Raw genomic sequence first — 72,089 nt, 5'->3', positions numbered from 1 at the left:
TTCTTTCCAACATAGACGTTCGAAATCAGGCAGTAACACAATGTAAACACAAGCAATGATGCACCCAAGATTTTTCTTTGGGGTCCGAAGATTTTTTCGGAATAGCCTACAAAATGCAAACAATTTTGTGTATTTGCCCCCTGAAATTGTGCTAATTGGGGGATCCAGACTCTCAGACTACCTGTTCAGTGTTTCGTCCACACATATTTTAGGGGGCCACTGCCCCGGGAGGAGATCAAAATAATACGTCTATAATATAATAATAAATAAAAGAGTACCAGCAGTGGCCCTCTGAATACTAAGTGTGACCCCCGGAATGGAAAACTGCACCTATTAGGGATGCGCACGATACAAGATTTGTGGCTGTCTCGTCTCGAAAATGTGCTGTAAAAGTGATGGCTCGACTCGAAAAATTTATATTTCTCTATTGGAAGAGCCGTGTCTCGACTCGAATTTTGTCTGGAAAATCCTGTCTCGACTCGTCTCGTGCACATCCGTAGCACCTATGTCGGTACATCCCTGAACACAAGTAACTAATAATCAAAACTCTACTTTGCATTAGAATTATTACTAATTTAAAATATAGCTCCATCTAAATTTATTAGCAGAAAATGGATTAATAATTATTGTGGAGTGGAGTGGATTTTATTTTAGCGTCCCGTTCAGCAGTGAGGCTATATGAGACCTACTGATTAACGTGGAATCCGAACCACATGAGCTCCCGCCGGGAATCGAACCCGGGTCTCCCACGCCAATGGCGCGCATGCTAATAATTATTGTTATCTGTCATAATAAAACGAGCATCTGTATACGCTGCTGTGATTGAAAGTGAGAGTACTGAAAATAATACTTGTCATCCAAATGACCTTTCGTCGCTTTCGGTTTTATCCTTTCAAGTTATATACTTATATGCCACGTGAAAACTAATTGTATTCAAACAAATTTTGAAATACATGAAATTTAATTCAGACCCGTAACCGAAATGACCGTATCGTTCCATTTTAATTCAACAATTAAATTACTGTAATCAGGTAAAATAAATTTACAGAGTCAAAAGAATGTCGACCTGCAAATTCTTTCGTTAACAGTGACTGATATTGACAACTCCCCACCTCAATATTTGTATGATTTTGTCCAGCACTCGAAAGAAACTTTTTCGATTCCCGGCGGGAGCTCATGTGGTTCCGATTCCACGTTAATCAGTAGGTCCACGTCTCATATAGCCTCGCTGCTGAAAGGGACGCTAAACTAAAATCAACTCAACTCGAAAGAAACTTTTTAGAGCCTTCGGTTGCCTCTTATCTTCTTTCTCGTTTTGTAGCTTTCTTTTCCGATAAAATGCTCACTTGGTTTTATATCGTTGGTCAGTATTATTACATGAAAAACAAAGTACTATTAAAAAGTGAAAGCACACATCATTATAAATTAAAAATATAAAAAAAATGAAACAACTTAGGATAGAAATGAAAATGTTGACGAATGACAAATGGACTAATATATATTAACAAAGTGAGCATTAAGCACTGGACAGCGATTGTGAGTCATTAGGAACTTAAGTTAAAATTTCCGTCAGAAATGATTTTTAAAAAATCCATTGTACCGCCCGTCTTTTCTTAGTATTCGCTCCACTCCCTGGACGAATGGACAAGAAAGCCTACTTGCTTGCATGGGAGCCCGAAGAATGTTTTTAGGTTGGCCATCTCCCTCGTTACTATATTACGTTTGGTATTTTTATTTGTATTAAGAAAATCTTAAGAAATTATACATATACATTATACTTGTCGTAAACCAGGTGGGGCCTGGCCCTTTCGTCCCCTTTTGGGTGCCAATACTTGCTTCAACTTTGATAGTGTGCATTTCATTAACGGTGATCTTTCTCAACCCTTAACTGTTGAGAAAGGAATGAAGAGTCTGTTATATTTGTATTTTTTGCATATGGTGGGATTGTGGAAAGAATACCAGTCTTTAGCTCTACGGTCATAGTGCTTAATACAACATCTATTGGAAAGCTAAATTTTCATTGATTTTATCTCATATTCGTAAAATATCCCTTTTCCCTCTTTAAAAGGTGTATCCTGTGTCATGAAAATTTTCCTCAAACTAGCATTTCTTGTGAGTGTGGCATTGGCATCAATTGATGTACGAATCCATTTCATTTGTAAAGGGGTGTTTTACAGCCAACCAAGCGAAGATTCGACTTTATTGTCCTTTTGATGTATTTTATCTGTATCTCAGTCTTTACAATATTTATTTGAAGCTATATGAGGAAAATTTTTCATCATAACATTTTTAAATAAATATTTACATTTAAAACAAAATTCTTTTTCTAATTTGGCGCCCTGTTCACCTGGTGCCTCCTGCGAACGCGTAGTTCGCAGGATTCAAGATCCGGCCCTGCAGTAACAATGGAATTCGGTATTACCGCCCGACTATCGTTGTTGTGAAAATATTCATCATGATATGACGTAGGATAATGAGTTACATTAAGGTCTATGATCTAATATCAAAGTTGAAACATCGCAAATAAAACAAAAACATACAATAGCAAAAAGTTTTGAAAATAATTTCAGTTTAAACTAGCTGCGACTACATTTAATTCAAAATTGAACTTCTGGAGCGCAACATATGAGCGTAGCTAAAACAAAAAAATCAATAAGAAGAGTCGGGATTTGAACCTAAGTCATACAAGTAGGAGTCCCTTATACTAACCATTCATCTACTATATTTTGTTTACTAAAAGTATTTTCCATGCAGCAAAATGCCATTTCACACTGAAACATTAACAACATAAGAACAAAGTTTTCAAGAAAATTTGCCAAAGCTTATGTATTAAAAGTGTCCCGATATTCGCCCAGTGATACTGCAAAATCACTAGTCAGGATGCCTCGTATCGAAATTTGAACCTGGAGACTCCCAATTACAAAGCGTCAACGCTAACCAGTAACCTACGTTCGCTCAGTAAATGTCATGAAATTACTTTTTTTTGTAATTATTTTTGGAAAATGTTTATTATTTTCATGAAGCAAAGAGTGCATCTTCTACTTGGGTTGACAACTATATACTATACTTCTAAGAGTAAACTAATAGTTGATGTTCATTATTTCCGTCGATTTTCTACGTCTACTAAGTTATTTCAAATTTTTTAAGTTTTCCTTCCGGTTATGACAATGATTAGAAATGAAGGCTCCTCTTCTTATACAATTCTTGATCATTGTAACATTTTTAGTCTAAATTCTGAATTATTGAAAATATTTAAATTAGTTAGAATGAAGAGGATAATACTAAGAAACATGATTAGAAAAAAAAGAAACATTGTGGATTAACGAATTGATAGAAGCTTTTTCAAGCTCTTTCAAAACATAAAAAATACTGCATGGTATGGTATGATCATGGAAAAAATAAAAATAGCCATCGAAGACACACTAACCAACCACTGTACGCAGATAAGTCAAGGTTCGTTAACTTGAAAATGAAATGAAATGAAATCTTTGAGTTTTACGTCCCGCGGTTATGCCGGTTAGGCTAAAGGAGACGGTGATGATGAGTAATGAATGAAATGGTGGAATGAAGAAAGTGGGAAGAAACGGGAGAACCCCGAGAAAACCCACGCATACGGTGTTTGTCCACCACAAAGTTCACTTGGCGGGGGCTGGGATCGAACCCGTGACCCCAAGCACCAGAGGTGAACGCTCTACCACTGATTCGTTAACTTGGTAGACGTATATGAAGAAATCACTAACAGAAAATAGCTGATAGCTTTACGCCTAACCATCTCAGCGACCTCGAAACTATGAACTCTACATGAACATCGGTTGTCGTTTTCGATCATTTTATATGTTACTCCCTTCCAAGGTCGCAAGGTGTCTTGCCCCTTATCCCAATGCATGAAAAGCAAATGATATTTTCGCAAACAGCCAGGGGCAGGGAAGGAGTAACACAACGCACACAACTCGCTGTATAGCTTTAGGGCAAATACCTAAAGACACAAGCAATAGGCCACTTGACCAAGTGGAATGTTGCCAAACATAAGACAAGGTAAGCCCACGCTCAGCCTGTTCGACACAAAATCACTGACCCTTCGAACAAGATAACATTGTCGCGCTCTCAGAGTCAGGTTTTAATTGCATTTGTGTTGAAGTACGTTTTCTTTGGTTTTTAAACATTTGATGAATTTCTTACACACTGTTGTGTATGATATTTTATATGTGGAATATTATTGTATATTTTGTACTGTACACGTTGTGTAAATAGAACTCATCTGTATTTCTTACATTGACTTTGAAAACTTTAGCAATGCCCTCATGCGCTGTGTACGGCTTTAAAATGAACACACGAAATAGAAAAGTTGGTGAAGAGAATGTTAAGTTCCGTTCATTTCCAAAGCAGGGAGATATACAACAATTGTAAAGCAATAGGGGTGTAATTTTGTCATCTGTGGTTGGACCCAAAAAGCCGTAGATCCACGCTGCTTATACCCTTAGCATAGCTGAACTGATTTTGAGTTTAACGTCCCGTTCAGCAGCGAGGCTATATGAGACGTAGATCTACTGATTAACGTGGAATCCGAATCACATGAGCTCCCACCGGGAATCAAACCTGGGTCTCCCACGCCAAACGCGCGTACGCTAAGCTTGTGCCCTTAGTTTTATGAATTTTTCCAAATAAATGAATATCTACATATTTTAACACAGTATATGAGTTCTTTGCTATACTGCTTCTGTAATAATATTTTTGTCATTAATTTGCTTATTATGTATCTTTCTATATAAAATAACAAGTTCTGGCTGGCTGACTGATCAACGCTAGGCGAAACCGCTGAAGCTAGAAACTTGAAGTTTAGAAAGGGCATTTGATTTGTAATGTAAGGTCCCACTAAAAGAAGAATATTTGGAAATTTGAAGGGAAAAGGGAGAAAGAGGAGGGGCAATTATCTTAAAATGCCCATACCTTGGAATCTTTGAGTGTTAACGACATGAAATTTGGTATATGGTAAAATAATTAGATATGTATGTAAGCGTTTTTATGATATTTGCCCTAGAAAGGAAGAAAATAGGGTAAAGTTACAATTGTTATAATTGGATGGTCATAACTCGAAAATCGTTAAGTTGATTTTGAGTTTAACGTCCCATTCAGCAGCGAAGCTATATAAAACGTGAACCTACTGATTAACGCGGAATTCGAAATACATGAGCTCCCACCGGGAATGAAAAATTGGTGTTTAGGTTTTGCAAGTAAAACAATTAAAGACATGTTTCTGCGTTTTTTCATTTTTCCTTAGAAAAAAAGGTTTAAATTGTAATTGGTAAAATAGAATGGCCATATTCCAAAATCCCTTAAGAGTAGAAACGCCTTGATTAAAGATGTATTTCAGTTTTTTGATATTACGGTTAGAAGAAAAACAGCAGGAAGACAAAGTTGGGGGTTGAAATTGTTAGAATACGATATGCCATATCTCGAAACCACTTAAGATCAGAGATCTTAGGGATATGAGAAGTGAGAGGCCGGAGAAAGAGCAAATGCAAGCGTCTGGGGGCGGACTCCTCGCCTAGCCGAAAGCAAGTTAAGCAATTAAAAAAATTGCATCAGTTAAACTTTACACGGCGGTTTCTGGGTGTTGATTTTTGAAGCTCCAAGTTAATCACATAACTTCAATTTACATGTGTTTATTTTCTAAAATTCAGCAGTTGTTTATAAGTGGGTAATTTGGACTCAAATTTTACATTTAAATTCATATGTTTTTTCGTTATTTATATCTGTTCACCTCTGGTACTTGGGGTCCCGGGTTCGATCCCAGCCCCCGCCAAGTGAACTTTGTGGTGGACAAGCACCGTGTGCGTGGGTTTTCTCGGGGTTCTCCCGTTTCCTCCCACTTTCTTCATTCCACCATTTCATTCATTACTCATCATCACCGTCTCCTTTAGCCTAACCGGCATAATCGTGGGACGTAAAACTCAAATATTTCATTTCGTTATTTATATCTTGTATCAATTTTATTTTCTTTATCAGAAAGATAGAAGATAATTTATTAGAATATTTTCATAGTTGAGGCTTTTGTTATACAGTAATGTCAATCTTAAGCTCTCTCCTTTAATATGTCACATTAGGGTGGGCCAAAATATAAAACGAACAGTAGGCGATTGTCCACAAGGTTTATTTTACTCCTTGTGATGTATACAATAACCAACGAAATTTCAGTACAATTAAGTCATATTTACAGGTCGCTTCATTTTTACCTTTTTTAGTTATTGTAGGATTAAAAGTGGATCTGAAGAGGCATGGCGACGCATTCGGTCACGCTGTTCCGCGCGCCTATTTTTGCCATTTGTAATATTGTAGGAAGTAGGAGATACCACGTATATTTTTTTTAAGTGAAGCTAATGGCGTCCCTCCATTCCCCCTCAGTTTTACCCCTGATTTGTTGCCAAAACTTTTAGAAAAATGTCACTATTTGTATCCTCAATTTAAAAAACGCTTTCTTCAGTGGAGTGGAAACATTTTTAAAATAGTTTTCGACCAATCGAAGAATAAACTGTTTCTGTTCCTAATCCTTTGTCAAGGCTTCATTATACTTTTGGATGAGACTGATACCTCTTTCAGCTACATTATTCACCACGGCCATTTATTTTGATAATTCACAAAATTCTTAAAAAAAAAAAAATATCTCGCCAGCGTTGTAGTGTTTGTTTGAGAAAAGATTGAGACTTCTCTTTGCCTTTTTTTTTCATTAGGACATCAAATATTGAGTGTTCTTGCTGTTACTAGATCCTCCAAATTAAGTTCTTCGGGTTTCTTTGTCAATTTAAGTCGTAGTGGAATGTTTGGTAATGCTGGCCGCTGCAGGCTTTGGACCATCTTTTCCTTTGTTTCTTCTGATACTCTCTCATCAAAAAAATGCTAATCCTGATAAAAGTTCAGACAAAAACTAGATATATCTTGAAAATGCTGCACATGCACTACTAGAAATGCAGTCCTCTGGGTAAGTTTTCAAAACTGACATAAAGTTAGTCATTGAGAGGGGTTTGGTTGACAAGGGGAGCTTCATTCCACTTTTTTCACATAAACAAGGCTGACAAACAGCGCTAAACATGTGATAATTTTACTTTCGCGCAGTCATCCTAAATTGAGACTTTAAAAAAATTCAATTCTTAAATGCCTTTCCCCATCCATCTAGCGTGATGTTTTGGGTCTTGAGCTCGAAATAACTGATTGTCGTTGCATCCACCAAGAAATATGAGAAATAAACGCAAAAGTTCCTTATAATCATCTCTAGGTTTCTTGACTTAAGGAGCACTTGGTAAATATTTTAACATCTGATATGTTTGTGCATCAATGGATTTCGTGCATAGCATCTGTGCATCACTGGACTCTCAAATAGGTCGTCAGTTGTCTTTGTAAATCATCCTGATTTACTTATGACCACTGTTTATGAAATTGTTTGAACGATGAAGTTGATAGACCTTCTGCCGGACTAAACAAACATTTGAAGATACTAGAGAGGGGCCGTGGTGTGTCAGTGGTAGAGCGTTCACTTCTGGTGTATGGGGTCCCGGGTTCAAATTCTGCTCCCGCCAAGTGAACTTTGTGGTGGACAAACGTTGATTTCCTCGGGATTCTCCCGTTTCCTCCTACTTTCTTCATTCCACCATTTCATTCATTTCTCAACATCACCATCTCCTTTAGCCTAGCCGGCATAACCGTGGGACGTAAAACTCAAAAATTTCATTTTATTTTTTAAGACACTAGAGAGGACTACCTCCATAACATGATGACACCATCTAATGATCACAATGAAAGCTACAAACTTATCCGGCTATCCGGCTATTAGCACAGCAACTGTGTTAAATTACATTGTAGTCTTGACGCCTATAATATAGTATACATGAATATAATACCCATTAGGAACCTAATATTTTTCTAGTGCAGCATATATTTACCTTAAATTTACGAATAAACGAGTATATACGGAGAAGGGTATACGCTATATTTTTGAAAACGGTCCAGCGTATACCTCAGGAAACTTCTAGCGTTAGTTCATTGGTAATACTACATAAACAAAAAGATTTAAAATGGAGCGACCTGTAAATATTAAGCAACAGAGCTGAAATTAAGCAAGTAAATAGGTTATGGCTAGAGGAAAAAATAAGCCTTGTGGACTATTATTTTGAAGAAGTTGAATTTTTTCATTTGATTTTGGACCACCCTAATGTTACATGTTTCGTTTTAAAAAATAATCCTATTCTTTCTAAAATTATTTATGTAGATCAAGCAAGGAACAGAAAGAAGTAAAATTCTTCCTTATCCGTTTGTATTTCAGCTGCTATTTGTTCCTTTCGTTTTGTAGAAAAATCAAAGTACAGAATTGTGCAGGAAAATTGCTTTTGAGAAAGGAATTAAATGAAGATTGTTTAGAAAATTGAAAGGGAATCACTTGCGGTATCGGCATTTGTGATACTGCAACAATTGCGGTACTTCGAGTATTGACTTTTGTGGTATTGGGACATTTGCGGTACTATTTGAAATAACTGCTTATTCTCTTTGCTAAGAGAAAATATTTTCGAGTGTTCAGTTACAGGATAAGCACGCAGTATCAACTGCTACACAACGACCAAATTTTATAACATTTGTGTAGCTAGCACTTTGTTTTAGGGGAAAATAACATGACTGTTTTAGGGGACTCGGGTTTTTGCATACTAAAAGCAGACTAAAAATCTTCTTTCAGAATATGAAACCATTATTAACTCACATACATACATACAAACTTTTCTCAGAACACTAAGAACATGTAAACTCAAATATAAGGATCAATTATACAGAAAAGTGAAAAGAAAAACATTTACTAGGATACATGGTAGACACATCCGAAAAATGTAAAAAAAATGCTTGTTTGTGATTGGCCAAAACTGGAAAATGTAAACAAATTCTTATCTCTCATTGGTCAAACGCCTGTCCATAATATTTAAAGGAAACTTCTAGAAATGTTTATATTTTTGTTTTCTTTCATAGCTTTTATTAACACTTTTCCAACAACTACAGATAATTATGATGGATAGATTGAGACAACTTACAATCACAATAATAAAAACAATAAACAACGTAGCCTCTCTTCTGGAAGAAACAATAATTACTCCAACTTTTGAATGTGTACCGTTTTCCTCAAGAATTTCTTGACATCTTTTGAGGATGCATAATCAGTTAATGTTTATTTCTATTCTTCCGTCCAATTCTATGTACGCTTGTAGTCTACGTTTCCCTTCAATGTTTAAAGGTCTTCTTTGATACAGCTAGCTGCTGTACACAGCCTCATTTTTTTAGATACTTCTAAACAACACACTTAGGAGTTGATTTACTTATTAATGATTTGATTCTGTAATTCCACCTTCAACAGCATTATTCGTTCTGTGCTCTTGATTCGAGTAGTTTCACATGAATATGTCAATACCAGTATTATTTAACCGGCATTATTTCTTAATCACGGTTCTGCAAGATAATCTAAAAACCTAAAGTCTTTCGTGATGTGATGCATCTTCGATAATGGAAAGCCACCCAATATCAATATCATCTACAGGGAGAAATGGTAGGGCAAAACAAATTCTGAGGCAGAGCCTCACCTCTGGAACTGATTTATAGTTGAGTCCTAATTCCTGAACCTTCCTCCACAAGCACTGATTAAAATGGAACTTACACCAACTAATGTGCGTTTCCTGGAACAGTGTTCTTCGAGATATTATTGCTTTTTGCTCGAAACGTAATTTGCTTATTAGGTTAAGGAATTTAGATAATGTTGTTAAGAAAGAAGAATTTGAAAAATATAAAAGAGAAAATTATTATACACATCAAAATTTAGTGAGTCGTACAAATTTTAAATCTGAACTAAATAAAATTTTCACAACAAATTATAGATCGTGGATTGATTTTACACAAAAAAGAATAGTTAATATAACTAATGGTATTCATCAACAAGATGCTATTACGTTAAACCAGCTCGAGTCAGTGAAAAGCGATATTAACAACCAATTAGAAAGTGATAGAAACAAATTTGAAGATGTATTAAAATCATTACAAGACACACATATAAAGAAAGATGATATTGAGGTTTTAAAAGGTGAATATATGGAAGAATTTAAGAAGACCAATAATAATTATACTCTTCTATTTAAAGTTCCTGTTTTAGAATTTAATTAATATAAGAGACAAATATCATCCCTGTTAAATACACTTACAACAAAAAAAGATTTCCAAATGATGAAGAAGGAAACTTTTAATCTAATTATGCAAAAAGAAACTATAAATTTATTATGTCGATTGAGAACTAGAAATGTTCCAAATCCAATCTTCAGAATATTTAATTTATCTAATGATTATGAATTTCTCTACAATGGAAAAAAAATGCATATGGAATTAAGTTTGGATAGATACTTTTTAGATATATTTTTGAACAATACTTTAGTGGTAAATTTTCCTTTAAACATTAAAAAGGGTGATACAATTATGTTTCAAGCACAAAAAAATTCAGCTATGGAAGAAGGAAAATCATTGCAAGTTATAATGTATATAGAAAGAGAACCTTAATAATTTTCTTTTAATAAATAATGATGTATTGTGTTAAGTGTAAGAAATCAACAGGTGCAATGAAAGGTACCATTAGAGTAGAACAGACAAAGAATGGAAGATATGTTAAGAAAGGTATATGTTATAGGTTCGTAAAATTAAAATGGGTGAGTAATATGGTTACCAACTCTGAAAAAAAATTACCGGCACCCGCTCAAAATTTCCTGTGATATAGGGCTAAGTGAAAAGTTTCTCTCTTCGAACCCATCCATGGGAAGGAAATGTACTATCCTGGACAAAATGCATTAGAATTTTGATTTCTGGGATATCGGCATTTAAGGCCATTTAGCCCTTCACGTTTTGAGGGATGACGTCCCTCGGCGAGCAAACAATCCGGGAAAAGGGAAGGAAGAAAGGATTGGGAAAGGAAGGAAGTGGCCTGGGACTTAAAGTTAGGTACCATCCTGGAATTTGCCTGGTGTGAATGAGGAAAACCCAGGAAAACCTCATTCAGGATGGCTGGCATGAAAAAGCGTTTTACACTTTTTCGACCGAGTGCCCCCACCAGGAATCGAACCCGGGACCGCTCACACCAAAGGCGAAAGCGTTAGCGACCACCAAAATGAATTAGGACCCGTATTCTGCGTATCCTTAATACATGCACTTATAAGCGTAATATATACCGGTACATTGTGTTCTGAAGTCGTATCTATCATTTTCTTCTATTTACCAGTAACTGCTACTTCTTTAAAATTATCGAGAGATGAAAAAATAGTATCTTAATCTGTACGTGTCAATTTTGGACAAATCCTCACGCTATATTTATGCCGCAAAACTATGACAAATTAAACACTTCTGTATCCAGGAGCGGATCCAGGGAAGGGGGCGATTGCCCCCCAGAAGAGAAAACTTTCTTATTTTATATATATAAATAAAACCCATCCCAAAGTTTGGAGCCTTTAAAAGTAGCAGTATGACAACCCACCGCCCCCCAGAAATCGGTTCTGGATCCATCCCTGTCTTTATCTATTGTCGAAAACAATGTTTCACAATAAAATTTAATTATCAAATTTCTTGTTAAATAAATGAAAAGAACACTCATAAGCATCGCTGCTAAAAGGGATGTTAAATTCAAAATGAAAATCATAAAAAGAACTGTCCTAGTTTTTTAAAAAAATCACCGAATGTATAATACAATGAAAATTTGTATTTGCAAATAAGACACTGTTCAAGAATTAGGATGTTTAATGTTTTATTCTAGATTATAAATTTCAAAATAGTGGTCATAAAGAGGCTGGTAAGAAGTTTATAGTGTGTACTGGTCACCGACCTTAATAAAAATAACCGCAATATATAATAACGGGCTGTTGGCAACCCTAGTTAGTATGCACAGAACTATAACAATATAAGAAGCCTCACATTTTTATGTACAGTAAGGAACACTTCTGAATGGTACACCCATATAGAAATTTACGGCAAAAGTGTACCATCCAGAAGTGTCCCTCCCGGGGCTCAGCCCCGGTACTGTTTTGGTTGCCGGGGCTCAGCCCCGGATCTTTTCTCGTTGCATTTTTAAAAATTTTCTCCGCATCTGAAATAATGTTGATAAAATCCGTACTTTAACTTTCCTTTGTCACTGTTTCGGTAGCTCATATTAATGTAAAATTCAAGTGCATTATTGAGGCAACCGGGGAGTGAGAAAATAGCAGAAACAAGGTTCTTTTCTCTCCGGTCGCTGCTGGAAATTTTCTTTTTTCTATTTGTTTTTCAACAAGGGCTATAGCTGATCTATAAAATCCTTGGGGGAGGAGGGGGTGGATAGTGACAGAAACTAAGAAGTTCTTTCTTCTACTGTCTTGTGTGAGCTTTCTAGCTCTTCAGAGTCCTTGCAAGAAAAGACTATAGCCCTACCGAAGGCAAACAAGCTCATATATAGAACAATCGAGGTGTTTAAGGCCCACAAAGAGAGAGGAGGCATATACTGGAGAGAAGTACAGAGAGCCATAAAAGAGAAATATTTTAAAGAAGTTCCCTTGAAAATGAGTGGCAGTAAAAACAACGCTTCGGAAATTAACAAAGGACAGTTCTATGAACAGAAGGTGCTTGACTGAGAAGAACACTGTGTACTCCGAAATGATGAAAATTATTTACCCTGAGTACTGGCCGGAAAATATTAATGTTGATTATAGCGAACAAGACTTGAAAGAATTGTGTGAATTGTTTTCTTTGTGTTTTCGAGAAACTATTCAAACTTATCGCGACTTTAAGGATAGTAGAGGCAGGCAGGTCTTGGGGAGAATGAAGGTACTAATGCAGTGTGTGCAAACGATACCAGTCAGCAATGCTGAGTGTGAGAGGGGTTTCAGTGTAATGAATAATGTTGTCACGCCAACTAGAAACGCGCTATCGGTTGGAAGTGTGTCATCTTTAATGACAATAAATATTAATGGTCCGCCATTGTCCGCAACCCCTCCTGTACGTTAAGCGCTGGATATCACATGGAAGAAACACCGCCCTCTCAAGTTGCTAGGAAACAAATCGAGGCAGAAGAAAACAAATCGAAAGAAGCTTTATGGAAACTACTGTGACTTAACTGCATTCATTGTCTTATAAGAGGTAAATTCAGCTATCTTGATATTATAATTCACATAAACATTATGTTAAAATACTATGTTGTCATGAGATTTGTTCGATTTGTGTTTGCACAAGTTTTCCCAACTCTATTTAATATGGAAGTGCCTGGAATTTTACAAGATTTGACTAAACCGCACACACATACACATTATATATATATATATATATATATATATATATATTGACAACATTATATCCTGTCGTGCCTTTAAAGCTGGGATGTAGTGTTATTTGTGACACGATACAAGTTGCTTCTGTCTATCATCCAAAGTAGACAGGAATAAAATTATAATCATATCTCCACCAACCTACTTAGTAGGATTTTGTATTTAACATGCGAAGGTGATTAAATAGTTATGATCTATGCATTTAACTTTAGATTAGACATTTATTATCTCTTTACTTTAGTAGAGTTAGGTGTAGGATGTTGTGATGTTGATTTTAAGTAAAATAGCTTGATCACATTAATAAACCTGTTGGCGATTCAGTCAATTGAGAATAACAGAGATGCATTACTACATACCTTCGTTGTATTCTGGAGTCGAACTCCTGGACACGGAGTTCGTCGTCGATGTCCCACACAGTGGATGGATTTCCACTGGAACTTGCTGTCGTGCTACAGATGAGTTCCAAGATCTGATTTACTAACGTATCTCCTGCTACTCATTCGACTGATCTCTATGTACGGATCCCTGGGACTGATCCCTATTCAGTCCGACATAACCTTTTTATGTTCGTTTTCATTATGACGAATTTGTTCTTTCTCTCTTACCAAATTCTGCAGTTTATACATCTCTGTGCTGAAACCGCAGTTTCTGCATTTTCTCTCATTGACCAAAACTCCAGACAGTTTACGTCTGCGATTTTCACAGTTTTACCTAATTTTGATAATGTGTAATTGTGAACACAAATTTATACAGAGTTTACATTTTCTTTCTTGCTTCAGTATTTGTTTATATTCTTGTGACACTTGCAGACTCGTGTCTGTTACTTAATGAAAGCAACAATCATAAGCACTATGTAATCTGGTGTTATAATCTGTCTGTCTGCAACATAATTATTTTCTTACTACAAGTTAATTTATAAACAATACTTTAATTTTCCTCTTTTTAGCGAATAAATAAAAATGAATGAATTTTGATATTAAAAATATTACTAAAATTTGGCGTACCGTGACACGCCCCCACTTTAAACTGAGGCATTTCCGATGACGACTAGATCTTATGAATAAGATCGGCTTTTGGAGAACTTCCTGTATAACAAAAATTTCCGAATTATTAATTCATATACCTGGTTACACAGATACTTTTAAAATAAAAGCCAAAATTGTAATGTTCAGTTTAAGCATTAAAAAAAATTGATGGTTAATAATTTTCACGGTTTTTTTTCCAAAATCCAATTAGTCCTTTTCATTATATAAAGCAAAATATGTCAGATAGCAGTTCACTGCTATTACCTGCCATCTATCGTCGTAACACAGAACTACTTGAAGTCTTTATGTCTTCAACATTTATCAACACGTTAACAATTGTTTCCATCCTAAGTCCTTTCTTAGGGAACTTCATAACGATGTATTCACATTTAAATTATACATTCACACACACGACAATATATTTTACGCACTTTCACTGTTATTCTATATTGATTTTATAAAACACTCAAACACACCAATACTAAAATAGCACCAATGTTTCTACAAACTTGACCCAAATTGAGTTAGTTGGCAACTCAGTGTCAACTCTGTGTCAATGCTTTTAGATTAACTGTTGATGTCTGCAAAAATTACTTTTTTCTTTTTCTTTTTCTCCTTCTCTCGTTTCCGCTTAACCTTGACCAACTCATGCATCCGTTCCACGTCCTCTGAATGAGAACGTCCTTTTCTCACACACATCTTTCCACGTCAAGTAATGTTTACTCGGTTAAATCTTATCATTCACTGCAGTAAGATTTATGCAGTAATACATTCTAATTACTCAAATCATGAATTCACCTGTTATCAATGTGATCATTTTATTAGTGAAAAATGTGCATATTTATTTTTTTAATTATGTGTTGTGCGATAAAGTTACGTGTGTTACTGTGTTCTTTTTTTTCTTCAACCTTCACCATTATATAAATGTCCTCTACCTGCTGTTGGTAAGTAACCTAACTCTATTTTTACTATTATTTGCTATTTATTATTTATTAAATCTATACTTATTTGACAATTTTATTATTTTATCAAAATGTTTTCATTATTATTATTATTTATGTATCCCGTCACCTATTTATTTATTTATTCCTATTATTATATTAATCATTTTATCACTGTAAACAAAATATATTTATAGATTAGGGATTTGATCGATGCAGATTCGTATTTCCTCGAATCTGGGATTGGGCTTTTGAAGTCAAATTGCGGCCCTGCTCGCAATTTCATCTATAGATACCATTTTGAATACAGCTACTTAACTTTCCCTATTTATTTAACTTTTGTTATTTTACTAATACACTTATTATCATTACTGTTTATTTACTTATTTATTATTTTTTCAAAAATTATTTAATGATATTATAACTCAAATTTTCCACTCTTCTTCATACTCCAAAATGTATTATTATCTATTTATTTATTTATTTTGACAAAATCGGGTATATCAATAAAATTGATAACTTATTATATTCATATGTTATATCAATAATCAATATGGCTAATAATTAGTACATATGTCCTAATGTAATTCTATAATTCTCAATTCTTGGTCATTAACTTCAACGTTTTTAGTCGATGGCCTTTCAACATATACCAACTTTACACATACCCAGCATCTCCACCATGACAACATTATATCGTGTCGTGCCTTTAAAGCTGGGATGTAGTGTTATTTGTGACACGATACAAGTTGCTTCTGTCTATCATCCAAAGTAGACGGGAATAAAATTATAATCATATCTCCACCAAGCTACTTAGTAGGATTTTGTATTTGACATGCGAAGGTGATTAAATAATTATGATCTATGCATTTAATTTTAGATTAGACATTTATTATCTCTTTACTTTAGTAGAGTTAGGTGTAGGATGTTGTGATGTTGATTTTAAGTAAAATAGCTTGATCACATTAATAAACCTGTTGGCGATTCAGTCAATTGAGAATAACAGAGATAAATTACTACATACCTTCGTTGTATTCTGGAGTCGAACTCCTGGACACGGAGTTCGTCGTCGATGTCCCACACAGTGGATGGATTTCCACTGGAACTTGCTGTCGTGCTACAGATGAGTTCCAAGAATTGATTTACTAACGTATCTCCTGCTACTCATTCGACTGATCTCTATGTACGGATCCCTGGGACTGATCCCTATTCAGTCCGACATAACCTTTTAATGTTCGTTTTCATTATGACGAATTTGTTCTTTCTCTCTTACCAAATTCTGCAGTTTATACATCTCTGTGCTGAAACCGCAGTTTCTGCATTTTCTCTCATTGACCAAAACTCCAGACAGTTTACGTCTGCGATTTTCAGTTTTACCTAATTTTGATAATGTGTAATTGTGAACACAAATTTATACAGAGTTTACATTTTCTTTCTTGCTTCAGTATTTGTTTATATTCTTGTGACACTTGCAGACTCGTGACTGTTACTTAATGAAAACAACAATCATAAGCACTATGTAATCTGGTGTTATAATCTGTCTGTCTGCAACATAATAAATTTCTTACTACAAGTTAATTTATAAACAATACTTTAATTTTCCTCTTTTTAGCCAATAAATAAAAATGAATGAATTTTGATATTAAAAATATTACTGAATTTTGGCGTACCGTGACAATATATATATATATATATATATATATATATATATATATATATATATATATATATATATATATATATATATATATATATATATATGTATGTATGGTAGCCAGGAAGGGCCCCGGTACTTTTTTATCACGAATTTAAACACTGCCCTTACTGTGCATCCCATTATCCCTTAAAGCCACTTTTAAGGTAAAATAAAATAACGAAAGTTTTGGTTTGTTTCAGTTTACCGCCCCGCGGTTATGCCATGATGACTAAAGGAGACTTGGACTTACTGATTATAATGGAATCTAAACCACTTTTTCCGTTCAACTGTATCCCACCCGGAACCGAATCCACGCGTGCCGTAGGCAAGCTTGTTAGCCACTAGACCAAACGGATGTCCAAAATAACGAAAGTTAGATATTAAATGAAATATTACATGATAAAACACACGACGGTATATATCCCTTGAATCAAATTACATAAGAAAGAAAAGTGTTTAAATCTTCTTACCTTAACGTGATGTGGTTTGTAGAACCAGAGATTCCAGGATCGTCATCATCTTCTGATTGAGTGTTCCGTGCAATCACTTTATTAATACAAGACAGTTGTTTAGTTCTCAAGTGCGATAATAAAGCACTTGTCGATCCTCCTTTGCATCTAAGTACTTTTTTTACACAAGAAGCATTTATCTTCTTCTCTAGTCTCGGCACGTTCAAAGCATTTCCACACTTCACTCCGTGACATATTGTGCTTTGCTTCACCTTAATTGCTTAACACTTAATTGCTACTTTCATCCTTATCTTGCAGTTCACTGAAATGAATATTAAATGCTTGCTCAGTGCGTTTGCGCAGTTGACCTTGACAATCGTTGCACCATATGCACCTGCAAATGTTTACTATCAAGAGCTCAACACATTATAGGCTTAAGCCTTTTAGGTTCCAAAACGTTCAAATTAGAATAAAGTACATTTAAGGACGTTATACGTTATCAAAAACGTTGTTTAGGATTTTGTTTTATATATTACAGAAAATGACATTTTCGTACATTTGATTACCAGTATATTTTAACAATGTTAGCTATTGTGCACATCGAAACATCTTTTAATACAACAATATTTTATTTTTAAGCTAACATCTCTTAAACAAAATAAAATATTAATAGAACTGTCCTTACCTGGAGTTGTTATTCAAATCCGGTACAAATAACATTGCCAAAGGGGGCCAAGGAGGCGGGCGCTACCCGTAGGCTATACCTGCACCCCAGACTGGTAGTATATATTAATATCGCGCAAATAATGTGAAATTAACCTTTTCAGTGTAACCCCCCTCAAGTAAAATGTATCCGCCCTTCGATTGTGTCTCCAAGAAATTAAATAGAAATTAAATCTGATACTGTAATTGGTGGTATAGCATATCATAGCATGTTTAGAACTACAATGAACCTAATATTTTTATTTTACTTATTTATTATTTTTAATTTTCTTATTTTTAAAATCAAATGCACTTCACTTTCCTAGAATCACACTAAGGGAGAAAATAATACCTATATGAGGAAGAACATACCGCGTAGAGGGAGCCTTGTTATTCCATTGTTCAAAACTGTTTGACGATGAGAGGCTAAATCATTATTTCGTGCGTTGATATATATATATATATATATATATATATATATATATATATATATATATATATATATATATATATATATATATATATATAACGACAACTTAGGGTATTGATTCTAAACGCGGGGGGACTCCGTCCCGACTTCGAAAAAACATGTAGGCGTCGCCCAGTTCCTAAAAAAATACAATGGAGAAATATAGGAAGGGGGGAACAAGCGTAACGTCATGCTGCTACCTACCGTCCTCCTACCTTTTCAGATCCACTTTTACCCCTTTTTATGACCCCCAAATTAGAACATTTTAGATGGTTTAAAATTCTTGTATTTTTGATCATAGCAACTTGACCTGTAAAGAAGACACAAAATTTCTCCATTAACTGTACAGGAATGAAATAGGATCATCCTTAAGAATCTGAAGCTTCGACATAACACTCCATTTGTGATGTGTGTCACTGCAGAGACCAATGCGTGGTAGCGATTTGTGTTCATGCAAAGCAAAATGTGCGTACATCAGCACAATACAAAACTGAAAAAAGCTATTTATTAATGCTTATTTTCATTACCGCAAACTAAACGCAAATATTACGTTGTGTCGAGCTCGAAAACCGCTAGTGAATGAGGGCTCAGAGCGCTTGAAAAAATTGATTTACACAATAATTTTGTACTCTGAGTCCAGGAAAAGAACACCAATAGGCCTACATACATTTCAATTTCTTACTGGTAAATAGTTATCCGGACTTTCGGTATCCAGTTCTCAAACAAGCCAAAAAGTTCGCTATAGTAGATTATTTCAACGACGGTACTAAGAATGAGCTGTTTCAAAGAAACAATACACAGTAATTTTTGAAAAAGCGGTAGATGAGCCTTCGTAGGAATGCCTCCGTCTGTCTTTATTCGTGAAGACAATAAATCAAGCAATTTTTGTACCAGTATTACCATTTCTTCTATCTACTACATAATATTACGTAACTCTATCATACAGGGCATAGTGTTTCATTTCAGTATTCTCCACATTAAATTGATCACTTGTGACTATAAATATCTATATATTAAAATGTTAGGTTTATATGTTTGTGTGCAAAGAAAAGTTTATATGTTTGTCTCCAATCCTTTTGACAATGAGATCTCGAAAACCACAAGTGCTAGAATCGTGCCATTTTTGCTGGTCGATTCCAAATTTTGTGTAGATTGGCCCAGTTCCAATTGAATATTTAAAAAACGTGGCCATTATTTCTTTAATACATTTTTTAGGGTACACTGGAAATGTTGACATTTTAAAAAATAACACATTCTATAAGTTATACACTCCAACTCAACATGTTTGTATATTTCTCAGGCGTTTGTTTCATGACCAATTGATAATGAAAATGGAAGAAAACTATTTCTCGAGTGATGGAGAATCTTTAATATTTAGAATGTTTTGCTAATGAACACCATATATCAATGGCATTGTCATAAATTGTGTATGTAAGGTATTTGCTTATTACATACTGCATGCAAGAAGAAAGAAAGCACTGATCATACATGAATTAGAAATTAAAACCAGAAGTAGGCTCAATCTTGCAAACGGTGCGAGATGTTGAAAAAATAATCGAAAAAATCTCTTCTTTGTGGTACCCCTTGCCGATTTTTATCTAGACGTCTTTCATTTGTGCCTATAAGCGGACACGTACAGATGTTGTGAGGAATGACAAGGAGATTCATGCTCATTTGTGAATGATGCGCTGTGTAGAGAGTGCAGATTAAGCTAGTCTAATTAAAATAAATCCAGGTTCTGAAAATCTATTGATAATAAGGAAGGTAATTGTATTCGAAACAACTAGAGATTTACAGAAGAGTGAATATTGAATCGAAGGAAAAACATGTTTTTAAGCGTAACTAATAATAATAATAATAATAATAATAATAATAATAATAATAAAGTAGCGTTATAAAAAAATCCCAACTGGGTTTTGATGAAAGTTCAAACTGGATTTAAGTAGAAGCTCAAAGGTAGTTCTTGATGAAAACGGAAGCTAATTTTGATTGAAAACTAAGCCGATTTGAAGATCTAAAACATATGTAGATTCTCAAAGAACCAATACGGATTCGGTAAACATCGCAATGGTTTTAGTAAAAATTAAAACTCAAAACTGTTCTGGAAAACACAAAAAACTATCCGTGGAAAGAAAATGGGTTCCGGAGAACAACGAAAAAATTTCTAGTCAGAAATAGAACCAGTTTTGGAAAAACTGATACAGGTTTTTCATGAAAAACTGAACCGGCTTTGAAGAAAAGCGAAATCGGTTTCAGTACAAAAACCGTACCGGTCTTTGAAGAATTCAAGAACCGGTTTTGGAGAAAACCGAAACCGGTTTCGATGAAAACCGAACCGAAAATGAAGAAAACCTAAACCGGGTTCTGAAGAAAACCGATACCGTTTTTTAAAACCGAAACCGGTTTTTTGGGAGAAAACCGGTTTCGGTGAAAACAGATTTTTTTGAAAATTTTGAAAAAACGGTTTAGATTTTTCTTGGAAGCCGGAAACAGAAAAACCGGTTTCTGCGCCTACCACTAGTATATACTGTATGTGTGTGTCGTCTTTTTAAGCGTATGAGTAATTGTATGTTTATCTGTTTATTTATATATTTATTTATTTATGTGTATTTATATATATTTATAATATTATTTAATTATTTATGCCAATTATTAGTTAGTTTAGATTAGTTGTGCCAAGATCCTCCTTTTGATGTGTGTGTGTAATTTACAACAGATAGGAAGCCTCGGTATAGGGAAATACGAATCAGAATACTTAAAGTGGATTGGCTGCTGCGAGGAGCCAATCAGAAGCAAGATATCTCAGCTCTTGTGTGTATATATGACTGCACGTTTCTCATGTATCTCATAGTGTCTGATGAAGCCAAAATGTTAGTTGGCGAAACTGTAACACGTATGTAATATTTTTATGTGAATATATTGTTTTGGTCAGCAAATATTTTGTTTGTGTTTAAGTATATATAAAGCAAAGCTTCTACTTATAGAAAATATTACATGTGTAAGGATAAAATAGTATTGTAACGCCGCTAGTGGCGCATCGAGCCGGAAGCTTCATATCGTGTGAAATGAGTTGATAGCCGGTAAATTTGCAATTAAGTTTGGGAGTGAGATGCGTTTTACTGATAAGTAATGTGTCAAATTGTTCCTCGTGTAATAGTTGTTAAAATATGAGTTTATGAGGTAAGTACAAGAGAATGTTGAGAAACAGAAATAAAAGTCATAGTCAAATAACTAGATACACGATCAGTATGAAGTTAAATAGTTGTTTCGGGTGGAGATACATGAAAGTGCACGTACGAACCACTGTAAGTGTCATGAAAATCGAGGTGAAGAATGTTGCGAGCTGCGTGCTGAACGTGTTTTAATATTAATGGTTGTGCAAAAGACGAACGTTTTGAAGAGTGTGGGTGACAAATGCTAATAGTTTATGCATATAAAGAAATTGATTAGTCTTTCGAAGTCTCACCTTTTCGATTTTGAACATAATGAGTCAATAGTGGTACTACAAGTTTCGGCCTGAATTCTTCTGGAGCAAGTCGAGACTTGCACTTGTAGCTGTATCTCGGAGGCGGGAATTGATACCAAGTGTTGCAGATTGGAACTTGCTGCAGATTCGGACAGTTTTCAAAGGAAAAGGAAAAGTGTGCACCTCATTGTAGGATAACAGGTTCATAGGTTGCACCTGTTAGTAGGATGTACTTTGTTTTCTTGACAACGTTTACCTGGGAGAGGAATTGGTCGTAATGAGCAAGATTGTTCAAATCGGCATCTCTTCTTGAAAATTAAGATTTGTTTATGCAAAAGGTCGTTGATAGTATCCTGTGAAGTTCTCACAATTCGAGTTATGTACGTTGGTCCCTGATTGTTGCGAATACGGATGCATTTTTAAAGGTGTATCCCACTTCAGGAAGTTTAGCCTATATATCAAGTGTTATAGATAGACGGACCCCTCGTACTACTATTGACATGGTATGTGGCTGAGGTTGCTAGTGTCGGATGTTGTTGAGAGAAGTTAAAGTCAGTTTTCCTGAACATTTCCAAACTGGATTGCCACGAATTATTTTGCGAAGTTGGCCGACTGTGATTTAATGATTAATCCATTTTTTTTTCTACCATTTGCGAATTATCTTTGCGTTGCCGATACTGGAAAAGTTAGAGAAGTAAAACCTTCGAACTAAAGTACTTTGGATTGTAGTTTTGCTGTAGCAAGCTGTAGACAGGCTGCAGAGGAGGATAAGCTGGTTGGAGTCAGAGTCGGAGCTCGAGATGCTATGTGCATTTGTATGCTTCTTAAATGGTGGTGAACTCGTTGATGATGCTTGGTGGTTGCCACTGATCGGAGAACGAGAACTCTGGGAACTTGGTTCAGTGTATCCTGAGCATGAATGAAATTGTGGAATGATGAAAGTGGGAGGAAACTGGGGAACTCCGAGGAAACCCAAGCACACGGTGTTTGTCCACCACCAAGTTAACTTGGCGGGAGCAGGGTTTGGACCCGAAACCCCAAGCATCAGAGGTGAACGCTTTACAACTGAGCCACCCCGGCAATTTTATCTTCAAAGGATGTATGAAAGACTTTCCATCGTCAATTATCATATGCGGTAAAATAACGGAGCTGAAACAGTATTCAAAACTATGTGATGAGAACAGGATAAGAGTGAAAATGATCATAATGATGATTAAAAATTATACTACTTGTGTACTCCAGCCAAATTACGCTCGTGAAAACTCTCAATTTCTTGCAACCTGTCGCCTGTTAATGAATTAGCATCACTGTGCGCCCACATGAGTGCAATAAATAGAGTCTAGACTTGGCAGCTACGCCTCACTACATGTGCGCCAGCTGAGAAAGTATGTGAATGCACTACGTTTTACCGGCAAATCAAAGTGACTAGCAACCTATGAGAAGGTTACGCCCTCTGTAACGTAAGTGATGGAAAAGAATTTATTTACAAAGTGTAAGTGGAGATCTGTGCTCTATCGAAATTTTACAATTATACGGTATAAAAACTTACAAAAAATCAAAAAGAAAAAGAAAAAATGGGCGTATGGAACTTTGATCCTTAGCATTATAATGTAAGTAAACATATATAACAGAATATAGACAGATTGATTCAATATAAATACAATACAATTAGAGAAAATAAAAAATGTGTAAAGGGATAACGAGGACGGAGAATGAGGGGAGGTGCGAAGCAGAAGTTAACACATGTGTATTGTTAATCAGACAAATGAATGTGTCTTTTGCGTAGGGTCATCTCTATGTGATGATGGGAACCGGAGAAGCCAAACTGAGCAGAAAGTGATTACTGTGCAGGATAGGATGGATGAAAGAGTGGAAGATGCTAATGAATAACATAATCAGATATAACCTGCAGCCCCAGATAAGCCCCAATTCGTGACTTTTTTTTTGAATTATTTGTAAACAACTGCAACAACAGTTTTCTTAATTGGTATGTTAGCAACTTTGGGTGAGACACATGTCGATTTCCGGGGAAGATGTGGATTTCGTATTTATATGCCTAAAAGACCTCCAAAATGTGGAATTAAAATTTTTATTCTTGTTGGTGAAACATTATACTAAACAACAAATATAGAAGTGTATGTGAGGACACAACCAGAAGGCCCGTTCCAGATAGATAACAAACCTGAAGAAGTAGTGAAGAGATTGTATAAACAGATTCATGGTTCATCTTGCAAAGAGACCTTTTTACAATAATCGGTTCACAAGCTGCAATTTGGTTAAATAAATGGAATGAGACAGTAAGTTAACTATTATAGGGACAATTCGTAAAAACAAGAGAGTTGCCCCCGCGTTTGTGAATGCCAAACGGAGGAAAGAATACAGTAGTGTATTTGGTTTTCATTAGAACTGCACCATTGGTTCGTATGCATCTAAGAAAAATCTGTGTTTAGTGCTGATCTCAAGTATGCACAATGACGTCAAATTAGATGAGTGTACCAGAGATAACAGGAAGCCAGAGATCGTCACATTTTACATTGATACTAAAGGTGGGGTGGACATAGTAGACCAGATACCTACTGAATATGACGAAGAAAGAAATACTACACGATGGCAAATAACATGATTTTATCACTTCTAAAATGTAGAACCGACTAGTAGTAATGTTATACATTTAGCGAACACAGCAAGGTTTTTCGGATTGACTCTAGAAGATGCTTCTGTACCTAATCATGTAGGAAAGCGAGGACGATGTTACATGTATAAACACAGTAAGACCAGATATTTTGCCAAAAGTGCTGTAAGTGGATTTGCCTAAGTCACGCAAAATTGATGTGTGGAGACTGCTGCAGAATTGAAACGTGAATATACCGCTATTAGGAGAAATCCTGGTTTACTTTTTTCTAGTTAATAAATATTTTATTTTCAGTACCGGTATTTAAGCAATAAAATAGTCACATAATTATCGAACTTAATTTTATCAAGAAAGGTATTGCCTCAATAAAAATGTATAGTTTCGCTTAAAGCGTATCCACTGTCTGGTGTTTTTATTTAATATTATAAATATAATACAAATTTAAATCCTAGTTCACATCTTATCAGACAAAAATGTTCCTGGGTCCAGGAGGCAAAATGTTACCATTCATAAAAATTTTTTTCACCTTACCACTATAAGGTTAACAACAATGTATCTCACGAGGGTAAAGTGTACTGGCAGAGCGTAAACATTAGGGACAAGGAGTATGCTGATAGCGATTTGGTGTGGGGTCTAAAGTGAGGTAGTATATATTGCATGAATAAAAAGAGCTGAGTTTGGAAGCGTTTGTTGATATAGGTGATATTTACTTTTTCGATATATTAGTGTAATATGGACAAGTTATGCATTGGTATAGCTCCAGAGTGGGACTACGTAACCGGACAATGAAAGGTATGTGGAAAACTTTTGGTTAGAAAGTCAACAGTTTTTTTTATAGATTTTGAATAATGAAGTTATCCACACTGTAAATCTGTATGTTAAGTTTGGCAGTAACAATTTTTTTATGTACTTAGGATCGTCTATGCATAAAATAAAAAAGACGGTATCAAACCGCAGACATTTAAAGTTCGAGCTACTGCTTCGGGAAAAATATTTGTGCTATCTCTATGCTTTATCATTTCCATTGTGAACCCAGTAGTAAGGCAACGGCTAGAGTCTGCGTTTGACAGTTGGAGGTGCAGTGAAATATCGTTATCATTTATTGGTAGAGAACACTCAATTAAAATAATTTACAATGTTCAACTCAGATGGCAAGAAAAGAGTGAGAGTGACTTGGACAACGTTATCCCACGCTAGAGAAGTGTGCCAAATCAAATGTTTTATATTCTGCGTTTAATGTGGTGATGTACAGTAGAATGCTGCTCAAAAGTGCAGTGAACAGAAAACCACCTTTAAACTATACTACAAAAATGTACAAAGTGTTACAATTTTACAGACTGTGCCGTAAATATGTCTGTTTAGTGGTGAGCGAAACATGTCTGAAAATATTAATAAGGAACAGTGGAATGTCGTTTCTCAACCAATTCTCTACATAGAAATAAGACCGCAAGACCATAAAGGCGGATTGTTTGTAGTATTAAAATTAATGGGGCAGCAGTGCACAGAATGATCTCGTACGTGAGTGTGAAACTATTTGAGCAGAGGTAAGTCTGTCCAAAAACAGTCTTCGTCGGGTGTTTCTGCAGACCATATAGGAACAGTGCTCTAAGTTTAATTGAAAGATGCCACGAACATTTCCAGATGTTGTCAGGTGACAAAGTTGCTTATTTTGGTGACTATAACTTGAGCTTAGATATGGATCTACAATAAACATGGGATAACGTCAGACACAAATGACATCCCTTTGTCGACTATTCTACTCAAACATCAATTTGGGATAGTACAATTTTCATAGCACGCGTAAAAATAACAGCGTAGATTATATCATCTCTATTCCTCCAACAGAATGCGACATCTCATATAAACTCTCCGCACGTGTGAGATTTTTCTCCTTTGCATCTCTTTGGTGACGGACTTGTGTTCAACTGCGTTTCAACGTTTGAGCGTAGACTATATCGTCTTCCACACCTCTCACGTGTGAGGTTTTGATCCTGTGTGGCTGAACACGTATGAACGTTGAAAAAATTATATTCCAGGATTTTTGCAAGGTGAGATTTTGCTACTGTTTGGATTCACATGTGTGTAGCCAATTTCGAACGTAGATTAAATGCCTTACCATACTCTTTACATGTGTGATGTTTTACTCCTGTCTGGGTTAACATTTCTCTAGCCAAACTTAAACGTTTATCAAATGACATACCACACTCAGGGCATATTAATATGTGTAGCCAGAGTTGAACTTCGATTAAACTTCTAACCACACTCTTAGCATACCTAACCTCTTTTTCCTGTATGGATTAACATGTGTGTAACCAAACTTAAACGATATTTAAATTCGCCGTCACACTCGTAGCATGTGTGATATTTTGTTCCTCTGAGGATTAACATGTGTGCAGCCTAACTGAATCCTCGACAACCAAATATGAACGACGAATAAATGCCGTACCACACTCTTGGCACGTGTGAGGTTTTCTTCCTGTGCGGACTAACATGTGTGTAGCCAAAGTAGAACGTCTATTAAATGCCTCACCACATTCTTAGCACGTGTGAGGTTTTTCTCCTGTGTGGATTAACATGTGTTTAGCCAATCCTGAACGTCGATAAAATGCCTTACCACACTCTTGGCACGTGTGAGGTTTTTCTCCTGTGTGCATTAAAATGTGTGTAGCGAAAGTCGAACGATCATTAAATGCCTTACCACACTCATGGCATAAGTAAGGTTTTCCTCCTGTGTGGATTAACGTGTGTGTAGCCAAATGTGAACGTCTACTAAATGCCTTACCACACTCTTGGCACGTGTGAGGTTTTTCTCCTGTGTGGACTAACATGTGTTTAGCCAAAGTTGAACTTTCACTAAACGCCTTACCACACTCTTGGCACGTGTGAGGTTTTTCTCCTGTGTGGATTATCATGTGTCTGGCCAAACTTGAACGTCGATTAAATGCCTTACCACACTCTTGGCACGTGTGAAGCTTTTCTCCTGTGTGGATTAACATGTGTGTACCCAAATGTGAACGTCGAGTAAATGCCTTACCACACTCTTGGCACGTGTGAGGTGTTCCTCCTGTGTGGATTAACATGTGATTATCCAAATGTGAACGTTGACGAAATGCCTTATCACACTCTTGGCACGTGTGAGGTTTTTCTCCTGTGTGGACTAACATGTGTCTAGCCAAATTTGAACGATGAGTAAATGCCTTACCACACTCTTGGCACATGTGAGTTCCTTGTCCTGTGTGGATTAATATGTGTCTAGCCAAACTCGAACGATCAGTAAATGCCTTACCACACTCTTGGCACGTGTGAAGCTTTTCTCCTGTGTGGATTAACATGTGTGTACCCAAATGTGAACGTCGAGTAAATGCCTTACCACACTCTTGGCACGTGTGAGGTTTTCCTCCTGTGTGGATTAACATGTGATTAGCCAAATGTGAACGTCGAGTAAATGCCTTACCACACTCTTGGCACGTGTGAGGTTTTCCTATTGTGTGGATTAACATGTGATTAGCCAAATGTGAACGTTGACGAAATGCCTTATCACACTCTTGGCACGTGTGAGGTTTTTCTCCTGTGTGGACTAACATGTGTCTAGCCAAATTTGAACGATGAGTAAATGCCTTACCACACTCTTGGCACATGTGAGTTCCTTGTCCTGTGTAGATTAATATGTGTCTAGCCAAACTCGAACGATCAGGAAATGCCTTAACACACTCTTGGCACGTGTGTAGTTTTCCTCCTGTATGAATCACCATGTGCATAGCCAAACTTGAACATACTCTAAATTCCTTTCCACATACTCCACATATGTGAGATTTCTCACCTGAATGCACTAACTCACCACTTGACATATTTGAACTTTGACTAGAGCGTTTATTACTATTTTGGTACGTATGACGCTTTTCACTTTCCTGTGTCGCCATATTTGTTGTCAAACGTGATCGATGAAATCCTTTGCCAAACTGCGTCGAAAAATCAGATTCATCATAAGAATGAGAAATGGATTTATTAAATGTAGTAAACGTATTCCCTTCTCCGTGGAAAGCAAAGATGTTATCGCGCCTGTAACGAATTCAACAAATAATGAAATGTAAATGGAGATAATGATTAAGTAGCAAGAAAACATGTAATCATTCGATATATTACATGTTTTATTACATTAAATATTGTAGAAATATGAAATGGAGTACCATATCACTATTGTCTCAAAATAAGTTGCTGTAGTTTGTTTCACAATATCAAATTAAACTATCATTTATATCGTGGCGGACATAAGCCTATGACCAGGTATTGTCGGCTGTCTTGACACAAATGCACAGTATGAGAATTAAGTCTGTCTTATCTGTAGATTCGTGTGGAGAAAAAACCAACTTGAGATCCAAAGGTTTAAGAACAACTCAACGTATTAATAGAAACTGTACCGAAGGTAATTCACTTATACCTTCATAAGAGGAACACGAAAGACGTTTTGAAACCAATTAAGAAATTACATACAACTTTCCAAGCTGAGGCGGAGAAACTCAGAGTAACAAGACTAAAGACGAATCATTTACAGCGTTGTGATCGTGGTTCAGTGGTCTAGGGGCTTGACCAGTAATCTCGAAGTTCTTCGATCGAATACACGTCAAGCATTTTTTGTTCTACTTTAGGAATTTTGATGGAAATAGATCGGCGATAACACACGCTTCATTACATTCAAATATTTGAATACTCGTTTGTTTCAGCACTTGAACTATCAAATTTTCAGGAATAATACTAACAATAATAACAATTATCTCGAAGAATATTTAAAAATTAAATACTTATTATCGCTCAGATCGTACCATTACAAGCAGAAACGTGATATTAGGCAAAAAAATATTTCGGTTTTGTGTAATGTTGCCCATGAAAAGACGAATTTCTCATCTCGATTCTAAAACAAACCAAACAAAATCGGGATGAAACATTTTAATTCGAGACGGGACAAGGTTAACTCGCACTATAGTCATGCTTTGGAGATGAGAATCGAGACGAGACAAAAACTATCGTAAACATTCTCATCTTATCTCGATTCTAGAAATAGTGTATGCCACTTTTTAAGCAACAATTGCTCTGTAGACTGAATCTTATACATCATTTTGATAAGATTTCAGAGCTCACTCAATTATGGTCTGTGTATATATTTTTGTAGCAAAGCTTTTTTAATTAAATCTGCAAACTTCACAAGTTAGTTTATTACAAGCTTTAATTTTCAATTATATTCAGTTCTTTTTTTTTACAGTTTTTTTCCTGAAAACGTACAGTAGAATATATTCTACACGAAATATTAGCGGAAATCTTTCGTTTAAATTTGAGTAGCTGTAGAGGTGTCTCATGATGGTACGGAACCCCTTTCTCGAAACCCCTTCGACATCTTCTGTAGCTTAGCCAGCATAACCATTACTTAAAAACAACTGTAATTACGGCTCTTCTGAGTTCAGAATCCCTACTTTGTACACCAAAATTACCTCGAAACTTTCCGTTATAACATTTAACTTTCCTTTATAACATTTAGCTAGTTGTAGGGAAACTTTCCGTTATAACATGTAGCTAGTTGTAGGAACGTATCGAGAGGGTATGTGCTGTTGGTCCTGACACTTCTCTCCAATCCCGACTATTTTGTAACTTATGGCTTACGCTACGGGTTATTTTACAGGCTTTAATACAATGTGTCCTCATACGGAATTTGTTACCTATATTATTATTATTATTGTTACTGAATATTTGAGACCTCAATATTACGTCACACTGCCGTAGCAAAGCTGGGATAAATGCAATAAACAAGTGACAAATCTTGGGAAAAAGACGAAAATCAATGTGAAGGTTACGATTATATTTACAAGAATCTAACAACTACCAAAAAACACGATTTCAACCACATGGCGACCGTTTTCCGGATTAAATTATAGTAATCTTCCTACAACTGCTTTTACAATACCATTAGTTATACAGATAACGTGTTGAGTTTGGAGCTGATTAGCCTAGTGTCGACAGTCAATTTCTATCAGATCCTCGGCGAACACAATTAATTAAAAATAAAGCAGAGTGATAGAAAAAAACAAGACCTGAGTAATGTTGATTTTTCATGTAAGTTAAGTAAATATGTTTTGACCTTGAGAGCAACAGAGAGATTAATGTAGCTCATAAAAATTTTTCTTGTTGATTTTTAATTCTATGTAGATGTGAGTGGATAGCAAACAGCTGATTGAGTATACACACATACATACATGTTTTACACTATGCACCTTCATGTGCATTTATGAATAAGAGTAAATGTTTTAATACTAATACACAATAACACACTGAGCAAGGCTATGTGATAATGTGTAAAAAGAAAACAGTATCACGTGACAGTTTCAACACAATAACTGTGCAAACAAACAGAGAACATATAGAGAATGTTTCGGAAAGCAGGAATTAGGACGTACAGGAAAAGAGGAAGCAGAATAATTGAACTAGTCAGAAGAAAAAAGAGAAAAGCAATAGCGAACAAAGATCAAGGGGGAGTAATATATAGAGTAGGATGCGAGAGATTATGAAAGCAGGACGCCAGGTGATGAACTGGAATGCAAGATTCTCGATAAATAAGGAGTGAGAGAAGATTCTGCTTAAAGAAGAAGGAATAAAAAGGAAGAAGAAAGAGAAACAAAATAACAAGGAAAATAATGATAATTAGAGTACAGGACGCATCCAGAGGAAAAAGTAAACCTTTAATTGGACACGTATGCAGCTAAAAAGTGGAAGTGAAAACCAGACAAGTGTTATTTTTTAAAGAAGGGGCGGAACCTAATTAAAATTGATCTCCGGACAGTATATATAAGTGATGACCAACTCCCAGCAACCAGGAGTGGAAGTCTGATGAAGACACAGTTATTGTGTAGAAACTGTCACGTGATACTGTTTTTCAAATATTATCACATGGCCTTGCTGAATGTGTTATTGTGTATTAGTACAAAATGGAATCAAAGCCTGATAGAATAGTTATAGAAAATATTTTATATATGGTACTAGTTTATATCTGTGTTAATTTTATATTGAAGCACTTCGCAAAATGAAACCTGAGTTGTAAAAAAAGGATTGGTTGTTTATGATCGTAATATCAAAATTCTTAGTGTTTCATGTTTTAAGTGCATGTTTCTTATTTTCGTATTAAACTCAGACATTTATATTTTTGTACTTTGAATTAGTTGCTCGTAGCTCATATCAATGTGGAGGCTAGTGTTTTAGAACAATTTCAAGCAATGTTGACAGAAGAATTAGAGAAAAAATTAGAAACCATTGCTCAAAAATGGTAATGAATATTGGATACCTAGGACAAAAAATACATGAATCAGTAGGTGATCTTCAAAAGCCTGTAACAGAAACGATTTGGGAGCGTAGGAAAGAGCGAATTGAATGCCAAAGCAGACAGCTTACGTATGAATATCAAAGTAGCCAATAACTCCTTAACTGAAGTACTCTCTGAATTAGTTAACGCGGCCAATCATGTTGATTCAGTAACTGCTGAGTTTAAAAAAAGTGTAGCGGAATGAAAGAAAGGTCTCACTGTGTTCTATGAATACATGCGAACGGCACAGATTGAGTGTAGGCAAACCAACAAAATAAAAGAGTGCAAGGCGGAAAAGAAACCGTCTTGAATTCGAGCCAGCCCAAGTAGTGAAAGATATGTTCCAAATAAACCTGAAAGTCGATTACAGTCAGGAAAAGGAAATATGCAGTGTAGAGATAGCAAAAAAGAAGAATCGTTACGCGTACCATTGTTTTGCCGGCAAGGGATACCGATGTTTCACACATGATAAGCGGTAGCGTTCAGGTTGCGCGTATCCGCCCTCTCGAAAAAGCCAGCCAAGGCTTGAGAGTTCAATTGATGATTTTGTGTGATAACGAAGTTACAGTGTTGTCGGTTTTGTGTCGCAGGCAAATGGTTTTGCGCGAATTAACAAATTCAAATTTGTCTTTGTAACAGTGTATGTCTAACGTAAGTTGCATTTTAGTGCTGCAAATCCATTCCGACTTTATCAGCTTTGAGTATTGTAGAAGGAAACGACTTCAAATTCACAATAGACCCGCCAAGCGAATTCTGTTTTACGTAGCGAAGGTCTCGTACATAATATATCGGTCGGGAATGTTTACCGTAAACAAGCGTAAAAGTAACACTTCCAATAAAGCACACGCAGTCGAAAGTATATTTCCGTTAAAGAACCGAAATGTAACACCAAAGTTAGGAAGGAAAATAAGATGGCCAATGATACCCAGTTGAGTCTTCGTAATGCATTATTAACGTAAACTCGATTTCGAGGAGCATAATCAGTAGAATTAAAATGAGCAGACGTGATCATATCAGTACATCAGATGCAACATTTATTAATTTTCAGTTGCCGAAATGTTTGAATTTTCAAGCTAGTACTTCACTATTGCGAAATTGTAAAAAGCGGAAGTTTAAGTGTAGTGCTACACAAAATGTAGACATGTTGATTGCTCATGATGAAAACAATGCGCGTCGACCTCCACGTACAGCGTATTCTCAGCACGCACAACCACACATTAGGCGTGCAGAAGCAAATAAGTTGAGAATAAAAGGAAAATGCCTTGGTAAGCGTAATTCGGAACGCACTAAACTCGGTCAAAGACGAACTACATGCAAATTAAAGTCGAGCTGTAGGCGAGGTTATTTCGAGTCAAACATGCGGAAGAAGTATAAATCGACTCCGAAGAGCACTAAAAAGCTTAAGCGAAAACAGGTACGAACATTGTATAGTAAACTACATGGCAAAATATACTAATAGTAAGCGCAAACCTAAAAAGAAATTTATGGCAGGTATCGCAATGCAGCGTAAATCCAAACGTCGCAAAGGAAGGCGTGTCATTACGTCGAAGTTTAGTAAATACGCTGTAAAAAGGACAAAACTTCCGAAATTAAACAAACTAACTGGAAAAGTACACGTAACCGTGCTAAATTACAGCTTACAAGCGTAACCGGCACAGATGGAAAATTAAAATCTTAGCACAAAAAAAGCGTGAACTTCACCCCAACTCGGGTTAAACCCCGGAAGAGATGAGAAATCAGAAATACCGGATTTGAACTTTTAAACTTTTAGATTATGAAGAAAGGATTACTGTTTATTTATTTGATTATTTCCCCGAATTTCGAAGGTTACTTTTCAGAATCAAAGTGTGTGCCCACCGCCACTGACGCACCAGTCCAAGAAACCATCAATATCGCCCTACAATCAGGTACGTTTACGTAGATGTCATATTTTATGGTTTCCTTACAGCATTTGGAGGTGAAAGATGAATGTGGAAAGGAGAGGAAAGACAGCATTGGAAATTTTAAACAGGTAATTGATTTAGAACGCGATTTCGGACTTTGAAATTGTAATAATACCGCACCACTTTTGAAAAGTATGGCTATCCCGTTTTGGATGCGGACTTTCAGTGTCGAATTCTTATTAGGATGTTTAAGTTTTGTATTTTTTTTTCAGGTCTTTCCAGTTTTGGGAACCATAGTTCATAATAAAATTTTATTATTAAATTTAGCTTGAGTTTTTAATCATTCTCCTTTATGTTTATGTTAACATTAACTGTCCCCATACAATAAAGCATTTAGAAACATGTTAGGCAATTATATATAATTACGAACATAATTAGAGAAGTACTAGTAATAACTACAATTAATCATAAAGTTAAAATTTTGGGTAATTAAAAAAATGTGCTCTTCAGATAGTGAAGTTTTTCATGTGATGTTTTGATTGTATTATGAGAAAATATGCGAAATTTGTAATGTAAGATCAAGTCGCCGTCAAAATACTGTAAGTTAAACACAATTTAGTATAATATTGAAAGTAATTGACAATAACCTTGAATTTGAGAAATTTGCTCGTTGATTTGTTCGTCGTTTCATATATATATCCAGTCTACGGCGAAAAGTCAATGTGCATTCAATGTGACTAATGATAACTGAAGTTAATTGACTTCAGAGAAAGCGATATTATAAGTTAAGAAGAGTTGAATGTTAAAATATAGTTCATCCCATAGGGACATCTCTACTTTCGTTATAAAATTAAAGTGATGAAACCAGTCCGACGCCTGGTTGGGTCCCAGCTAATGTGCAGATTCGGCAATTGACTAAAATTTCAAAATTTTGTTCTAATTTTTAATGTTTGGCATAATTAGAGAAAAGTATAATAGTAATAAATTGATGTTCGGATTTTAGATTTTGATATAATAATTAGTTTTGATTTGGATTTATACAAAATAATTAGAGTTTTGATTTGCATTTAGAGAAAGTAAATCAAATGTTATTCTTTTTGATATTTGAAAATAACTCTTGTATTCTTGTGCCGGGAATCATAAACCGATCTCGAGAAAAAGAAAAAGGGAAGCCCGTTTACGATTCCACGTTACCCTTTTCTACGATAAACACCGGATACTATGATGTATCGATAGTACGGAGTGCCTACGTCAGTTACGCAGTATATGGTAAAACTAAGGTTTATGTTATGAGAACATATTAAGATTGCTACGTACGAGTAGGCCATGAACAACAATAATGTTTAATGAACAAGTTAATATTACTGTTATCTTGTGTTTCACTATTGTGACAAATGCTCTCGGATGTGACTTTATTCTCGATAAAGATAAGTGCAATTGCTAGTAAGCCACACATAAGTATTAGCTAGAGCTCTTTAAAAGGTTACATTTGTAAACCTACCAATTTTGTAGGTACGAGCGGGCCTGAAGTAATACTAATGATTAAAAAATTGATGAATTGAAATGTGAGGCTGTAGCATTAAATCTCCTCCCAGGGTGTATTTCTTGTCGTCCTCTTCATTATATTTATTTTCTTAAAATGCCTCCTTAAGGCCTGAATGTTGACAGCCCAATTGGGGTTCGGACATTAACCCTGATTTGTCATGACTTGAATACCGAAGGCATGCAACTAGGGTGGTATGTACGGTCTTAGGGTAGAAGCGATTCATTCGAATCGTCAGGGACCCTGCAAGCTTCAACTGTAAGAGATTGTCAGTACCGTTGGTTTTAGGATATAATTCATTAATCTGTATTTTTAATGAATGACTTACAACCTGTGTTGTCAAATAATTACGCACAGAATGGCGCTCCGTATGGCTTAGCCGCCGTTTTACTAATTTATTTGTATTAAAATGTTCAAACTGTTATTAGTTACGTTGTATAATGCAAGTTACAATGTATAATATAACGAAACTGACTTAACATTGACGGAAATTCTTTTAAAATTTGGCGGTCCTTACAGTGACTGTTTTCCACGCCACTACAACAACAAAGCCTCCCTGTAATTAGAACTGATGCTGACCCCAACATTAACACCAAAATAGAGTTACATGTTCTATCGTAGGGGGTAGTTGAAACTTCGTGTATACAGTTCATGGTTTTACCGACGGAGGGCTGTGAAACTCTCTTCATATTTTGGCGAAGTAATGCCCGATGTGCAAAGTAACCCCTTGTCAAGGTAGCTAGTAACCACTGTAAGCGAAATGAAGTATCAAAATTTAGTGTGGCAAATCATAACACGGAACTATGAAAATGTTTGGGAATGAAGGGATCCATATAATTAAGAAGTTACGTCTCTAATGTATTGTGTTACTTTGGAACACAAATATACAAGCAAAGAAAGCATTTCAGCATGTTACCTATAAAATACTTAGGAACGTACAAGAACACATTCAACACGTAAGACGTGTAAGTCATCCTAAATACAGAATTTTGCGCTATCTTTGTTTACTCACATTCTGCGTAATGCCCTAATCTGCATAGCAGTCTTATTTTTACCGGCCATCTAGCACATGCTGATTAGCGTTTTTTTACAATAATTCATATATTATGTACGTACACCAAGCCGCTAAAGTGATCCCATATTGAAAAATGCAGGTCCATACCCTAAAAAAGATTCCTGGGAATGTAAAAAGTCAACTTCCTTGAAAAAATGAGTGAAGCTATGAAATGGACTGATGTATGGACCTCTACAAATAATGAACATCCATTGTTGGTTAAAATATTCTTTATCTCGTATTTTACTTATGTCTTTCGAAGCCAGCCGGAAAAATCAAGCTACACCCATTTGAGCTAAATCAAAATAAAATCACAAAAGTCCATAGTTTATGTTCGAATATAATACATTACAGGTTTACATTTGTAAAATTTTAGAATAATTACCATTCTTATTATTTGGTATTTTACATAAGTCTCTATATAAATAAAACAATATCGCCGAGCACCCATATTTTAAATATGTGAACAATTAGTGAGAAATATGTAACCAATAATAAAGAAATCATTATTTTATCGAGATATGAACTACATAAGAATTGTATGGATCGTATCAATCTTATTTTTATTGGTATATTTTTAATTGGTATACAGCTTGTCTATGTGTGCCATGTCATTTCCAAATTGTAGGCTACTAACTTAGGTTCATGATATCTCCCATACCTAAATATTTCTCGTGAAATATTGCTTTTAACCAACAAAATTTCCGAAACCATGTAACCGTATTATCAATCTGAGCCAATTAGTTAATGAAAAATTGAACATTACCTTTCTGGCCGAACTGAATTTAAACTTTTTGTTGTTAATTGTTGGGAGTCATTAGAATACGACGCGCAAGTCTCCTGAACCACAATTTTTCTTAGCGTTTCTATATTACTTTCAAGTTCAGGATCTTCTTCTAGTGCTAATTCTGATTTCACCCTATCAACGTTTAGTTTCACATCCAAAGAGCACTTAGCTTTATCCTTGTCCACTGATACATCTTCTTCCGTTGTAGATAATATTAACTCTTTTTTGTCACTCATTAGTTCGTATGTCCACCCTCTCCCTTCGAGCGGATCATCACTTGGTAAGTCATAAGCAATTTCTTCTTTGCACATCAATTCCGACACAGACGCCTTACCAGCCATTTTGAATTGAAATATAATAAGAATTTAATACTGTTCTTATACTCCCCTTATATTTTACGCTGCCAGTGTTAATGAAATGATTTACAAGTACGTTCACAAGAGCAACTTTGTATTTCCAATCTTCTTCTTCTTCCTCTTATTCTTCTTCATCAACCACTACTCCTCTCTCGGCAATTGATTGTTTGTTTGTAGTAAGCATTAAAAAATTTTTGCATAGTATCATTATCACTCTATTGAACAAGAATATCGGCAATTTAGAAAGGTAATTAAACGTGTAAAATGTAAATATTAGAATAGTTGAAAAATCATAAAAAAGTAACAAGATGTGTACAAAGTCATAAAACAGATAGTAAGTAGTAAGTATGATAAAGCGAAAATACGTGAAAAAAGAAGTGTCGCAATCGGGAAAAAGTCAAATTTCAGGTTCAGGTTCAGGTTCTAGTTATTTTCCTTCCTTCTCTTCGGAAGTTTGGTTCCTGAAAAAAGAAAAAAAGAGAAATAAAGTACTGCCCTTTTTGCATTTAAAGTTTTCCATTTTCCTTTTCTATCAAAATTCAAGAAGTTCTTTGTTTTTTTATATTTCTTTCTCACTGAGGTCCCTTCCATTTACATTAAAGCCTAGCCTCCAAGCTAATTTAACCAAATTTCCTTCCTTTTTCATTTCATCGATCCATTTCTATTTTTCCCTGATTTTTAGGGTTTCTACACATTTTAACAATAAGTGTTCTAATGTTTCGTCTTCTTTAAAACATAATTCACATTTTTCGTTCACTTCTTTAATTTTTTTAATCTTATCTTTGTTTCAAGGCTCCCTGACCTGGCTTTGAAAATAAAAATGCTTCGCAAATCATTGCTCATATAATTTATTTTCTCATAACGCCTTTTATATGTGTATATCCCTTCTAACTGCTCTTCTTGACACCTTCTTCATACCACTTTTCTTGCGCTTTCTCTTTAATTGTTTCTTCTGTGATTTTTTGGAGAGAAGTATGGTACAATAGGAAAAGATCAGAATAAGGAGAGAATTTCGAACAGTTAAAGGGGCTGAAGGCCAAGTTCAACAGAACAAGAGGTAGAGAAAATTGAGGAGTGTAAAATGACTGGGAAAAAGTGTAGAAAAAGGAGGGAATGTATGAACGTGTAAAGGAAAGAAAAAGTGTGTAAGTTCAGTAAATATGTATAGAAAACCCCACACTACTCTCGTCATCACAGGACACACAAAGCACGATGCACTCGCCATAACGGCCACTCTACTCGATATTTTATGGATACTCTCCCAGCAATTATAGACGGTACTTGCAATCAAATATACAATCAGGTTTTAATATGATACTGAATAATTGCTTATTGAAAAAATTAGTTCTTCTTCTTCTTCACAAATATAAAGCCCGACCTGACAAAGACCATTGCAAATTTATAATGTGTTTGAAGCCACAGTTGTATACATGTTGAAGGCATGAGCTACCACTGACTTTATATATTAATAATAATAATAATAATAATAATAATAATAATAATAATAATAATAATAAGCATAACAATAAACGAAAAGTGGTTGGTGTGTTTTCTTTGTACTTTTGTTTTGATATCATTATTGTTTTCCACCGTAAATTAAATTGTACTAGTTATTTTTTTCGTTTATTCTATTTGTAAAATGTTTACTTTTACCAATGTCAACTCATTCAAGAATAGTGATAGGCAGTGGGAATATTTACGGTGGAAAGGAAAATAAAAAACGGGAATATTCCCGGGTTGCTCTTTTGCATATCAATTTCCGGGAAGGAATTTATTTCCATTTCTTTATTTTGTTTTCTAAATTATAAGAAAAGTATGACAAATTACTTTATTTTCATTTATTATGATATACTTCTAGGTTTTAAACAATTTGGTGGTTACAAAAATTAAAATTCGTTGACTGTATTTTATATAACTAGTCATATGATTTTTTCTAACAAGGGACATGTTTCGGTTAGAACGCGATGATCGGTATAAAAATTGGTATACATATACAAGACTAAGTACTGAACACTGTATGATAAGTCATTCCCGTGTAAAACTCGTTTTCCGCCGACAACGCCAACTAACCTTCCAAACACTAGCAGTTAAATTCCTCGTTATAGGTGCTGAGTGATGATCAGTCTGGCGGCCAGTGTGTCGTAGTAAGCTCGAATTAGTGTTAGGTCAGTGTGGAAAAAATGGGGCGGGCTGCTGGCATTAACCTCCTTCATGTAAGTGAATTGTCAAAAGACAAACTAAGGCGCAGATTTAAGAATCAAATATCAGTTGGAGCAGGAGATGAGTGATTTGCAACACTTTAATGCAATTTAATTATCAATGAGTACGAAAATGAATTAGAAATGATCATACTCGTCAGAGATGATAAAGAAAACTGGGCCATATGCAGAGTCGTTCTGGCTTGTGATTAGTACCATAGTAAAGCGTTCGACTTATATATGCTTCCTTCAGATGTCGGGCGTTTAGCATGACGCTAATCATTTGTCAAAACGACTTTGCATAAGGCGGATTAAATTTCTAAATGTTATAAACAAATTAGGTTGGGTAACTGCCAGAACACAGATACCCCACCATTTTGTCAACACTTGCGTTTAAATATGTATGTTCACAATATTTGCATGTCTTTCCTTTTTTTTAATTTTGCATGTAACATTGCCACACACGACTTTTCTTCCTGCCTATTTCTCGAAATTCCATGCGTGAATTCACATGTAAGTTCGAGTACATCTTCAGAAATTCGAGTCAGAGAGAGGAGACAGACTGACGTCTATTAAAAACAGCAAAATTTGATGCAAATATCTTAGAACTGTTATATATATATATATATATATATATATATATATATATATATATATATATATATATATATATATATATATATATACAGGGTGTCAAAGAAGTCCTTCCCTGATTACAGAAATTGATAACTCAGGCTAGAAATAGGATAGAAATATGAAACTGGTGTAGAATTGTTTACAAACTATAAAAGTTTTGGTCACATCAGTACACTTCCACATGAGCACCCTTGGTAGCACGTAGCACATCTAGGCGATATTCAATTTCCATCCACACATTAGCCAACATCACTGGAGGGATCGATGCAACGACTATGGTTATTCGTTGCCGCAGGGTTTCAAGATCTGGTACACGTGTTCGGTAGACCTCATCCTTAACATAACCCCATAAAAAGAAGTCTAATGGGGTTATGTCAGGAGAGCGTGGAGGCCAAGCTGTTAGTCCATCACGACCAATCCATCACCCAGGAAATGTCCTATCGAGATAGGCACGGACGTCCAAACCCCAATGAGGTGGTGCACCGTCTTGCTGAAAAACGACATCGGGGGAGTAACAGCATACAGCTGCAACATATCCAGGTACACTGCAGATGTGATGGTATCCTCAGCGAAGAATGGCCTGATAATTCGATCGTGCAATAACGCGCACCAAACATTCACCTTTGGACTGCCTCTGGTGAACTCCCTGACCTCCCTGGGGGGTTCTGAACCCCAAATGCGTACATTATGGCGATTCACTACTCCACTGACAAAGAATGTCGCTTCGTCGGAAAAGGCAATTCGTCTGAGATAACCATTATCGTCCTCAATACGTGATAGCATTTCGACCGCAAAGTCATATCGACGTGTACCGTCGTCGGGCAACAAGGCCTGAACGAGTTGCACTTTGTAAGCACGAAACAATAAACGTTAGTGTAAAATGTCATGGATAGAGCTTTTTGGCATCTGTAATTCACGTGAGGCCCTGCACACCGATTTCTTAGGACTTCTCAGAAAAGACTGCTGCACAGCCTCCACCGTGTCTGCTGAGATTCTTGGTCGACAAGACCTCGGAAGGTCAGCAACCGACCCTGTGTTCTTCAACTTCTCATACCAGGCTTTAATGCTCTTGACATCAGATGGAGTCCTCCCAAATGTTGTCTGGAACTGTCTCTGCACCGTGGTTGGTGATCGTGTCTCATGGTACCACAGGACACACTGTGCATTCTCCTGGTTGGTTGGCATGGCTTCTTGGGCTTCTTACTTACGTACTACAAACCTAAAACAAAAAATTGAGACTTGGTAAAACAGAACAAACCTAAGACAGACAAAAACTTTTATAGTTTGTAAACAATTCAACACCAGTTTCATATTTCTATCTTATTTCTAGCCTGAGTTATCAATTTCTGTAATCAGGGAAGGACTTCTCGGACACCCTGTATATATATATATATATATATATATATATATATATATATATTACTAGCGTGCTATTCACCAACTCGTGTGTGTCCATAGAGAAGAGGCACGTTAGCTGTGGTAGGTATACGCGTGCAAGATGTCGAAAAATACTAATTTGTTAAAAGTGGCCACTACAAGCTAGTTTTGATTACAATTGGAAGCAGCGAACCGTTTCTATGGTTATTACCATAGTAATTTGTCTTAATATTGCTGTTCCTTTCTAGCTTGACACGTTTCATTTTGTAAGCCTGTAACAGCACCTCCGAAAAGAATGAAAAGCACTTCATCCTTGACAGCCCACAATTGCTCCTTCTGTGAAGATTACTTTGTACATAGTGTTCGTCTTTGCTGTGTCAGTTCTTCACTATTACTTTTCAGCTGTGTCGCCTGAGTGAAGTAACTATTCTGCATATTCTTTTGTTGTGACGTGACTGATTTCACCTGGAAATGTCCAAATACTGGACCCCTTCTTCATTTTAAGCATGTGTCACCTGATATCGTAAAAACGGTTTTATGCAGTGCGATCCCTTCCTACGCGATTGTGACTCAAAGCTACTTGTTGAGACCACCTACCATAGGGTATGGGTGTGTTTCTCAAACTCTTGTTATTTTCCACATAAACCTATCATTCTCATCTCGCCTACTCCTAGGATTACACCCGAGCTCAGTTCCTCAAATTCCCTTTGCTTTAAATTCAACTAGATATAATAATAATAATAAAAAAAAACACTTCTGGGCATCTTGCAGTCGTGTGCGTGATTTTCGCTCTTGACGTCTTCATGCTATATAGCTAAGTGTATAAGCATGCATATTATACATTTGCACACAATAGATGCACAATACTCAAAAAAATAAGAGAGCAGAATATATCAGAAGATAATCAGTGAACTTTCTGGTACCATAATTTAACCTTTGTTATAGACATGCGCTAACCAAAACAAATCATTATGACAGTAATTCGTGAATAAATAAATTTATTGGTTTTTGGTGATCTCTTACGAATATCATGAGGCTTTCAGAGCATAACGGAATCAAGTCTTCAGAAAGCTGAGAAAGTGAGAAACCTGTTTGTAGGTACTTTTATGAATTATCTGTCAGGAAGGTAAATGTACACCTATTTTTCGAGTCTGGCATTCCTTCGCTCCATCCGTGGAGAGTATGAGAATTAAATCAATCAAATGTTTACTGAGGGTCTAAAAGAAAAGTTCAATCTGAATAAGACACTGCAGAGGGACACAAGCTGTGAATACGAATAGTGCATAGTGTAAATAAAGACGACACGGAAAGAGAAAGCCAGAAACAAATGTTAAATTAAGAAAAAAAGAGTAAAAATTGTCGAAGTGGGAACATAAAACATAAATACAACAAATACGCCGACAACTAAACGTTCACCACGCCGTGATCTTGGTGTAGTGGTTAAGGTGCTGGCTTACAAATGCACAGGTCGCCAGTTGGAATCTCTGGTGGGGACGTTTTTAAAAATTTTTGTTAATAATACATGCAGCTTGAGAGATGGTAAAAGAGGTCTTATTTAGTTTCCGTAGCAATTATTATTGGTAATGTTTAGTACTGATAATACTTTTTGTCTTTGCGTATTGCTTTTATTCTTGTCTTAATTTTGAAAGATAAGAAAATCCGAACAAATGCCACCAAAATTCCTCATATTTTGAATGTAAACACCATTTGCAATTAGTAAAGAATAAAATTTGAACGTTCCGATGTAGCTGCAAAAAGTAAAAACAAAAACATGGAAGTGGAGTGTCCGAATCCATACTCATGGTTATTAAAAATACAATTTCTACATGCCTTACACCTCCCGACCACGTTTTTACGTTAGCAAGTAAGAGGTTTCTCTTTAGGTTAGGCTGCTCAAAAAGTTTTGCAAAGGGGCCCGGTTTAGCTCTGACGCACCACAGGTGCGAGAAGGGAGCAAAACACTTTTTCTCTCTTCCTCTGTGTGTCTATTTATCTATCTATCTGTATATATATAACGCTATTTGTGAATGCATTAACCACCCTAATTTTCAGCGGATTGAGACGAAACTTGGCACAAACATTAATTGTTGAAATATCTTGATGAGTTCGTTAACCAGAATAATCAGATGAAAATGTTCAAAATGGTGCCCCGTCAAACTTTTAAAAACTTCCAAGGGAACCAAATTTCGCCCATAAATTGGTATACAGAAAGTTTTTCACGCCCTTTCGCTACGGTAGGCTTTTTTGTTGTTTTTTTTTTTGGCAGGAAGAGGGTTATTTTCCTTTTGGAACAAGATGATTATAAGTGATGATATGGAATTACACATTGAGAGTGAAGTAACTTGTGAAACGTGTTATTTGAAAGAATAATATAATAAATGTGCTTTACTCTAACACAGAGAACTGTAAATCATGTATTTCGAGTTCGGGAGCCTGAATGGCGAGAAGTGTTATTTGATTTGCTTTTTAGTAACACATTGCATTGCAAATAAAGGTAGGCAACATTAGTGGTAAGTAAAAAAACAACAACAACAACAACAACAATAATAATAATAATAATAATAATAATAATAACAATAGGTGTTGTTTGCGGCAAGGGACTATCTTTTTCAACTCTTCTTCAAACGAAATGATTGTAACGCCATATCTCCCTTACAAACAAAATATTAGCAATTTATATCGAGAGAACGGGAAATTGTAGAGTGATGGGAGCAACGTTGGACAGTATGCACTCATATTACTTAGAAAAATAAGCGATTTCAATGCAAAAGGAACGAAGAGTCATTGTTATGGGTAGTCATGGGGCCACGGCAGAGCCCTCTTTAGGCAAACTGTCAATAACTTATATCGAGAGTACAGGAGGTGATAGTGAGGTGGGAACAACGTTGGACACCGTGGACCCATTAGGCGCATCGAAAAAAATTAGGGGGGTGGGCGCAAGCCAACCTTACTTACTTCCACATAATAGTATAACATTATATTGTCGAAATACACACACGAGTTATCTAGTAATATTTCATAATATTATTATTATCAACAGCGTCCTTTCATTACGTGTGCATGTTTGACATGAAGCCAAAGAGAAGATCCATCATTCGTAGAAAAAATAAGAATAGTTAGTTACTTTAACTGTGAACGACGAAGAAAAATACGAAAAGAGTGGCTACCTGTAGCGAAAACAAACAATACTTTCTCTGAAATAGATAAAAATTCAAGCCGAAATAGATTTGAACTCGCATGGACGGCGCGAAAAGCCAGTGCTTTGTCCACTTTTTTTAACTGACTCACCGGACGTGTTTCAGTAACTTACTTATTGCTAATTTTACTTGCTTCACTCGTTTAACTTGCTTTTTCTAATAACTTACAACGACAGGGACACGAACACAGAAACATCGAGGACAGTTAAAAAATCAGAGATGCTCTCCCGCCGGGAATCGAACCCGGGACACCATACATTCGGCGCACGTGCTAGCCACTATACCAGCGGGGAGGACACTGCTTACTTCCTGTGTCGTTAGGGATTACGACCACTGTATTGCCAGCTATCACTTCTGTGGGTTGTATACTATGATCACATGTTTCTTCTTTGCTGTTAAACCTACATTCTATGTAATACATGAAGTATTTAGGCCTACATGCTCTTCATATAATGTAATAAAAGGGTCATGCTGGGAATAAGGAAAAGAACATTCCTTGGACAAAACTGAAACTATTGGCATCAGAAATATTTATCTACGAGGCATGCGCAGTAGTATATTTCAGAATACTTACTGTTTATTTCAGTAAACGAAGAAAGAGGTATAAAAAAGCAAATATGTCGCGTCAACGAGAGTGACCACAGTTGACACAGGCGGAAGGATATGTGTAGTAATACAACAAATTGGTTAAATTGATAATTGGTTCTTTATTCTGTAGTAGATCGTATCACAACTTTACGGGAGAGCAGAGAAAGACTTACTAACGCTGTCATATAGTAAGCTTTAGTAACACGATCATACAGACACAAATGGATGTAACTTTGAGTGCTACAACTTGGATTTAACGAAGGCCGTTTACATATTCCGTGGTTTGCAGGGTTGTATAAGACACAAAAAGATAAGACACAATACAATTCTTCATACCTCAGCTTCCAGTAACTAGATAAATGTAATTTCTGGTTAGATACTGAAACTGCGGTCGGATTTTAATACATGACGTATTGTAGGATACAAAATGCTTTGCATTACTTGTTTGTTTGTAGACAGCTACTAGCTTAGTGTTCTGAAAGGTTGTGTATAAACTAGAGATAGCCAATTCTGGAATTATTACTTTCCGGACTCCCAAAGGTAAAAGCGGGCAAATTTCGGAAATCGGAAAATCCCGATTTTGGAATAGTTCCGGAATTCGGAAAAATCCGGAATTTAGACATTTCTGATTTCGTTAACATTCCGGAATTCGCAACAATCCCGATTTTTTTCGAAATCCTGTGTTTTTCTCAATTCCGGAATTTTCTAAATTCCGGATTTTTTCTAAGTTCCGGAATTCTTCTGAATTAGGGAGTTTAACTTAATTCCATAATTTTCCGAAATCCGGAAAGTGAAAGTTCCGCTTCCGAAAAATGATTTTATTTTTGTTAATATGAATCGTGGCGGAAATAAGTCTTTGACTAGGTAATGGCGACTGCTTTGAAAGAAATGGGGTGTATTCAATTCAAGTCAATCTGTCATATTTGTAGTTTCGTGTGGAGAAAAACAAACTTGTGAACCAACGGTTTAAGAAAAACTCAAGTTATTAATGTAAATTTTTCCGACATCATAAAAGAAATACGAAAGACATTTTGAATTGAAGAAATATAACATACAAATTTGCAAGCGGAGGCAAAGAAAACTAACATAACGAGACTAAAGACGAATCGTTTACCTCGTAGCGATCAAGGTCAAGCTGTTTTCGAGGGCGAGTTTCGAGTTGAGTCGAGTTTGATAATGGCTCGCTCGCTCGTTCAGCTCGTTTTAACTCGTTTTGAAATAATGGTCTGATTATACTGGAAAGCGAAAGCCATGAGAAATGTAAGCAGTAATGTGGAATACTTTTAGTGTTGCTCACGACAGGGGTGCGTCTCGTCTCGTAATTTTAGTGCATCTCGTGGGGCAATTTTAGTGTATCTCGTCTCGTCTAGATAAGGAGAAGACAAGAGATTTTTTTAATTTTTATTATTACGAGACAGCCTCAAATGTCGTAGTCACCAATGTAAGTATATACGGTGGTTCTTAAAATCAAGGTTGAGACCTTCACTGTCGAATTCTTGAGCCCAAGCAGAAGACCAACCCGGGTAGTGATATCAACCGGCTCGGCTCGTATAAACTGAGCGAACAGCTCGAGTCGGCTCGGTTGGGATGAGCCGATGACCCGAGCCGGCTCAGTTGGAACGAGCCATCGACTCAGCTCAATTGAGCCAATGGCTCGAGCTTTCTCGGTGGGGACGGGTCCTCTACTCGGCTCATGTGAACCGGTTCAAGCCAGCTAAGTTGAAACTAGTCCATCGACACGTTTCGATTCAGCTCAACTAAGCCGATGGCTCAAATCGGCTCGGTTGGGTGAGCTGTTGGCTCGGCTCACTTCTCGGTTCTGTTCGAAGTTAATGAGCTGTAAGCCGAGCCGCTTGAGCCGATGAGAAGCCTAAACCCGGTCCCAGCTGTTTTGAACATGTTTGGCTGAAGCCTATAACTTTTAACAATTTTTGGTTCGAGCCCGAATACTTGCCCCTTCGAAACTGAAACCCAGAGCGTGACCGCTGTCCTTCCCTCCTGAAGACTTCTCGACGACCGAGATCGACAGTCAATTAGTGTTTATTATTCAGATACAAACCGTATGTCTTCTAAAGATTATACACGGTGTTGATATAATAATAATAATAATAATAATAATAATAATAATAATAATAATAATAATAATAATAATAATAAAAGTTTTAAACTCTTGCCGTTGAAATTTGGCAAATCTTACTTAAAAGTAGAGATTTCGGGGAAAGGGTTCCGTACCTTCAAGACACACCTCTGCAACTACCAACATTTTAAACTGCAATGTTCCATTGAAGTTTCATGTAGAAAGTATTATACTGTATGGTTTAAAGAAATAACTGTAATAAATATAACTGAATATCACGCAACAGTACGGCATATAATAAACTAATTTTTAGGATATGCAGAGGTAAATATGAAAGCTTTGCTACATAATACCTACACAGAGCATAATTCAATGAGCTCTGAAATATAATGTAACGAAATAGCCTATGAGATTCAGTCTACAGAGCAATTGTTACTTCAAGAATGGACATACACTATTTCGAGAATTGAGACAAGACGGGAATTGTTTACATACTTTTCGTCTCATCTCGATTCTCATCTCCAAAGACAGACGAAAATTTTGAGCTAGCCTTGACCCGTCTCGAATGTAAAATGTTAATTCTCATGTTATTTTATTTGTTTTAGAAACGAGATGAGAAACTCCTCTTCTCGTGTGCAACATTAAACCAAACCAAAATATTCTTTCCGAATGTCACGTTTCTGCTTGTAATGGTATGACCTAAGCGATAATTAGCTCCTAGCTTTTAATCTTCTACGAGATAATAATAATTATTATTAGTTTATTATTATTACTATTATTATTGCTGAAGATTTGATAGTTCAAGTATTGAAACATCCGAGTATTCAAATAGCTGAATATAATAAAACATATGTTATCGCCGATCAATCGCCATCAAAAATCCTAAAGTAAAAAAAAATATACAATGTGCATTCGCACAAGCACCATGACCACTGAATCGCGATCGCTACGCGGTAAAAGATTCGTTTTTAGCCTGGTTACGTTAGGTTTCTTTGTCTCCGCTTGCAAACTTGTATGTTATATTTCTTTGATTCAAAATGTCTTTCGTATTTCTTTATGAAGTCGGAAAAGTTTACATTAATAACTTGAGTTGTTCTAAACCGCTGGTTCACAAGTTTGCTTTTTCTCCACACAAATCTACAAATATGACAGATTGAATTCTCATACACCCCATTTCTTTCATAGCCGTCGCCATTACCGGTCAAAGACTTATTCCCGCCACGATTCATAGTAACCAAAATAAATTCATTTTTCGGAAGCGGGACTTTCACTTTTCGGATTTCGGAAAATCATGGAATTCAGAAAATTCCGGAATTGAGAAAACTCCGGATTTCGAAAAAATCGGATTTTTCCGAATTCCGGAATGTTAACAAAATCAGAAATATCTAAGTTCCAGATTTTTCTGAATTCCGGAATTATTCCAAAATCGGAATTTTCCGAATTCCGGAATTTGTCCGGTTTGACCTTCGGGAGTCCGGAAAGTAATAATTCCGGAATTGGCTATCCCTAGTTTGTACAAAACCTTTCAGAACACTAAGCTAGTAGCTGTCTACAAACAAACAAGTAATGCAAAGCATTTTGTATTCTGCAACACGTCATGTATTAAAATCCGACCGCAGTTTCAGTATCTATCCAGAAATTGCACGTATCTAGCTACTGGAAGCTGAGGTATGAAGAATTGTATTGTCTTATCCTTTTGCGTCTTATACAACCCTGCAAACCACCGAATATCTAAACGGCTTTCGTTAAATCCAAGTTGTAGTACTCACAGTTACATCCATTTGTGTCTATATGATCATGTTACTAAAGCTTTTATGACAGCGTTAGTAAGTCTTTCTCTGCTCTCCCGTAAAGTTGTGATACGATCTACTACAGAATAAAGAACCAATTATCAATTTAACCAAGTTGTTGTATTACTACACATCTGCTTCCGCCTCTGTCAATTTCGATTTCGTTGGTCGATTTCGTTGACGCGACATATTTGCATTTTTATACCCCTTTATTCTTTTACTGAACTAAACAGTAACTATTCTGAAATATACTACTGTGCATTTCTCCGAGATAAATATTTCTGATGCCAATAGTTTCCGTTTTTTCCAAGGAAAGTTCTTTTTCTTATTCCCAGCATGACCCTTTTATTACATTATATGAAGAGCATGTAGGTCTAAATTAGGGATTGTACCTAGTATCGGTCTCGTCTCGGTCTCGTCTCGATAATTCGAGACGAAACCGAGACCGAGACGGACTTTTGTATACCGAGACGAGACCGAGATCGAGACGGACTTTTACATACCGAGACGAGACCGAGACGGAGACAGACCTCTATGAATCGAGACAAGACCGAGACGAGACCTTGGTAGTCTCGAAAGTCTCGGTCTCGTCTCGAATTATGACAGCTATTTTGCCTTTACTCAAAATTTGTTTCGCTGCTGTGTGAGGTAATATGTGAACGGTTGACTGATGTACAGTGGCGTATTTAGGGGGTAGGTGTCGGGCTGAAGCCCCTCTCGAAATGAATTTGTGATCACTTTTTCGCATTGCACGTACAACACAAATGTTTCTTACCCGTTCCTCATGCTTCTCCCGAAACAAAATCCACAGCTGTTGTATATAATCTTCTATATACATGTATATATATATATATATATACAGGAGCGGATCCAGGATATGATCAAGGGAGGGGTTAAACCATACTTTGCCTCTTTATCCAGTGTGAAGCAGGGTTGAAGTTCATTTTATTCCGTGTATACCTGAGCGTTAAGGGAGGATATGGCCCCTATAGCTCTTCCCTTGGATCCACGCCTATATATATATATATATATATATATATATATATATATAATACTGAAAATTTGTACCATGTTGTGTGAAATGTAAAGGGGAAATTATTTTAGATGCTCTGCAATACCACTAGATAAACAAGCAGTGTTGGTAACGCAAAATAAAGTTGTATTTCCTCAAATTGCACTATGTACCTACTGTAATTTAGATATTAAATAAAACCAAAATACCACATACATTATTCATTGTAACAAAGGGCAATACAGTATCACCAACATCAACATTTTGGAGATCTCTAATAACTCAAATGGCATAGACGGTGCAATGTGCATCATTTGTATCTTAGCGTCAAATACTGTGATCATGGTATAATGTATTTCGAATGAATGAAGGATCAAAGTTACAAGGAATGAAAAAATTAACTTTTTCTAAGGACTTGACTTCGAAAACGTGCTGACATATCACGTCTCATCATGTAGATGCTACCAAAAGACTTAAGTGATCATAATGTCATTTACAACAATTGTTATTTCAAACCGTTTCAGAGATACCAAACACATGGATAGTGATTGTTGTACTGCTTAAAATAACGTATTTGTTTTAAATTTTTATAATGATTGTTGCTTTAGTTTGCTTCTATAACATTACAACAATAGTTTTTAGTGGTTTTAATTACAAGTCGCAGTTCCATTATTTTAAGTAGTGTTGTCAATATTATTTTAAATATATATTTCTAGTGCAAATAACGTAGCTAAACTGCAAAATATTTTTAAATTACTCGTAATTTATCTTATGGTGCAAGAATGTTTTCAAAAGACGATGTTTTTCGTAGTATTTATAATGTTAATGTTAATGTTAAAGTTTTGGTTCCAGCAATACACGAAAATGCAAATTGTAACTGAAATTAATTGTAACTGATAATTTTTTTAGTAACCCTGGTTGTTTCCCTAAGCCTTAATCGTGATATACACAAAACCATGGGTAATTAAAAGTTATAATTACACCCTAGTTAGATTTCACTTGTTTTAGTTTGACCACCGACCACCTCAAACTCGATCCATACCATAGCTGTATGCAGTTATTCAAGGACTTACAGTTAGTAACACATTGTGTTGATTTTTGGTTTGGTTTGTTTTAGTCTCACGATTGTGCTAGGGCGTCTAAAGGAGACGTGGAGCTAATGATAATAATGGAATCCGAACCACTTCGGTAGTTCAACTGTACTCCCACCGGAAATCGAATTCGGGACCAGGCGAACCGAAGCCAAGCGTGCTAGCCATTAGACCAAATGGAGTCCTCACATTGTGTTGACTTTAAGCATTGAGTCAGTGTTGTCAGATTAGAAGATCAAAAACTAGCGTGTCTGTGCTCCAAAAGTAGCGGATTTGAACTATTTGTAGGACAAATATATACAGTAGAATAAATTATTTGGCAACTAATGACTAGTACTAATGAAATGATTTTTAATATGGGCTGGAAAATGTGCTGGACATATTGGAAGAAATTATGATGAATGAACAAAAACAATTCTAGACAGGATACCACAAGCTATAAACAGCCTAGAAAACGTTCTTGTATAAGAAGGTTTGACGAAATCAAGGACAACTGGGGAGTAACCTGAGAAAGAAAGGTTTGCTCAAGATAAATATTTGTAGAGAAGACTTGGAAAGACCTTCATCTAGGAGTGGGTTGATAATGGTTGATTAAGATTTTATTATATCTGGACCTCAGAGTTAGACTAAACCAAGTCATAATTTCGTAATTTTACAATTGAAGCGAAAAACCAGTTCCTTAAGTAAGACCTATAGTACTGTTTTTCAAACTATACTAAGTAGATACAAAGTAATAGGATGCTTTTAGACTTATATTATTACACCACTAGAAAGAACATAATCTATTAAAAAGTATTATTAAATCTGTTTCGACCAAAAAGTGACTTAGCATAGTCTACCTCTAAAATTCATATATATAAACTGTTACTGGGTAAGGTAGGGTAAAAAGCGATCCAAAAATTAACGAAATTCGTACAGCGATAAAAAATATATACATTGTTGACTCTTCATATTGCAGCAAAACTACGAAAATTAATAGAAAAGAAAACTAGAAAGTTAAGAATCACTCGTATTGCCGGGACAGAGAAAATAGATGCATATAGCTCGAATTACCTATACACTTATATAATATGTATGTTCATGTTTCGAAAGTAATTTTCAATCAATATAAAATTTCAACATAATGAACGCACGATTAGTTTTCTCGAATAAATATCACATGCACCGCTGAGAGTTCAGGAATAAGCTTAATCTATGTTACGGCACTGGATATATGCTTATGTAATACATTACGACCCTATTTACTTGTATAAGAAACAGAATGTACTTAAAGTGAGACGCGAACTATACGAAACATCGGACTTTGAATGTAACTTGTTTGGTGATCCAACCCGAGACCACAGATAGCAAAGATGAGTGCCATAGCTCCCACCACAAGGTTAAGGAAGTTTCTGTTTTAAAGTTTCAATTAAACACTGAGATGTGAAACGGTAATAAAGCATTTGATCAATTTGAAACAAAATATATTGTAGTAATAATTTACTCTATTTGTTAAGATAATGAATATTATATCTGTTTTTGAAATGGCAGCCGAAGCAGAATGTATTGGATAATAACGGAGAAATTGTAAAATTTCAATTTCGGTACGATTAAATACATTCGTGCTGCTATGTGCTGCGTTATCCGTTAGGAGGTATTGAACAATTCTGATTCAAAGGAAGGAAATAAACTACTGTATAGTACTGGGGTTAATTTAATAGATTTTAATTGTATAGGCAGTACTAAAACTATTTGAGACAAAGTCTATTGCTGAAAGTGAAATATGAGTTACTATTAGGGTTTCATCCCGGGTATGTTATACCCACTGATGATTGAACCTGGAACACACACATGGAAAGCATTAGCGCTAGCAAATTAGCTACGAAGAGATACACCATACCATAATTCTAAGTCAAGAATGAAGGCAAAAAATAAGAAGCGGAAACGACAGACTTACAATAGTAATACTTTCACACTTTTAATTTCACACTATATATTTCGAGACTTTCGAGACGACACCCGAGACTTGGCCTTCGAGACCGAGACCGAGATCGAGACAGGCATCTGTTAACCGAGACGAGACCGAGACCGAGACGGCGATTTTTGACTCGAGACGAGATCGAGACCGAGACCGATACTTATCAACCGAGACGACACCGAGACTGTATAAAGTCTCGTCTCGTCTCGTCTCGATACCATCCCTAGTCTAAATACCTCATGTATTACATAGAATGTAGGTTTAACTATTCCAGCAAAGAAGAAACATGTGATCATAGTATACAACCCACAGAAGTGATAGCTGGCAATACAGTGGTCGTAATCCCTAACGACACAGAGAGTGAGCAGTGCCCTCCTCGCTGGTCTAGTGGCTAGCACGTGCGCCGGATGTATGGTGTATGGTGTCCCGGGTTCGATTCCCGGCGGGAGAGCATCTATGATTTTTAACTGTCCTTGGTGTTTCTGTGTTCGTGTCCCTATCGTTATAAGTTATTTGAAAAAGCAAGTTAAACGATTGAAGCAAGTAAAATTAGCAATAAGTAAGTTACTGAAACACGTCCGGTGAGTCAGCTAAAAAAAACTGGACAAAGCACTGACATTTCGCGTCGTCCATGCGAGTTCGAACCTATCTCGGCTTGATTTTTTTCTATTTGAGAGAAAGTATTGTTTGTTTTGGCTACAGGCAGCCACTCTTTTCGTATTTTTCTCCGTCGTTCACAGTTAAAGTAACTGACTATTCTTATTTTTTCTACGAATGATGGATCTTCTGTTTGGCTTCATGTCAAACATGCACACGTAATGAAAAACGCTGTTGATAATAATAATAATATGAAATATTACTAGCTAACTCGTGTGTGTATTTCGACAATAAAACTTTATATTATTATGTGGAAATAAGTAATGCTGGCTCCCCACCTATTTTTTTCGATGCGCCTTATGGGTCCACGATGTCCAACGTTGGTCCCATCTCACTAACGCTTGCTGTTCTCTCGATATAAGTTCATGACAATGACTCTTCGTTCATTTTGCAATGAAATCGCTTATTTTTCTGAGTACTATGAGTGCATACTGTCCAACGTTGCTCCCGTCACTCTACAATTTCCCGTTCTCTCGATATAAATTGCTAATATTTTGTTTGTAAGGGAGATATGGCGTTACAATCATTTCGTTTGAAGAAGAATTGAAAAAGATATTGCCTTGCCACAAACAACACCTATTATTATTATTATTATTATTATTATTATTATTATTATTATTATTATTATTATTATTATTATTATTATCATTATTATTATTATTATTATTATTTCACTTACCACTAATGTTGCTACCTTTATTTGCAATGCAATGTGCTACTAAAAAGCAAATCAAATAACACTCCTCGCTGTCCACGCTCCAGAACTCGAAATACATGATTTACAGTTCTCTCTGTTAGGGGAAAGCACATTTATTATATTATTCTTTCAAATAACACGTTTAACAAGTTACTTCACTTTCAATGTGTAATTTCATATCATCACTGACAATCATCTTGTTCCGATACGAAAATAACCCCCTCCTACAAACAAAAGCCTGACCGTAGCGAAAGGGCGTGAACCTTCTTTATGCGATTAATTGGGTCCAATATTTCAATAAGTCTCTGCACACAAATATTTCCGTAAAAAAGGAAAAGTTATTCAAACTTTCTGAATACCAATTTATGGGCAAAATTTGGTTCCCTTTGAAGTTTTTAAGAGTTTGAAGGGCCGCCATTTTGAACATTTTCTTCTGATTATTCTGGTTAACGAACTCAAGATATATCAACAATTAATGTTTGTGCCAAGTTTCGTCTCAATCCGCTGAAAATTAGGGTGATTAGTGCATTCACAAATAGCGTTATATGTATATATACAGATAAGTAGATAAATAGACACACAGAGGAAGAGAGAAAAAGTGTTTTGCTCCCTTCTCGCATCTGTGGTGCGAAAGAGCTATACCGGGCCCCATTGCAAAACTTGTTGAGCAGCCTAACCTAAATAGAAACCTCTTACTTGCTAACGTAGAAATGTGGACGGGAGGTGTAAGGCACGTAGAAATTGTATTTTTAATAACCATGAGTATGGATTCGAACACTCCACTTCCATGTTTTTCTTTTTACTTTTTGCAGCTACATCGGAACGTTAAAATTTTATTCTTTACTAATTGCAAATGACGTTTACATTCAAAATATAAGGAATTTTGGTGGCATTTGTTCGGATTTTCTTATCTTTCAAAATTAAGACAAGAATGAAAGCAATACGCAAAGACAAAAAGTATTATCAGTACTAAATATTACCAATAATAATTGCTACGGAAACTAAATAAGACCTCTTTTACCATCTCTCAGGAGCTGCATGTATTATTAACAAAAATTTTTAAAAATGTCCCCACCGAAGATTCCAACTGGCGACCTTTGCATTTGTAAGCTAGCACCTTAACCACTACACCAAGATCACGGTGTGGTGAACGTTTAGTTGTCGGCATATTTGTTGTATTTATGTTTTATGTTCCCACTTCGACAATTTTTACTCCTTTTTCTAAGTTTAACAGCTGTTTCTGGCTTTCTCTTTCGGTGTCGTCCTTCATTTACACTATGCACTATTCGTATTCACAGCTTGTGCCCCTCTGCAGTGTCTTATTCAGATTGAACTTTTCTTTTTGCCCCTCAGTAAACATTTGATTGATTTAATTCTCATACTCTCCACGGATGGAGCGAAGGAATGCCAGACTCGAAAAATAGGTGTACAATTACTTTCCTGACAGAAAATACATGGTTAGAACCAAAACTTTTTTATTCAAAAGGTATTTGCAATATCTTCATATGAATCTGTAAAGAATGAAAGGAACTTCAATTAAATATCTCAAACATGAATTGCATCTAAAAGGAACAAAAACCAAAGTACTTGATTCTTTTGTGCTCTCAATGCACCATATATGACATACAACCAAAACTCAAAATATTTATATGAAAAAACCTATATTGATATCTATATGGACAATTCCAGAGAGTTCTGTATGTAGTTAATAATAGCCTGTGATACACATTTAGAATTTCACTCTCCTAAGAGTAGTGTGAATAAAATAAAGCCGTCTAACATGTTAAAGCTAGCTAAAGCAACTGCAGGATAGAATATGCATATCATGTAATGCCTCTGAACATTTATTTCACATTATATCCCATCGTCTTACTTAGCCGAAAGATAGAAGAATAGAGGGAGAATACTAAAAATGCAACACAATCAAATAAAATAATGCCATTTAAAAGGTCAAACTTCGAAGATTCAAAATAACATTTACATACATTTCGATAGAACAATTTTCTATTTCTTTTATATTTTACAATCCAAACATATTTCACATAAAACGTTTAATTTCTATGGCCTCATCATTATCATCACCACTACCAAGTTGTAATTAATGTACAATAATATATTTTGCTATGAAGCCAAGAGTGCGAATCTGTTACACGTTAATATTCTTTCAATAAGCGTATTGTTTTACTCTGCGACTAGTTTAAATCAATTTCAGTCTATAAAGTTAGTACAATGTAAAACTTTACAATTACTGTTTCCACTAATACAGACAACTCCTTCTTAAAACACGAAGATTTACTTTTCACATTCCAAATAATCGCACAGCTACATTTGTTGTCCTCTTGTGAATAATTATTTATATCTCCACTAAGCCTCTCTCTCTCGGACTTAACGATGGGCGTGAGTGTTCTACACGGATACTCATAATCACAGAGTAGAGAACACCGCACCCAATCTTCTTCCAACTTTCTTTTAAAGTACTCTTTTGGAAAACTGCTGTCACGCATGTTATTGAGATACATGCAATACTGTCCATGGTATCCATTCCGAAATTCCCCACTGCCTGAAAGGAATGAAAAAGATATAATTCACATTTTGAGTACAAAAGTAATATGATACATAGAATTTCATATTTTCAAAAAATTAAGTATTAGAAAATTGAATCTACTTTGCATTACATCACTTGAGATTTATTAAGCAATGTACTTCAGGCACTCTTGGAGCCATACATCAATGTTTATTATACTACTAGATTGATCACTAGAACTTGGCTATGAGGGACAGGAAAACACAGCGGTAGAGCACTTACCTCTGGTGCATAGGGTCCTTGGTTCCATCCCCAACCAAGTAACCTTGTCGTGGAGAACATCGTGTCCGTGGGTTTTCTCGGTGTACTCCCATTTCCTCCTATAAAAGACGTTTTAGTGAGCGGTATAGTAGTGGAAAATACATTGATAAAGGGCCAAGAGAAGACCTAAAATAATTTGCTGTTATGAATCTCAAGTCCTAAGATGCAACATTGGCACTTTTTCACTATCAGGTAGTTCAAAAGTAGTGAGCCTTTTGCACAAAAGATGATGTGAGTATCCCTAATCTCAGATTATATGAGTCTCAGCGAGTAAGGATTAACATCATTCGTTAGCCGACGGTTGAAGCAAGTATATGGAAAATGTATCGAAATTCTCGCATTCAGACGTAAGATATGTCGTGAAAATATGTGTGCTTTCGGCAAAGCTGCATTATATCTTACGATTTTATTGCGATAAAGATATAAATGCTGCGAAGGTCTGCAACGAAATTAATGTTGTTTATGAACAAGATACGTTGAAAAACAGCAAACACAATTCAGTCGCTTTCGTTCCAGAAATTTTGATGTCCAGAATGCAACTCGCTGTGAGCGACCAACCAGAGAAAAAGTGGATGATATTCTGGGAAAAGTCCAGAAATATGATCGGCACTAATGACATTACCAATGACCTAATGTCCATCATCAAATAGTATTAAGTCATTTGCATAAAGCTAGGTAGAAAAAAGAGCACGACACTTTAGTAGCATATGAGCTGACTCAAAGAATTATACACGATTAAATTTTATCTGAAAATCTTACTGAAACGTAACGAATTCGAGCCATTTTTAATACAGTTGATCACAAGTGATGAAAAGCAGATAACCTACATCAATATACGGGAAAGATTGAAGTCGAAGAGACCAGAAGTTCTACAATCTCTGGCAAAGCTTACACATCACCACGGTAGATTAAGCTGTGCGTTTCGTGGAATTGAAAGAGTATCTTGCACCACGAACTGATGATGTCGGGCAGAACGACAGACTCGGACCTGAATTGTCGACACTTAATGCGAGTGTGCCTAGGAATTCAAATTAAACGGCTGGAACTTATCAACAGCAAGAGTGTGGTAAACCATGCTAACATCATTAGTGCGCTTACATACTTGACCTGTCAGAAACTGAGAGAACTCGGTCCAGAATAGATGACCATACGAGCAGAGACAACCTGTAAACTGCGTACTGTAAGCATGCATTGGAAAGCTTGCATCCGGCTTGGTTGGAAACCCGGAAACAAACTGGATTCCAGTAAGAAAGTTACATGGGTGCAACCTTGCATTCAGTGTTCCATTCAAGCTTGACTCAACAGTTTTACGCTGGCAGTAAGCCAATAAGCCAATGAACTACCAGTGATGCTATGACGTTCTGCGAATCATCTAAAATATTGCATGCAAGTACAACAAAAGGCCAATTGTATGAAAGCACATGTTAATACAGCAAGCGTAGAAAGCCTAAAGCCACACACGCACCAAATGACCGAAAGCTTTCTTGCTACCGTATAGCACGGACATGGCACTGTTAGACTATTGTTTGTTTCGATGTCTGGAAAATACCTTGAGCAGTGTAACTTAAGATTTAAAAAGAAATCTGTTGAAACCGTGTGTCACAATTTTTGACCACAAACTACAGAAGGTCTCTAGCAACGGGATTATGGAGTTGCCGAAGAAGTGACAAAAAGTCATTGACTAAACTGGTGCAAATATGGTTCATAATATTTCCTAATCACAACTAACATACTCTCAATTCTACCCTACAAAGGCTCGATATTTTTAGACTACCTGTCACTTGCAAACAACTTCCTTTATCTGTATACTTACTAACATGTTTTGAGTTCGGTGTCTACAGCTGCTGCGTACACATTTTGCTCAGTAATGCATACGAACTGGATTACGTTAATTGCCCTTAGGTTTGGATAGTTTTCTTTAGCTCTTAACATAGTTCCTTACGTGATTACTTATATATGCTTTGATTTGTATTAAATTGAATAAAAACCGACTACTTCAAACGACGTTTACGTATTGTTCTATATAGTTTTCAAGAAAAAAAATTCATTGCCAGTTACAAAAACGAACAGTCGACCAAATGTCAATTTTCTTCATCGCGAAAGTGGTGCGACCAATTTTTAGTGTCGATTACCTAAAGTTTGTATTCTAATGCCTTATTTTATTAGCAGTCTTTAGCTATGGGCTATTACCTAACCTACTGGGTAGATGATGCTATAAAAGTAGTCAGACATCCTTAGGGGGCGCAGAAGGACAGATGCGGGCGCTTTTTATTGTCAACACTTTTACTCATAAACATATTGGAGTAAGTAATGAGCTTGCAGCACATTGAGCTTGCAGCACATTGGGTAGATTATACGACCGTGACATTATATCATTTATTTTCGTACAGATTAAGAATATACGGTTAAGTTGATATAAGAGTGACTCACTCCTTCAAGAGAATAGTGTCATCATGCGTCATAAACAACTTTTCTTGGCGTATGCCAATACCCTACTAGGAACAGGTTATGATGAAAGCCGGCAACAAAAGTTATAGGCAGTGGTGCATTTAGAAGGAAGTCACATCGGTTAAAATAAGTTCCATCGTTTCAATTCAATTTAACAAACTTGCTAATGTTTTGATTACGTGTACTATACAATGGTTAGTAAGTTGGGTAAATTTTCTTATCTTAATTTGAAGTGATAAAAATTTAATTTTTACTGTTGTAACTTTCCTCAAGGTTCGCCCTTGATTACAAATCTTTCACTATTTAGCTCCTAATAGTTTTTACTCTTTTATTTTCTTGGAGCCTTCCCACTAACTGCACACGGATTTATAGTACACTTGCAAACTTGTTATATATTAAAAAAGACAAATGCAAAAGCTGAACCAACCTGTGCTACGTGACCTGCACAGGTAGCATTACACCTACTCCGAATCAGAGCAAAGCGAGCTTGAACGACCTGCTCGCGCGTCCTTCTCGAACACGAACGTCAGTGATGATGGATATACGCATAAAGAAAAACAAATGTGAAATCTAAGGACTAACTTGTGGTACTCGTTCAAATAGGTAGCTTTGTATTATGACTCCATAGTATTTAACTACATTTTTACGCTGTTTTTATCTCTACATATTACTTACATGTTCTCTATTTTATAACCCGACCGGGGTTCGATTGTCATGTTCGGGCAGTTAATTTTATATTTAAAGCGGACTTGGTGGTTAGAGGGTATAAGTACTTCACGCTGGAGGTGGGCGTAGTTAGAGTAAATATCATGCAAGCCTCCAAGTTAAATAACAAATCAAAATAAATGTGACAGGACACGCTGCCCCAAAAGCATTTGTATACGTGTTGTTTCCGCGAGTTTTGCGTTTCGCTCACTTCGAGCGGTGTGACTGAGCGCTCCGCTCAGTAACCTTTTGAACTCTACCAATTTTGTCTAAACTTCACTGGCAACATTGACAACACAGGATCAGCAGCAGCAGTGTAGAAAGTAAGAACAGGTAGGAAGGTATAAAGAAAAGAATAAAATATAAATGCAACTATCAAGAATTATTTGTAAGTGAATTAATAATGGAACAAGAAACTTTTAAGGACTTGTTTCGTGTTAACCTGCAAGTCAAGGTAAGAAACTAACAAGTGGGCCGTATTCGTGAAGAAGAAAGACACTGCAAGAAAACATCGCACATTTCTATTGGGCATCGTCGTATTGAAAACACTTGCATTATATAGTTTGTTTGCATTCGTCATAGTAAAAAAGATATATATATATATTTAAGCAATTGAATTTAGCACGGATTCACGTACTAATGTCTACGAAAAGGATTAAAACAAGTGATATGTGTATACGGTATACGACACACTAAAGCATGCTTTGTACTCGTAACCTTATAGAATTCTTTTGATATAATCGTTGAAACATATACGCATATAAAAAGTAAATTTAAAACATTGATACAGTATTTACCTAGAGCAATATAATAATATTCATTTCAAATACTTCACTCATAACCTAATCTATTTTATTGAATACAGCATATCAGTGATACAAGGATTAAATATTATTAAGTTTCTTGCGCCAGTCATTATTAGTAGAGGTCAATCACTTGTATACACTCTAGAAGATCAGTAAATATAGAACGTCATGTATATAATGAGCGCACAATACGAACACATTACTTTGTATTGAATTCTTTCAACCTTAAGCTCAAATTTGGAACATATACCCAGATCTTTTCAAGATTAGCAACTCCCAACACTCTCTGCAACGCTGCCATTAAACAAGGTCCACCATTCTTGTAAATAAAAGGGTACTCTGCAATGACGATACATCTGGCCTTCAAAAGAGAATGCTACGAGACCCCTACAATCTTCAGTTAACTCGATCTGGCAGTAGGAATGCACCAGGCCAAGGGACGTTGCACAGGTCATCCCATTAAATCTTGCAAAGAGGTCCTCGAGGCGTTCGACCTTCAAATTTGTCAAAGATACGAATTTATTAAGATGGAACAAATCAAAATAGACTCTAACATCATCTGAGTTCTTCTTTCTGACTATTACCAGGGGATGGTGATGTTTTGACACTGCAGGCTCAATGATACCTTGACGCAATCATTTTTGGATCTGCTCCCTCGCCTTATCTCGGTAACACAGTGGAACTGGGTAAGGTCGTTTCACAATTGAATCATCAGTGGTAGCCTGGATTGTATATTTAAACTTGTTATATTTTCCTGGGAAATGGGCGAAAACTTTTCTTCTCTTCATCAGCACATTGAACAAAATTTCCTTGTGTTCCGGAGCAATAGGAGTTTTCTGCACCACTTCTCTCACTTCTTCTAGGGTAGCGTAGAGACTCTTCAGTCGCTTTTTCCCTGACTTCCACTCTCTTTGGACAACAAGCCGAACATTGAATCTCCTGAACAAGCGGGTCATACAAAGATTCCACAAGAGCTTGATCCTTTATTTGTGCCAGCGTAATTCGTCTCAGGTTGCAATCTTCTCTTTGCCTTGATCTAACTACATTATACGAATCTTCTTGTTGAATCAATACGCTGTTCCACTGATTTAAAACTTCTTTCATATTTTCATAATCGCATCCATATACCTGTGAGCCGCATACTTCCTCTGGATGGAATTCGCATTCACTCCATTCTTCTTCTATGACGGTTACAGAGAGATGGTAATCCACACTTAACTCATTAATCATATTATTACATGTATTTTCTTCCTCCTTCGCTTCAACCATGGGTACTACGACTTCTTGCTCCCCAGTTTGAATGGTTAACATGCCATTTCCAAAATTCATTCTGTCTTGAAACTTGCTCATGTAATCACGACCCAGTAGATCTTGGTTGAGCCCGTCGACCACAAAAGCTCGAACATCCGTTTGTATTCTCTTAATTGTCACAGGAAGATATGCTTCGCCTTTCACCATTTTCTTCCTGGTTCCACTATAATCGACAAGAAATACGTGGGGTGCTGGTTTCAATTTCGGATGTGATATAATCTTCGTAACCTTTCTCCATAACTCTAAACTACACAACGTCACCTCCGCACCGCTATCAACAAGTGCTTGCAAAACTTCATCCAACACGCACATTCGTATGATACCAGACCATTCTTTTATTCGTTCAAAGTCAGTGTTCACGTCATCAATATTCTAACAATCTGTGTTATACTCCCACTCTTGTCCAGCTATACATTGAAATTTAACTCGAAAAACATTTACCTGACTCCTACACTCATACTCACCTACACATAAAGGACCTTATACATCACTATACACTTCCTCAGGTATATCCTCACTTACACTTTTCTCATGGGTCTTCTCACAACACAAGTCGTACCTACCTCCGACCCGCGAGGTGGATACTTCATTTAGTTTCTTTGAATCTGAACTTCCTCGAGGACCCCAACGGTGTTGAATATCCTCTTGGTAGGATATCGGGTCATCTCTTTCATATTCTTCGTGCCTGTACGATTTCCTACCTGGCCGTCTACTTCTCCTCCAAGAACGTGCACCACCACGTCGTCTGCCTCGTCGATAGTTTTCGCGTCCTCGTGCACCATCTCGTCCTTCGTACGGTGATTCTTCTCTTGTGTTCGCAGGCTCTGTCTTTTATCCTCCTGGTCCTTCGATATAGCTGCTACTTTAACTTTACGAGTAATCACATCTTCACCGTCCTCCCACCTTCTAGCAGCATCTCTTCCTCTTTCCCTCTTGCTTCCCATGTGTCGTGAATCAGTTCAAATCGTCGGACTGTTTCAAGAATTTCCGCTAACTCCTGGCCTCGTGTCGAAACCAACTGTCTCTGATACTGAACTGGTAGTAAAGTTATGATAGTGTTGCAAATCTGGGCTTCACTGCTCTGTGAATCCAAGTCCCTAATCTGGCAAAATCTATTTGTAACAAAACGTTCAACACTCCCATCAACCTTAGGGTTGAATGGTACAGTCTTAAGGCGCGTTAGCCTAGCACATGTCACGTCTTCTGAATGATAATGTCTTAAAAACATTTGCTTGAAGTCGGCATACGTGAAGAATTTGTTGACATTGGAATAATACCATGACGGCACTGCGTCTCTTACTATGAACGGTAATACCTTAAGCGCAAGACTAGGTCGCACACCCATTAGAGCACACTCTCGTTCAAACTGTACAATAAACGGTTGAGCTGACAAATCACCTCTCTCTGGTGGATAATGCGTGGACGATTTTATATCCGTTAATCGCAATTTCAATTCCTCTTCGCCTTCTTCATTTTCCATTTCCTCCCTATAGTCCTGAGCTGCTTCCGAATACGCTCCACGACGGTTCGTTAGTCTTCTGGCGTTTTCATTCACGTTGCCATTAGAGGAAAGCTGTCTTCTTTGTCGGTTTCTTCTTCTTTCCGTCTTCGGGGGCCATCCATCTTCTTGTGAATACCCGCTCTCATCAGACGAACTGTTCTTAATCTGTCTCCTCCGTCTTCTCCGATAAATTGGGTGCACCTCAGGTGCCTTGCTCCAGGAAGCCGCCGTACTATTGAGGGCACTCCTTCCACACCAGGTACCACTGGAATCACTTCTATTGCTCCTTCCATCTAGGCTTGGAGATTGAGCAGGATTGTATGTCCGCTTCACTTCTGTTTCCTCTTTTACGCCTGAACTATGTCTTCGTTATTCCTCCTCGATCCTTTGTTGAAGTGAACTTTTTGCTACCTCCTGACAATCCAACTTTTCTTGTACTTTCCACAGTTCCGAAGTGTTTTGCCACATGACAGCCTTCGACCTACTCACTTCCGCCCGACACTCTTGCAGTTGATTATTCATCACCGCGTTGGCTCTTATCATTCTTCCAGAAACCTATTCTATCACCTTTCTACATTCGTCAGTCTTCTGCAGCACTTTTAACTCTTCTTTGGGTAAACGATCTTCTATCTGTGCCGTAGTCATCTGTAACACCTCATGCTTCACTTCTGCGATCTCATCCTGCATCCTGTCCTGACATTGTGCCATACGTGCTACACAGCTCTTCGATACCTGATCGATTCTTTTACTTACTTCTTCAAATTGCTGACTCACCTTCTTCTCTGTTAGTATTGCCACTTCGAGTTTAAAAACGGTATATAATAATATCAGTGACGGTGACGGTAACGGTGGAGGATGTTGGTGATTAAAATATTAAACAAATTTTTAATAACCTCCCGTTATCTGGAATCTCGGTAGCAGGAGCGCACGCTCCGAAAACAGTGTATCAAGAAATAGTTAACTCAAATAAGAATACCAATATTAATACTACAACACTGTTGGGTCGTATTCGACAACTTACCATTTAAGCCTTCAATACAAATCCCCACACTGATGTTATTCACGATGTTGTTAGACGAAGCGTGGACGTAGAAAGATGATGCAAGACGCAGATTTTTCTGAATACACTTGCGTAAACTTGTTATTGAAAACCATGTGTATTTATTTATTATATTTGTTTCTATATTACCACATTCTATCACAAAACGGTATTCATATACACAACGGATAATCCTCACCACAAGTGAACAATATTTTGACGTAAACAGTCGCTTCAATAATGACTTGGTAACATCCCTATCTTTAATTATTGATACCGTTCAACATGAAACTGAGATTGACAAGTACTCAAAAGAAATAAGATATATATAAAACTAGGAAACATACAAAATACTATATACAACAATAATAATAATAATACATGCAATAAGGGTCCTCTACGATACTTCTAAAAGTCTTTTCAGAAAAAATGGAAGTCCAGACGACAGTAGCAAATTGTGTTATTTCATATGTCTAGAAAGAATTGTTTTAGAGAAGCTTAATCTTTTATTTGTTTTTATATTTATTATTTTTAATTAATTCCTTTTTACTGATGCACTGAACTATTATATTGTACTGGCCACCTTGGTATAATTGTTTATATCTTCAGTTCTGTCTTTACCCGAACAGATGATTCACTAGTGCAATACTGCTTTACATACAAAGTGACTAACTAAATGACAATTGATGGTCGCGACTGGCAAACTTTTATTTAGATTGAATTTAATTTAGTAGTGATACTTCAAACATTCTTCACAGATAAATAGGTTAGTTAGCACAGTTTTAAGAAAAGAATTATGTAACGATGTTATATTACTACTGTAGTTGTTAGATATTTTTATAAATATAAATTGAACTTATGCTATTATATAGGCCTATATCAAATATAGATTGATTTTCTTTCAATCGCTTTTTCTGGATATATGCTCGAAATTTGAGCTTAAGTCTAAAATAATTCAATGCAAAGTAATGCGTTCATATTGTGCGCTCATTATATATACGACGTTCTATATTTACTGATCCTCTAGAGTGTATACAAATTACTAACTTCTACTAATATTGTCTGGCGCAAGAAACTTTATATTTTCTTTTTGTAGCACTCATAAGCAGTATCCAATAAAATAGGTTAGGTTATGAGTGAAGTATTTGAAATATATATTATTATATCGGCTTACATAAATAATGTATCAATATTTTAGATTCACTTTTCATATGCGCATATGTTTTTACGGTTATATCAAAAGAATTATGTAAGGTTACGAGTGCAAAGCATGCTTTAGTGTGTCGTATACCGTAAACACATATCACTTGGTTTATTTCTTTTCATTGACGTTAGTACGTGAATTCTCGTTAAATTCAATTGCTCAAATATGTCTTTTATTTTACTCATGCAAACTAAGTATAGAATCCAAGTATTTCAAGTACGACACTCTCCAAAAGTAACATGCGATCTTTACTTGCAGTGTCTTGCTTCTTCACAAATACGGCTTACTTGTTAGCTTTAAACATGTTCTGTTTTTCTTACCTTGACCGGCAGGTTAAAACTAGTCCTTAAAATTTTCTTGTTCTATTATTAATTCATTTACAAATAATTCTTCATAGTTGCATTTCTCTTTATACCTTCCCACTTGTTCTTACTTTTTATACTGCTGCTGCTGATCCTGTGTTGTCAATGTTGCCAGTCAAGTCTAGACAGCTAAGGTGGAGTTCAGAAGGTTACTGAGCGGAGCGCTCAGTCACACCGCTCGAAGTGAACGAAACGCAGAACTTGCGAAAACAACGGGTGCACAAATGCTGATGGGGCAGCGTGTCCTGTCAAATATGGCGTCCGAATAGGTTGATCCCTGCGCCGTCACTAAGCATTCAAAGATTAAGTTTCACTTAGTTCCGCAGATACTTATAAAAACAAGGTAATACACAAACAAATGAAGCAGGACACATACACTTATATACATATATACACAATATTTCGAAATATGAACAGCCTGCAATCTATTCGCAGTATTCATGAGGCAAGTCCTTCAGAAGTTGACTGGCACAGTTCTCTTCTGCCTTCTTCCGCCATTTCCAGTATTCTTCCTTTGTGGGCTTCCACAATTTACATTGATGTTCGGATCAGTGTCCTATCAATTTCCCACTATTTGGATCAATCAGCTCCACAACCTTAAGACTTGGCTTGCGAACACATAAGTATGGTCCTGAGTACAGGTATGGTCCTGACTCAGACGCTTGTGAAGAATAGTTGCAATCAAGAGGGTGAATTTCGTGGACTGTTATTTGTGTAGTGGGTGGAACATGGGTGGAAATCGGCGTAATCGACGAAGAGACAGTGCAAGTGCAAGTGAATCTGCTGGTGCGGCCATGTCAGACTGAGGACCCAGCTAGAGATGAGTATCATGTACAATGTTGTCTGTGTGATCGCTGGTATCACCGCGTGTGTAGTCAAATGACAAAAGAACAATGGAATGCTCAAAATGAACTCGAGGATGATGCACCCGTTGAGTCGTTATTAAATGTGGACAGTGCAACCCACATAAGGCGATGGAGAAAAAATCAAATCGAAATATTCCTTACTATAAGAAAGAAGAAAAGAACTGTCAATTTTTCAAGAAAATAACTGTTTTAGGAACTGTCAATTTTTGTGCAATTAAAGAATAACTTGTGAAGGACTTCTTTTCTTGCGAAGTGATATCTCAATTAGATCCAGAGCGGCTTACTAACATATCGAGCCCTTGTAAGATGAAATGAAAGTACGCTAGAATTGTCTCGCTCCAACAGCTTAATTTTTGGGCCATTTTTAGTGGCATTTTTAAAACGCAATTTCTGTAGCTTTCTTAACTTCACGGAAAGATAAGCAATACGTACTCATGGAACGGCAAATATTTTATGGCACCATTTGTATTCTATGAACCAATAATACATACAAAAGTTTATATTTCCACATGAAACTATATGCATTAATGGGTCATTTCAAAAAGTGGAGGGGCAACTGCCCACCTTTGCCTCCCCTAATCGCCGCCCGTGGTCCTAGGGTTAAAAGTGTATCCTTGCATGGATATTTAGATAGAGGAAATACTAGTTCTTGCCGAATTTCTTTAACTACTTACGATATGTTCCATTATTTTTAAACTAGGGTTTAAAATGTGATTGATTGCGTTTAGGGCGGCTTATAACACTTGACACATGTTCATTAGAACGTTTTATTTTCATTTGATATAAAGAATTACCCAGCAAATTTTGGCATTTGAATTTTTTGACACCCTGTATTTACGATAGGAAATGAAGTTATGTAATGTGCATAAATAATTGCTGTTTTTGATGCAGTACTCGTAGTATTTGCATTAAGGTGCGTGTAATTATTATTATTTAAAACTATATAAATTTTAAAATAACGCTGGCACATGAATTCACATCCATATATGAAAATCTCATAGGTGATATGGTAATGCTCTTAAGTCGTAATTAAATTGTACGTAATTGCAGATGTACATGAAAAATCAAAGTGTTACAGCTGACAATGATGAACAGAAGAGGAAGAAAAGAACACATTTCTTTCAACTTGCCTAAGGGGTTTTAAAAGTGGCATGGCAATTGTGCAGGAAGCATAGCAGGATCTTTCAAGTGAAAAATTTTTGTTCTTTAGTTGTCAAAAGAGAGGGGATGGGATAGATGATTTGAGTACGAAACTACATTTATAATATAAACTAGTTCTCTTTTTGGTCATCCCTAGCACACTGATAAGCATCAAATCTTTTCTGGGCGCTAAGTACACGATATTATATGTGGGCGCTAAATCTACGGGCGCTAAGTGCACTCCACGGATTTTCCAGAGTCCAACACCAACTGAATTGTTTTCCAAGTTTGATTAAGATAAGATTAGCTGTTTTGGTCGTTTACTTTGTCTCTACTTAGTTCAACAAAGGTGAAAAAATGACCATGACAAAATTTCCTACATTCTAATATTTTGGTGACAAAATTACAGGTGACGAAATTACTATGTCAAAATTTCCGGTGACGAAATAACCTACATGCTAATATTTTGGTGACGAAATTACCGTGACGAAAATTCCGGTGGCGAAATTTCCGGTGACGAAATTACCTATTCAATATAAAATTTATATGACAAAACTTGGTATATATTTTCTTTATGACCGTAAATATCACTCAATTTGAGGTTAAAATCTGCCAAGAATAAAACTGTAAGTTCACCTCCTAAATTATATATATACTCAACGGTAATTCTCGTTAGAAAGTATTCGATTTTGGCGTATTATGTCGTACTTTTCTTTGAGGCTCCCCGATTATTTCCTATGCAGTAATTTAACATCAGTAAGAAATAAGTTAGTGGGTTTACCCTCGTAGCTCCCTGCATTTATTTTTAGAGTTCAACAATAAATTTTCTACAATTCATTCGGTTTCGATACAATATGATGTACATTTTCTTTGACTCTTTTCCGTCATCCCTGTGCTTGTAATTAAAATTACTCAAGAACGAGCAGTGAATTTAACCCTCTCATGTAGTATGGATTACCTTATTCCCTCTCGATTTAAAAATTTTTTCTCGATAATTTGCATTACAACTGTTCGATTTTAGTGTGGGTATCATATATTTTCCTTAAGGCTTCATAATCATTTCCACTACTTCGATTTAAACTCAGTGAACTTATCTCCCTCTCACCAGGTTAATACATAAATTACTAGCTGAAATACCCATACTTCGCATGGATCAGATAAAATATCTATGTAAACAAACTGAAAACCGAAAGAAAAATATCGGTCATTTTCTATTACTTTTACATATCCCGGTAAACTCCTCCTGAGACCCTTTGGTTCGAATTTTAAAAAACCGCCTCTGGCCTCCAGCCGATGGGGGCTGTATTTGGAAGCAAATGTCTGTGCGAGTATCACCATTCATCTCAGCGACCGCGAAACCTATGGATTTGACACTAATATCGGTCAGTTTGGATTATTTTTACATGTCTCGGTAAATCTCCCTCCGCAGGTGACTCCCGGCCCACATACAATGGTAGCTGAATTTGAAAGCCATAGCTAATGGAAGTATCATCATTGAACTCAGCGACCGCGAAAACTATGCATTTGATACGAATATCGGTCATTTTACATTATATTTACGTGTCTCAGTATCCCCCAGTGACCCCCGGCCCGCAGCCGAATGCGGTGAATTTGGAAGTTAACGATCGGTGCTTCACCATTGATCTCAGCGGCCGCGAAAACTATGAATTCGACACTTTGTTATTTTCTATTATTTTTTACATGTCTCGGTAAACGCCTTACCCCTTGAGACCTCAGATGGCACACAGACAAACATAAAAACAAACTCTTTATATATATATATATATATATATATATATATATATATATATGTAGTATGTGTTCTGTGGTAACTCTCGTCTGAGGGAAGAAAAGTCCGTCCAATCATTTTGTTATTGGGCCAGAAGAGAATGTTCATTAATGCAAAGCATGAGCACCAGTAAAGATTAGAAGTAAAGATTTGGTTTAAATTTAGCTGGTAGTTACCGAGGAATAAAGTACTACATACACACATACATAATTACATCTGGAGTAAAACTACAAGCTCCCTTATGCTTACTAAGGAAACTAAAAAGAAAAGTTCTAACATTACAAATGGAACATACTTCATGTAAAAAGAATCCACTTTCAACATTACAACACTTATGGGGGGAGTTGAGCCGGGTGAGCCCCCCTAACTACGCCACTGTACTTTTGAGACACTTGAGAGCTATCCGAATGGAGAAAACTGCTTTCATCTATCTTTTACCGCTCTTACTCTATGTAGACCAATATTTATTGAAACGAGAAATTATAGCTGAATGAATCACTTCGGAAACCCGCATCTTAATACGTATTACGTTTTTCAATCTATGATGATCAATGATCAAACCGGAAATGGTTTATTTAAACCACTTTCGGTTTGAGAAGACTAACAAACTCAATTCCTAATTCTTGACTCTGTACTTTTACCAAATTTGGTGATGATCCATGAAATACTTTATTTATTTATTTATTGTCACACACGGACACACGGGAATATGGTAAATATATAATTGAGTTTCGGTAAATCAAACTCTAGTTATTCAAAAAATCTTACAACGAAAACTCGATTTTTTTCCATCCCTGCACATAATTAATCCGTTCTAACCACAGAAACATCGTACTATGTGTTTTTGTGATAAATACATGTATTATAAAACGAAAAGAAATCTATCCTTCCAGAAAACAAAAGAAATAGGCAAATATATAAGAAACATTTAATTTTTTTTTGGTTGTACATTTGTGAGTGGAATAGATTAAAGCTACTGCTTCGAAGGAGAATCCATCCGTTTCAAGCAACAAAAGATGTAGAAAATCAATTGGAAAGACATACAATACTGAGGTTTCAAAGATCATTATCTTTGTTCTACGAGGTATTTTGTTGACCCGTG

At 36.2% G+C, this 72,089-nt stretch overlaps 1 protein-coding gene across 1 annotated transcript; it reads right to left on the bottom strand.

Moving 5' to 3' along the window:
• Positions 1-25,056: 25,056 nt before the first annotated feature.
• On the bottom strand, positions 25,057-38,086 carry LOC145675958 (uncharacterized). Its single transcript, XM_081746775.1, has 2 exons — positions 37,318-38,086; positions 25,057-28,788 (listed from the first exon to the last, which is right to left on the bottom strand). Exons 1-2 carry the CDS (start codon positions 37,677-37,679, stop codon positions 27,267-27,269), a joined length of 1,884 nt encoding a protein of 627 aa, XP_081602901.1. The 5' UTR covers positions 37,680-38,086; the 3' UTR covers positions 25,057-27,266.
• Positions 38,087-72,089: the final 34,003 nt, after the last annotated feature.

The sequence above is a fragment of the Thermobia domestica genome, chromosome 18, assembly GCF_964235325.1.
Source record: "Thermobia domestica chromosome 18, izTheDome1.hap1.1, whole genome shotgun sequence".
NCBI lineage: Eukaryota > Metazoa > Arthropoda > Insecta > Zygentoma > Lepismatidae > Thermobia > Thermobia domestica.
Note: the sequence above shows the minus strand (reverse complement) of the source record. Positions and strands in the feature narration are given on the sequence as shown.

Excerpts from the sequence above, each read along its gene's own strand:
- LOC145675958 (XM_081746775.1), bottom strand. The coding sequence starts at position 37,679 with ATGGCTGGTAAGGCGTCTGTGTCGGAATTGATGTGCAAAGAAGAAATT. Across the intron at positions 28,789-37,317 it reads AATTCAGTTCGGCCAGAAAG|GCGCGATAACATCTTTGCTT; the intron begins GTAATGTTCAAT and ends AATTCGTTACAG.